Here is a 72089-nt window from a genome sequence, read left to right as displayed (position 1 = left end):
CTGCATCACCGAACTCCAAACTTGGATGACTTACAACTTCCTCAAACTGAACAGTGACGAGACTGAACTTCTCATCATTGGCACCAAAACCACCCTCACCAGATCCGGACCCATCACACTCACCATCAACGACTCCACCATCACCCCCTCCCCCCTAGTCCGAAACCTTGGTGTCCTCCTTGACCCCACCCTCTCATTTGACCCCCACGTCCGCTCCATCGTAAAAATATCCTACTTTCACCTCCGCAACATTGCAAAAATCCGTCACTGCCTCTCCCCCCTTGCTGCTGAATCCCTCATTCACGCCTTCATCTCCTCCCGCCGCCTGGACTACTGCAACTCCCTCCTCACTGGTATCACCTCCCGCTCCCTCCATAAACTGCAAATGGTCCAAAATTCAGCCGCCCGCCTCCTCACTAACACCCGGTCCCGCGAACACATCACTCCTGTCCTCCACTCCCTCCACTGGCTCCCGATCAAACACAGCATAAACTTTAAAACACTACTCCTCAGTCCTCACCTTCAAAGCCCTCCACGGCCTGCCCCCCCCCCCCCCCCCCCCCCCCCCCCCTACCTGACTGATCTCCTTCTTCCCTACCGCCCCACCCGTTCCCTCCGGTCCTCCTCCACTGCCTCCCTCACTGTCCCGACATCCAAGCTTAAAAACTTTGGAGATCGGGCCTTCTCTCGTACTGCACCCCGACTCTGGAACTCCCTCCCCCAGTCCATCAGAGACTCCCCTACACTCTCCACCTTCAAAGCTCGCCTCAAAACCCACCTGTTCTCCCTTGCCTTCAACCACCCCCCCCCCACCCATAACCCCCACCCATAACCCCCCCCCCCTCCAACCTGATTGATGTCTGTCTCCGTCATTTTTTGTGCTATCAAGCTGTCTTCCCTGATCCCCCCATGGTCTCATGTTCCTTTTGTTTTGTTTCTTTGTTGTTTCTTTGTTTTTGTTTCTTTGCTTTTACTTCTTTGTTTGTACTCTTGCTCCCGACTATTGTCAGCGACTTCGGGTTATTGAGAAGCGCTATATAAATTTAATTAATTATTATTATTACTTTTTATTGGAATCCATAAGTATTTTATTTTGAAGCGGCCTTTCTCCGCCACTGACGCATCATAAAGGTGTCAGATGGTGCTCTCGCTGTGTGTGTGTGTGTGTGTGTGTGACCCTACTCCTGTATGCCCTTCAAGTGTAGCTTAGCACAGCATCCCCCCAAGCTATTCAGCGAGACAGAAAGATGGAGAAGCAAGGGGATGGGATGGAAGAGATATTTATCAAAACACACACACACACATACACAAACACACGTTCCACTGGCTGGCAACGGCAGCCATGACAGATGGAGGAGTTCAGGGGGGTTGCCATGGAAACCAAAGGCAGTGCTGCCCGCAGCTCTGTGCCTCTCCGTAGCCCCGCAAGGCAAGATGGATAGCTACTGTAGGTAGATAAATATGCAAACACCCTGCGCATAGGAGGGAGGGCGTTGTTGTTGTTGTTGTTGTTGTTCAGGAGTTACTGTCATTACGCAACAGAGCGGTGTTGGATGAGATGACTCATTTACCCAAGTTTGGTTTTTGACTGGGGAGTAGGGTTTTTGACTGGGGAGTAGGGTTTTTGACTGGGGAGTAGGGTTTTTGACTGGGGAGTATGGTTTTTTGACTGAGGAGTATGGTTTTTGACTGGGGAGTATGGTTTTTGACTGGGGAGTATGGTTTTTGACTGAGGAGTATGGTTTTTTGACTGAGGAGTATGGTTTTTGACTGGGGAGTATGGTTTTTTATTGAGGAGTATGGTTTTTGACTGAGGAGTATGGTTTTTGACTGAGGAGTATGGTTTTTGACTGGGGAGTATGGTTTTTGACTGGGGAGTATGGTTTTTGACTGAGGAGTATGGTTTTTGACTGAGGAGTATGGTTTTTTGACTGAGGAGTATGGTTTTTGACTGGGGAGTATGGTTTTTTTATTGAGGAGTATGGTTTTTGACTGAGGAGTATGGTTTTTGACTGGGGAGTATGGTTTTTGACTGGGGAGTATGGTCGACTTTTGTGTTAATAATGCTGTCGTCAGGTATGATTTGGAGCTACTTGTTTACACACTGTGAGCCATCCTCGTCAGTCAGTGTGCCGGCGAGAATAACTGTGTCACGATGAGGGGTTGATTATGTGGCCTATTTGGGAGAGAATGTTCTCGTTCCATTTACCACGCACTTCATTTACTCTCACTCATTCATTCTTTCTCTCTCTCTCCCTCTCTCCCTATCTCCGTCTCTTTCTCTCTCCCTCTGCCTCTCTCTCTCCCCCTCTCTCTATGTTTCTCTCTTTATCTCCCTCTCTGCCTCTCTCTCCCCCTTCTCTATGCTTCTCTCTCTCCATCTCTGTCTTTATCTCTCTCTTCCCCTCTGTCTTTCTCTCTCCCTCTCTTTATCTCAGTCTCTCTCTCCATCTCCGTCTCTTTCTCTCTCCCTCTGCCTCTCTCTCTCCCCCCTCTCTCTATGTTTCTCTTTCTCTCCCTCTCTGCCTCTCTCTCTCCCCCCTCTATGTTTCTCTCTCTCTCCCCCTCTGTCTTTATCTCTCCCTCTCTTTCTCTCAGTCTCTCTCCCCATCACTTTCTCTCCCTCTCACTCTATCTCTCTCTCCCCCTTTCTCTCTGTTTCTCTCTCTTTCTTGCTCTATTTCTCTGTCTCTCTCTGTCTCTCCCTCTCTCTCTCTGCCCCCCCCCTCTCTCTCTCTCTCTCTACCACATAACGTATGTATTTTTCCCTCTCACTCTTTGATTTCCTCCATCGATTGTGTTTAAGAGCAGATGAGGCAAAGCGTTTGGCCAGAGCCAAACTGCATGTGACAGGCGCTAAGAGCCAATCGGCCACTGTGCCACCACCACAGCTTTGCCATATGGATCATAGCTCCCAGCTGAGCCCTGGCGGGGCCTCTCTGTTACTCATCCTAATGACTGTACTGTATATATTCTATAGGTGGTTTATACACATATACACACATACACTGTCTCTCTCACACATTTCTCCAGCAGGTTGCTAATGATTCTGTGTATTAACTATTGATACATATTGAAGAGCTACAATAATGACACAATTTTTTATTTATTTGGTCATGAGCAAACTAGGTTACTCACTACACACACTGTGACCAATGCTTTATGTACTGTAGTGTTTTTACTTCCTGTATTGATTATCTCTCTCTTTCTGTCTTTCTCTCTCCCTCTCCCTCTCTATTTCTCTCTCTCTCTCTTTATCTCTCTCCCTCTCCCTCTCTATTTCTCTCTCTCTCTCTCTCTCTCTCTCTCTCTCTCTCTCTTCTCTCTCTCTCTCTCTCTCACTCTCACTCTCACTCTCACTCTCACTCTCACTCTCACTCTCACTCTCACTCTGTGTCTCCAGTGAGAGGAGGAAGCTCCAGGTGAACATCTCCAGTCCAATCCAGTGCAGCATGAATGGAAGGAAGTGCACCATCATTGTCGAGGCCAAGATCAACCAATCGCAGCCAGACTTCACCAAGAGCCGATCAGGTTACATACTGGCCGTGCCGGGAAACTAAAGAGGGACCATCCCTCCCCTCCCCAGAGAGCACAGTGATGACGGAGAAACCACCACGATGATTCACGCGTTTGTTTTTGTTTTTTGCATGTTGTTAGCTGACACAGGTCTGCGATGTACCACGTAGACATCAACTGGGTATGAGGACCATCATAATTCTCATAATGGAAAGCGATGCCAAATTTGACCTATTTTCTATGCAATGTTTTCAATGGGAAATGTGTGATGCACCTACATGCAAATATTGTTAGCTTAGACGGGTTTTAAGTACATGCACTACAAAATAATTCACCAAAGAACTTTTTTTCTTCTCCAAACTTCAAAAGCGTTTGCATTCGTACCTACAGCCTGGTGTGGAGTGGAATATCAGGCAGAGTGTCACAGAACAGTGAATGTGAGGTGAGATTTATGAGGGTGCTGTTCTCAGAGGCACTGAGAAGAAACGCCACAGGCTCAGAGTCTGACTGGTGCCGCAATGCAAGAGAACACCAGCTCCGTGTTATGCAGTAATAGGTTGTGGTGGATGACTCATATCTTCCACCAATCCACCAATCTTCAGCCAATGTTCAGTCATGCCTGCTTTGATATGTATATATATGTATATATATATACACATATATGTATACATACAGTAGTCTCCATTTCCAAACACATCTTTTAGTGTTATACCAACGACCACCAACCATTTGCAATTGAAACTGCCGTCCTGTGGTAATTAGCATGCGTATAGCTGGTTAAAGACTGGGGAGAGTTCTGTCCTTGAAGCATTTGAAATTGAAAGTCACTACAGTAGGTCTGAGGCAGTGATATCAAGGTGTGCGTATCAATCTGGAGACTACTGTGTGCATGTATATATACACACATATTTTTTATTTTTTATTTATTTTATTTTATCTCTGTTTTGTTCCCCCTAAGAAGACAGTATTTCATATTTTGAAGGACACATTCTATGAAATAATCTCAATTATACATTTTATTTTGATGTCCTAAGATGGTAAATATAGACAAAACTTCTAATGTATGTTTCTTTCCTTGTTTGTGGTTTAATACAAGTTTCAGTGTGGAGACAGGGAAGGGATGGAGTGTGATGACGCCACTGGGTTTCTGTGTGCCTGAGGCACAGATGCGGAACCCGATAATTGCGTTAAGTCTCGTCAGTCGCGAGGTGTTGAGGAGGATGTGTTGAGCGCGTCCTGATAGTCACGACCTGCTCTGAGAGGAGCGTTAAAATAATCTCTCTCTTAATTTAAATCATGCCTCTTATTCTCTCTGCGATACTGTGTGTATGTACATTGACCCTGAATAGCACATAGGACGTTATTATGCAGAGTATAGGTGAACTGCATACAACTATATAAATGAGATATTGTATTGGCACAGTACTTATTCCAACGTTTCAGTGCAGAAAGGGATGTTGGATCCTAAACCGAAGCCTGAACTAGGAATTGTCACTTCTTGTTTTTCTTTCTTTTCTTCCCCCACAAGATTTAAGGTTAGGTCTTTGTTGAGGCGTGTAAAGGTCCATGTAAAATGTCGGTCCCTGGACATAATGTCATTTGTTGTTTTTCTGTTTAGCTAATGGCCTAATGACTTGTAGTGGTCCTTACTCATCTTGAATAGACTGGCTCTTGAGTAATATCCCCATCATCAGAGAGCGAGAGAGAGAGAGTGTGAGATAATTAGCTTGCTTTCTTGCCCTTCCCTCTCCTTGGCTCTGTGCCAGAGAGGCTGGCCAGTGGCCATGTTGAAACAAGTCAAGACAGACCCAGTGGAACACGGTGTGTGATGTTTCTGCCCCCAACAATATACTCAATATACCACTGTCAGACCACACTACCTTCTGGTTTTTAGCTCAGAGACGGGGATGGAGCGACTGGTTTAGGGTGGAGGGTGGAGTGGACAGAAATGTCTTCCTATGAGTGACTCGAGACTCATAGACTCATCAGCCTGTTAAATATAGACCTACAGAGCCCCCCCCTCATAAAACCGAATCACCAATTAAAGCCAAGGACACAGGCTACAAGATGTATCAAATCAAATGTGAAGGCTGTACACGCTGTTCTACTGGTCTATAATGAATTCCTTGTGATGCTGTCTGAAAGGTGCAAACGCTCGGCCAGTGGTTTTCAAAGTGGGGTCCAGGGACCCCCAGGGGTCCTTGAGAGGGTTCCCAACAAAATGATTTAATTTCACAAATATTTGATTCACTAGAAGTTTAGCCCAATGATCATAGGTTTCACTCTCTCCACTGTTATCTCCCCTACATACATTATAGACTATGGGATTCTGGACTAAATCACATCTAAAAACCTCAGATAGGGGTCCCTGACCTATTAGCTGTCAATTTAGGGATCCTTGACATGAAAAGGTTTGAGAACCAATGCGCTAAGTGATGGGGCAAAGATGGCCACTTTGCACTACAACACATGGCCTGACAGAATCTTTGCTTTTGAAAAAGTCGGGGCACTGTCGATCAGTCCGGAGTTGAGTGCCGAAACCCTTTCACACTACAAGATAACCTGACCAACCTATCGCCTGTCCTGATTGCCCCTTGAAATTCAGTCAGGATGGTCAAGTCAGCACCACAAATGGGGGCAAGAATTCATGTAATGTGTGAACGTCGCTGTTTAACCAAACCACACTAACCAAGACTCCATTAAGGAGCAGATCACCAGATATGATATTTACATCAAGACACTTCCAATCCATTTTCACTAAGACAGGTATTGATATACTATATTTTCACCCCATGTTCCTCCCGGCCACCGGGGGCAGCATCAGCTGGATCACATAGGCTTATGCGACGTATCCAGCCTCTTACAGCATGTGTTAATACTTAATACCCACTCACAGTTTACCATAAATGTCTCTTTTTCTCTCTTTTTTTTTTAATGCTTCACAAGTAGTTTAATTCCTCCCTTTCTGTGTATATTTGGGTTCGGTGTACATTTAGAGAATGTGACATAGATATTCACAGTGAAAGAAAACAGACAGCTGGGCGGCTATCATGAGTCAGTAATGTTGGTCTTTCTGTGTGTGTGCGTGTGTGTGTGTGTGTGTGTGTGTGTGAGCAAGTGAGTTTTTCTGTGTGTGCGAGTGACTGAGTAAGGGAACAAGGGGTATTGGCTGTGCTGTGGTGAAACGACCGCTCTCCCTGGATGTTTGGCCTAGATAGAGTGGCAGTGTTCTGCTCATCTTCATTCAGCTGCCATTATTCTCACAGACATATATAAACGTCCCACCAATCACTTTCATGAGAGCCACAGTTCACTAATTGCACCCAAGTATCATCTGGTAGAATAATTTATCTTAATTAGTTCATAAATGCCCCTGTCTTTTGATGAAGTAAATCTCCATTTTACCCTGCAGTTCTGCCATTTTACCCTGCAGTTCTGTGTTGGTTGACCTTGTCCCGTTGTGCGATAAGGCACTTAAAAGCCCAAAAATGCTGTTTAGAGAAATTGGTGTGTTTATCTGGTGGATTAGCGTTATCCCATTGGTAGCGCACTAATAGAAGGGTTTCATACAAGCTCAGGCCCTGGGGCTGTGTGTGAGGGATGGTGCGTGCAGATAAGGGCCCATATCCTTCAGTATATTATTCCCCACAGGGATCCTCTCCTCTTCGCTCCTCTCCTCTTCTCTCATGTCTCCTCTCCTCTTCTCTCATCTCTCCTCCTCTTTTCTCATCTCCCCTCCTCTCCTCTCCTCCTCTCCTCTCCTCCTCTCCTCTCCTCTCCTCTCATCTCCTATTTTCTCATCTCTCCTTCTCTCCTCTCTTCTCTCATCGCTCCTCCTCTCTCCTCTCCTTTCCCCTCCTCCTCTCCTCTCCTCTTCTCTCATCTCTCCTCCTCTCCTATCCTCTCCTATCCTCTCCTCTTCTCTTCTCTCCTCTCCTCTCCTTTTTCTCTCCTCTCCTCTTCTCTCATCTCTCCTCTTCTCTCATCTCTCCTCCTCTTCTCATCTCTCCTCCTCTCCTCTCCTCTCTTCTCTCATCTCTCCTCCTCTCCTCCCCTCTCCTCTCTACCTATCATCACATTGGACCGACTGTCACTTCTCACATGAGCAGCTTTCGCCACCCCCACCCCACCCCTCCTCTTCCCTCCACACAGTTCTGTCTAAAAGATAGGGGGATACTGTTGTCTGAGAACAAAGCCTTGCTTGGCTTGGTCTCCTCTTCTTCTCTCCTCCTCCCCTCCCTTTCTCCATACTTATTCCCCCTTTCCTTCCTCCATCACATCACTTGGCTCTCCGCCCAGGCGGGTTGACTGTCCAGTCCTGCAGTGCAGTAGAGGATGTTTTCTTCATGTGCCTGGAGGGAGGAGAGCGAGAGATACTGTACATGAGAGAGATACAGAGAGAGAGAGAGACAGTCAAAGGGACTGCATTAACAACCAACCTAAACAAACAAGCACAAACTACCATAAACAGACATTTAAACATTACAGATCCCATACGAAATTGAACACATACATTATCGTTAAAAGCAAACACCAAAGATCGACCATATCTTGATGCGTCGCTGCCACTCCCTGCGCTAAACCCAGCCACCCCTCAATTCATTTTCCGTGTGAATTATTATTCTTTTGGTTGCTATGAGAGGAAGGAATCAAATTGGAAATCTCCAGGGTAGCAACGCAGGGAGAGTAAATATCACATTTACTGACTCATGCAGTTGAGATGAAAAAAAGAAAATAAAGAAGATTGCAAAGGTTCAAATAAAGTAGGTTACCTGTGCCATCACTTTATTTCCCCTCGATCTTTGATTGAGTGTTTTTTAATGTTTAGTTTAGTGTTCATTCCATTTACCTCAATGAAAAACCTTTCCTTTTTTTTCTACTTTTTCTCCCATTTTCTATTTTTCTCCCATCCCAATTTCGTATCGTCCAATTCTACCCTCCCCTGTCTCGAACGTTGTTAGGCCATGCCTCCCACAAGCCGGCTGCAATGTGGACTAAGCCTTACATCACGTGTCCCCTCCGGTACTCGAGGAAGCAGCAGTCGCATCTTTTCACCTGCACAGCGCGATCTCTCAGCGTCGGGGGGTCTGCGTTTTTGGAGGGCACGCCGCCCCGTCGCTTCCTGATTCTGCTGCGCAGGCGCACCAACCGACCTGTAGGAGTCGCTGTCCACAACGTCCGATCCCCACCCATCAGCTTCCCACCCCCTAATACTGCCAATTGTATTAATATGAACGACCAGCCAAGCTGATAGCAATGCGGAGAGCTGGGCTCGAACCCACCGTCTCCTGCATTGGTGGTGAGCGCCTTGCCCACTGCACCACCTAGCCGCCCTGAAAAGCCTTTCCTTAGTTCATTCCAAAATGTTTTTATCTTTTTCTTGGTAAGTGCCTTATTGAAATGATGACAGTGAAATAAATTATCTCTTTGAACTCTGTAGTTGTATAATTTGTGTCCGATAACCAGTCTTCCTTGATTAACTTTTAGATTCTTTAAAGAATTATGAATGGAGGGGGGAAATAATGTTTTGTAAACATGTGTTTTTAGATACCTTTGACATTATTTTAACACAGCGTGGGAAGAAACCATAAACATGTACTCAAACCCTGAAACCCTTCTTTTCTTGATCCTCCAATCACAACTATTGCTCCGAGGGAAGCGACAGTTGTGATTGGGAGATCAAGAAAAGAGAGCAGTGTTTCAATTCTATGGAAAGAAACCTTCAAGGTTCCACAAAACAGCTTCTATTCTCCAATGTATTCAACACTCGCTGGCTTTACATAAAATGTGTAGATATACGTACCTGTACACAACATACATTTGCTGATCCAAATATGTGCCTAATTTTGTATTTTGCATAACTATGTAATATATCAATGTATCTCTGGACCAAATCTAAAGGGAACTTTCACCGTTGTACGTGCAGTTTGTGCCCCGTGTTCTGTAAAATGTTCCACAATGAGATTCACACCATTAATTTTTTTATTAATAAACGTATTTGTTCCAATGGCTCATTTAGTTTTGTTGTGTTTATTTGTGTTTATTGTTGTTGTTGTTGTTGCGGTGGCGGGATAACGCTAACGTCTCTCCAGCTTTTCCTTCTCCCAACAGGAGAAAGCCTCTGATTCTGGAGACGTGTGTGTCGGTATGTTTGTGTTGTTTATGTTTACTGTAATGTTGTCCAGTCGCCAGCTGTTGTCTCCTATACGTGACGCCGTAACAGAGGGGGGTGAAGGCTGAGCGTTAAGCCGCCCACCAGCAGCTGTTTCTCTGGGTGACGTCGAGACGGTTAAAGCCTCCGCAGTCTGCGGGGCATGATGACATCACTGCTTCCCACCGCCATCATGTCAGCAGCTAGCACAGCGGTTCTCAAACTACGGGTCGCGACCCAAAGTGGGGTCGTGGTTAGGTGACAGTGGGGTCGCGCATTGGCAAGTTAACAAAAAATAATAATAAATCTATAATATTTGGCAACATATTTTGGCTTAATATGCCTCGTTTTTTAAATGTGTATTGATAAGGGCGGCCGGGTAGTGCAGCGGACTAAGCGTATGTCTACCACCACAGAGACAGTGGGATCGAATCCAGCTGTGGTGCTTCCGGGTTGGCCGACCGTCCATACTAACACAATTGGCAGTGTTAGCGGGTGGGAAACCCGGCGAGGGTGGGTCCTGGTCGTTGTAAACAGCGACTCCTACAGTTCGGTCGGGGCGCCTGCACAGCAAGGGAAGGATCTAGGAGAGGTAGTGTGACCTTCCACGCGTTACACTCAGTAACACCCAGTGAGAGTCCGCGCTGCCAGGTGAAAAGAAGCGGTGGGCTGGGTACACATGTGTCGGAGGAAGCATGTGATAGTCTCCACCCTCCCGGACCGACGGTAGGGGGTAGAGTGCGCAATGACCAGGAAGGGGATTGGGAATTGGCATAACGACTAACATTGGGATGGGAGAAAATCGGAAAAAAGGAGGAGGAAAAATATAATATATAAAAAATAAAAATAAATTGTATTGATAACATAGTGCTGTAATAACATTTTCTAATAAATATGCATGCTCAAGTTAAACTGTGCTTTTATTTTGATATTCCTTAATTCCACGTTGAAATTACATGATACATTAAGTGTGGAGTCGCCAAAAACAATCAACAAACAATCAACTAAAATAAAATGGGGTTGTGGTATAAAAACAAGTTTGAGAACCCCTGAGCTAGCGAGCTAGCTGTCCCAGCAGGGGGTCCACTGCAATCATCAGTACTGATGGATGAGGACATGTGAGTCGGATGGGAATATGGAGGACTTATGATGGTGATCACACTGTACACAAGGCTGATCCAAGCATCTCTTGCTCCTTTCATCATTATATTGTTCCAATATCGTTCTGTCTGCTGTCTATCTGTCTTGTGTGTTCATATCTATTTGTCTGTCTATTCATCTGTTCATCTACCTATGTATTCATATAACCACCGAGCCACTGGTGCTCTTGACATATTGCGTACAGTGTATGCAGGATGTGTATTTAACGTGGCTTAGCAACGTCACTGAGATGATGCAGGAGAAAAAGGGAAATCTAAATCTTCTGCCCATTGTAGGTTTATCCTGGTTGCTGAAGCTCGAAAGACTAAATAATAATCTTCACGAGCTCTGCGTAATCTCTGCAATAACATTTCAGGCCTACCGGTGTTGATCCGCTGAGATTATAATTCCAATTGCTGCGGTTTAAAATGAGGTGTGGGCCCTAATATTTGCTCATTGTAATATGGAGGGTATAACCGAGGAGGTTTTATAACACAACAGATGCATCTCATCACAGACGTACAAGTGCACGGATTGAGGTACGGACAGCCAGACAAGTGGGCAGTGCATTGAACGATCAGTGCATTTTTATTTTCCATCACAGTACAAAAATAAATTAAAGTAAGCAAAAAAACAACTGAAAGAAATGTTTCAATTACAGCAATGTTTTTTTCATCTCCCCCACCCCCCCCCCCCCCCCCAAAAAAGGTTTTATTTAACAGCCCCTCCCCCAAACCAAACCTTGTACCAGTGTATTGTTTTCTCATTTTCCTCTTCGTAACTATAAGAAAACAAAAGTTCACACATTCTTCTGTACAATAAAACTCTCCCAAGCACACGTTCACATCCGTTCACACACTCACACTCACACATGCAGTCATTGAATGCCTTTCTTTTATGAAGTTCTTAACCCATGGTTTATTTTCTCTCTCTCTCTCTCTCTCTCTCTCTCTCTCTCGCTCTCTATCTATTTATCTATATTTTGTTCTACAAAGTATGCAAACGAGATACCGAAAAGAATTTGACAGAAAAAGATCACATAAGTCGTCTTTTTTCACATTTTTTGTACGCTTTTTTAAAGTATTTTCTCAAACAACTAGTCGGTGATGCGAGTGGGAGAAAAATGGCACATGTCAGCGTGATGTTTGGGTGAGTGGACAGAGTTGAGGGTCAAGATTCTCTGTGTTAACGCCCCTTGACCCCCTGACCCCCCAATGGCCTGCTTTTTCATTTTTAAGAGCAGTAGCCAATCCAAAGTGCATGTCCCCCTATTGCCCTAGTTCGTATGCAACAACACTCTCAATTGAAAATCCCAGTCAGTGCCTTCACATACCCATATGGCAAGGCATAATGCCATTCATACACAATACCCTACTGTAAGTCACAACTGCTCATTTTCACTGATTAATACGGCAGAGTCAAGACAGGAAATCCCGCCAACATTCGTCAACAAGAATTTTTATCAGACCAGAGAGGCCTTTTGTTGGCAATGACATGATAGAAATAAAGTTTCCCGGCTTTATATGTCTTGTCACCATTTTTGCATTTCTATTTGTTTGAGAAGAAAGTATGCGTAATTTGGTCATTATTGAGATGAGATGCAAAACCCGGCAAACGCACATATTTTGCTGTTGTTTATACTATGCGTTTCAATGTTTTGCCCCACCCCCCAAGGTCAAGTCATACCTGTAGGTGACGCTGAATACATTTTCCACTTATATAAATATGTTCGCAGAGGCTTAGATAGAAAAAACATCTCCCTTGATTGAATCCATTTTGAAGATTGCAAGGCTGCACCAGACTCTCCTAGGCAAATGAAAAGCCATGGATCTCAACTGTTCCCTATGCTCTCCATACTGGTTGTCATGGCGTTCCCATTGCCCTCTGCGGTCCGTCATCCGGTCCAGCAGCTTGGCTGATTGAAAACCTGATTATCGCTACGGAGGTCACTGGGAATCTAACCCATAACCTTGTCCCATCTCCTCCCCGAGATGAATATGCTGTTGCCTCACAATTGATTTGCGCAGAAATGGCATTGATGGATTATCCTTAAGGTAAGCTTTGATGCTCTACTGTGAGGCCGACTAAGATTGAACTAACTTTTCCCACTGGCAAATGTGTTTTCATGTATTTTCTTATTGATATGTGGAACTACAGTTTGGCTTAGCTTGTCATGAAGGTCAATGTTGTGTTGTGTTGTGTGTGTGTGTTAGTGTAGGGGGTCAATGCTGGACCTATCCTTAGATTTAAGGTCAGTGATAGTGCTTGAATCAGGACCTATCCTTAGATACAAGGTCAGTGACAGTGCTTGAATCAGGACCTATCCTTAGATACAAGGTCAGTGACGGTGCTTGAATCAGGACCTATCCTTAGATACAAGGTCAGTGACGGTGCTTGAATCAATGTATCCCTGATGTCGCCCCCCTTTGGTGATGATCAGCTTACATTGGATTTAATCAAAGGGCTTCAAGTTGATATTCATTACTACGTCCCACAGTAACATTCATATCCATCCACCATTAGTCAATCTTCATTCCCACCAGAGTTAAGCTCACCAGTAATACCAGCAAAAACACTCACTCATATCCCTTCCCTCCAGCCCAAGGTCCTTTTCTATCAATCTCCCATAATCGTTCACTTATAATGGATGTGCCAAGTAAAATAAATGGCAATAAATTAAGTTTAGGTGTAGTTCATGAGAAGATAAAGCAAAAGCCATCAAATCATTCAACAGCCGAACTGTTCTCCCAGACCTACAGGATTTTCATCAAAGATATGGCACTGTTTTTAACATTTTCTATGCTGAATCAGAAGCACAAAATTAACCGTCATTCCAAAGAGGTTTTTAGACACAACCTTTAGACAAAAAGTACAAAAAAAAGGAATTCCTTGGTAAACAAATAGCCTATTTTAGCAAGCAGGGCTAAATAAACTAGTTTCACTTTGTTGACAGCATTCTCTATTGCAGATGCAGTTGGTTTACAAATTAAATAGAAACAAGTAAGGTAACTCCGCCCCCCCCCCCCCCCCCCCCCCCTAAAAAAAAATCTGTAAAATTGCATGGCACACGTGCATTAGATTACAATTATAAGTAAAAATAAACCGAAGCTTGTTTAAGAAAATCAATAAATAAAACACCAATAGGTACGAGCCTCTGGGGAGTAAAACATCCATTAACTGGTTTGTTTGTTTTGTGTTTCTTTTCTCAGATGAAAATTAAGTAGGTCTTTTTTTTCTCAGCACAGAGTGTGACAACCAATCATTGGCCATAACGGCCTCCTCCTGTTGTCTCTTGAGAGAAAAGAAAAAGAAATCCGCCACAGTGCAACGCTGGCTTATTGTCAAATCGGTCATAAAACCAGACTCCACTGTGTCTCTGTGTACAGTCACAAAACAGAAAGCCACAACAGCAGCGGAAATCCAGCGCCAGTGTCCCGCTCCACCTGTCCCTTATGTACTGTCGAGGCAGATCTGTCCGCTCCAATCCTTGTTTATGGAGGGGGATGTTCGCATTCCAAAATAGCCTGGGTGTGTGGCCTGGTGTGTCTGTTGATCCAAAGAGCCTGCGGCTGCAGCCGTGGGGTGCCTGTTCATCCATGATGTATGAGGAAAGCCAGTCACGCGATGATGGCCCTCACCCTCCTGCAGTGCAGTGCACATCGTAAACAGTAAGAAGGTCACTGGTATAGGCAGCAGCAGCCTCAGTTCTTCTCCACATTCAAAGCTGTAGATTTATTTATTTTCCTTTTGTAATATTTTCATTTAGCCTTTTTTCTGAATTGTGTTTTTTTATTTTTTTTATAATATATATATATAATATATATATATATACTATGTATATGTGTATGTTTGTTAGCAATGGATGTACCCGAGTCTGGCATTTTTTGTTTAGGTATCAATGTCAAAAACACAAACAAAAATGCTGTCATTCTCAGGTTTAGAGAAAATCTAGTTAGTTCAATAAAAAGTATTTTATTTTTCAGAATACCTCCCCAAACCAAAGAAAGGGGGCTGTGTTGCTTCATACTGAACTGAGTCCTCATATTCCCCTTTGCGGTGAGCGTATGGACTGTTTTTTCTTCAGTATAATCCAAACATTTTGGATGGATTTCTGGAATCAACTACCCCACCACCCCAAAAATAGCCATCATATTAATCTTTTGTTAATGAAGCAATAATACACTCAGTCATGCCGTTCTGTGAAAGCTTGGCACAGCTGTGATGTGGTTTCCGCCATGTGCCGTACATCACCACAGCAGCACCAATATCTCACAGTGTAGCCCTCCTCCTTGTGTATTAAATGCTCCTAGTAAACTGTGAAACTTTAAAATGCCAGACTAGAGTAGGCCCCCTGCCCCTCCCTGACCCCTCTCCTCTCCCCCAGCGTCCCCTCACCGGTCCAGGCCAATGAGCAGGCGGTTCCTCTCCTCCTCCTTCTGGCTCTCGTTCTTCAGGTCAGCGAACACCTGGGTGAAGTAGTGTGGGTCAGAGTTGATCTGGAGCATCTTGCCGCTCATGAGATTGATGATGGACAAACAGCGGTCCCAGAAGGTCTCCTTGGAGCTCTCCACCAGGAAGGGCTTGAGCGGGTAGGAGATCTCATTCCCCATGTAGGAGTAGGACAGGTAGAGGCAGGTGAGCAGCACTGCCTGGAGCTCGTGCTCTGTGGCCACCTCAGACGAGACCACGTCGCGGCAAAGCATGTAGACGAAGACCACATTGGCCGGGGTGATGAAGCCCTGGTCCTGCCAGCCCTGGAGCAGCAGGGAGCGGTCCACGCTGCGCAGCCACAACACTGGGTCAGTGGGCGACAGGTGCTTCAGCCGGTAGCAGCGCCGACACAGGAACTCCCCCAGGCAGCGCAGCAGCTCGCTGGTGGAGGCCTGGACGATCACCCTCTTGGGGGTCCCAGGGGCCACATTGGAGTTGGTCAAAGGGGCCTTCTTGACAGACGAGGCAGTGTTATTGGAGCTCTTGGTGAGGGCCGGGGTGCTCTGGTCCTGGGTGAAGCTGGACAGGTTGGCACAGGACTGTGACTTCTTCAGGTTCTCATTGTTGAGCTGGGTGACATTGTTCTGGTAGGTTCCGTTAGGCTGAACCTTCTTGGAGCTCTTCTTCTTGGCAGACACCGCCACAATTCGCTTCCACGGCAACACGTTGATGAGCGAGTGGCGCTTCAGGTTCTTGTCTTTGGCGTTCTTGCTGTTCTGGACAGCCGTGTAGTGGCCCACCGTGGCCGGACCATCTTCAAACAGGGCCGCCTTTCGGTAGCTAGGCGACAGAGACAGCACGGTTCCCATGGCGACTGTGGGGAGGCGTCCGGGGGCTTGAGCTGCACTCGGTCAGGAAGGCGTCTGGCGGAGGAGGTCCTGGGGGTCTGGATGCCTCAGTGCTAGAGGATACGGTTAATTTCAGACATCTAAAACCCGGGAGTGTGTTTTCCTGACAACCGATGAGAGCCTATGGAACACGTCGGCAGAGAGTCTCTCTTGTTTTTCAGGTCCTCTTCTTTGTATCGGCAGTAGAGCCTGTGGAACAACAGAATCAATCAATATGAGCCAAATGAACCATCAAAAACCTATATCTCCCTCGATTTTACTTAATTCTCAGCTCTTTTGAACTGATTTGGTCTCATAGGTTCTAATGATTCAGATTGCAAAAGATAATATGTTCATCCACTCAGTTTTCATAAATGTGTGCAAGAGTACTCTCTGTATCTCAGGCAGTATCTGTCATAAACAATTGGTCTCGTTAGCACTATTGATTTTGTCTCAGTAAGTGTAGACAAACGGCTCTAGGTACGACAATATGCTAATAAATGCATACTACAGTTGAATAATGAGTCATTTCCCCTTTGTGAATGATTACTGTAGTCAGATGGCAAACATCCACGCATTTTCAATTAATACATAATGGCGACCATGGCTTATAATCAGCATCACATCTGCAGTGCCCTACATTACGCAGACTTAAAACAATGATTGATGATAGGCATATGTTATCAATAAAAAATTGTATCTGATCTCAGGCAGTGGACTGTGCATGGATGTGTGACTGATAAGGTCCGCATACGGGGAGTACCAGTGTAATGTTTATATTATGATGCTACTAGGTTAACGCTCAAATAGTCTGCATGTTATGAGCAACGGTCGACTATCAGAGCGAACTACGCAGGAGCAACACCCCTGCTGCTAAAATGGAAACCTAAAAACGTAAACACCATAAGTGAAGGTCGCCTCTGCTGCCTGTAGGACCTAACCAATTTATGTACACATAAGCCATGGCAATTTATTCCATAATAATGTAACCTGTAGACGATTAAATCTCTACCACCGTATCATTGTATTATTGTATTATTTCGTATACCACAGTATAGGCTACAATGCATGGCTAAAAGATAATCGGAATGATTCGAATGCGCACTGGCGCAGGATTTTGTTTAAGCTCTCATTCCATCACCGTATATGAGTGTGTGTACTCATTGATTTTCCATTGGTGGTAAATCAGAAAATGCATACAGGAAAAACTTAAATAGAATGAGAATGTTATTAAACAATTCAGTGGATGGGTGCCTTTTGCTTGGCAGCGTGATGCTGTGATAGTGGCTTGTGTACATCGGTTGCTCTCCATGGTCCTGAAATTGAGCGTCTGCGTCGCATTGAAGAGGTTGACAATAATAGGCGGTGGCCTCCGTGTTATTAAATCAATTGTATTATTTTAAACTTCTTCACAAATAGCCAATACTGAATATGAATGACGTCCGCATGCTATCCTATAAAGTCTACATCCTAATTGAATCAGGTGTGATATTTTCTCCAGCTGACATAGCCACGCATCTTCTATTCTAAAATGTTTTCTCTATCTAAAGGCACTATTTCAGTAAGACTGTGGGCAGAATTTAATAGGGCTTCACACTACTTACCAGATGTTTATCTTCAGCTTGCTGAGAAATTAATTGCTCTGCAGCTGTGCTCCGCGTCTTGGGCTGTATAGACTGTTTTCCCTTACAAGACGCGAATCAAGGTAAAACCCTCATAAACCATCTCGGAGAATATGCATGAAACAAACACAAAAGAAGAAAACAAAAAAGCAATCCAATCCAAGCGTTTAGTTGAGCTAATCAGATCCGCACGCCTCGGTATCTCGCCAGCCTTTCGAGTGTGCAGGCGGTGGAAGGCGGGTATGGAATGGATGCTGCAGATGAAGATGTGTTTACTGGTCCTCGCGGCGAGCTGCGGATGCTGCGCGGGGCGTGTTGCTGTGCGCTGTTACTGCTGGAGGAGAGGAAGGGATGGCTCTCCTACTGGCTGGAGGAGACTAGGAAGGGATGCTCTCCTCAAGGCAGTGGTGGGGCGCCGCTTTGTGCTCTGTCCGTGGTGCTGATTTTGCAACTCCGCCCAATCTCAACGTGCATGCAGGCGCGACATCGAACTCAATGAATTCGCTCTATCCATTTTGGAAGACAAGGTGTTGTTTAGTTTTCATATGGCTTTTTTTTTTATGTATATGTTTTTTTTTTTTTTTTACCAAAAATCTCAACACTAGATGTCTCATTAAAGGGTTGAATGTCAATACATTATAAAACATAATTCACACACACACACACACACACACACACACACACACACACACACGCACGCGCACGCGCACACCGATATTAATTCCCTAATGTTAATCATAACCAATACATGCCTAAACCTAACCCTAAAATAACTCATTGTCCTTCCGAGGTTTGACCAATGTCCCCACAGAGATAGAAAAATTAGAGAGAATCCTTCCCAGCTGGGATATTCGGTCACCACAAGGATGGGAAAACAAGGGCACTCGGAAATCCCCATGCACTCGCTTACACTAAAGACACACACACACACACACACACACACACACACACACACACACTCACACTCCAATAACTAAATCATATAAATAGACTTAATAGAGTATATGTATGTTGTTATATTATTATTATTATTATTATTATTATTATTATTATTATTATTATTATTATTATTATTATTATTATTATTATTATTATTATTATTATTATTATTATTATTATTATTATTATTATTATTATTATTATTATTATATATTATGCTATATGTAATGTTTCTATTAGAGGCCCGATCCATAATTCAACCCTCACCACTGACACCTCCACATCCAAAAATACAAATTGAGACATTTTATTCAATCGTTGATTGACGGAGCTCTTGTGACAGGGACTAATTTACCACCGTTTTTAATGTATTTAATATGTTTTCTTTTCTGTTTTGTGTCTTTGGTTTGAGTAAGTTGGTAAAGTTGTATAAATGGCAGCAGGGGCCTAAATGTTAGAGAAGCAGTCTTCTGGTTTGATCCCCTGGACGGTATAAAAAAACCTGGGTATGGAAGTGAATGAATAATGCTCTTCCCTCCCTCAATAAAACCCAGCACTGAAGTGCCCTTAAGCAAGGCACTTAACCCCCAGCTCCTCCAGTGGAGCATTAACAGGTGTGAATGTGTGAACTGGAGTGAGTGTGAAGCAGGACATTGCTGGAAAAGGGCACCCATGCTCAGGGAAACTACCCTGGGCAAAGAAAACTAAAGAAAACACAGGACTTTAAATATACCTTTATTCTCATTTACAATTGGGTTAAGAAAATTCCAAAATGATTTCCCTACCAACATCTATAAATATGTTTAAAAACTGTTCAGTCAGTGATGCTACACATGTATTTGTTATGCAATGATGATTGTGGCTTTGAATTAGCTAATTAATACATATATTTAAATATATCAGTGGACAAGTTAAATATAACAAGGGAGAGGCTAATTACTATTTCCCCTCAAATATATTGTGTGTTTGTGCTAAATTCCATCCCCCTTGCAGACACCAGAGATGTTTCGTTGTGATGTCACAGTATGATGTCATAATCAAACATTGAATGAATGAATGAAAACTTTATTTAACAGATTGCAGAATGGGTACAATACAGTACGGCTCAATACACACAATTGTTAAGGCACTGCAGACCAGAGAAAGACGTTTGTCTTGTCAGGGTCCCCCATTTTCAATTCATATTGACATTTATGACATACTCAACATACATGACATTTATGGCATATAGGGACATACAGGTATTTAGTACTGATACATTTGTGACATATACGGTATTCAAATATACAGTACTGTTACCCATAGATCCTGACAGAGTATATACATATGATGGGGAGGGGACTGTACATTAGGAGGGGGTGGGTGGGAGGGGACATTTGTGTATCTATTCAACAATTCTCAGAATATCTCAGATCTCAGAAGACAAGTGAAGATAACACTTGTTAAAATTCACTTGCATGCACCATGCACGAGAAAAAAAAAACATCATTGAATCAACTTGTGTTTGATAGACCTCAAAGAACACCTACTGGAGACTGCAATTCGAAACTGGCCCCTATGTCCTAACCCAGTTGTACAGTAAATGACCATGTATGGCTTTGTCAGTATTCCAATGTACAGTGTACAGTGCCCCCCCCCCCCCCCCCCCACCTCCAATGTACAGGTCCCCCCCCTCCCCCCACCCAACCCCACCCCACCTACCCAACCTCCTCCAATGTACAGTTTCTACGTCAAATGTATATACACTCTTTTCTGGACACTTTTTGTATCACAAACAGTACTGTATTTGCAAATCTGTTATGTCATAAATGTATAGATGTAGCAGTACTGTCTATATCTGTATGTCGTGTGTGTCATATGTTATGATGAATTGAAAATGGGGGACCCTGATGTAAACAAGACAAATGTCTTTCTCTGGTCTGCATCCCCTTAACAATTGTATGTATTGAGCTGTACTGTACCTTACCCATTCTGCAATCTGTTAATAAAGTTTTCAATCAATCAATCAATACATTTCCCAAATCTCCATAATTCCCAACACGCATGCGTCGAAGCAGCGTAACATACGTAACCTTCGCACGTCTCTTTTTTTTAGGCAAGCAGCGTTTGAATAACGAAGATGGCGGCTGCGGCAGTGGTTGAATTTCAGAGAGCTCAGTCTCTCATTAGCACGGATAGGAACGCATCTATCGACATTCTTCATTCAATAGGTGAGTTGTGAATGCAAGTATATAGATGAAGGTTGTTCCGCTGATCATAGTTTGAGCCAATGCTACGACAGACAGCCCGCTAGCTCGCTCTGGTCCTTGACGAGAGCCGGTGTGTGAGCCGTGCTGACTCACTGTAGACTGGTGGGCTAACGGTAGCCAGGGGTTAGCTGCAGCTAACTGCTAACACTACAAACTGCAGGCCTTTGCTATGGCTCACGAGATGATGAACGTCATTCAGTTATCGATATCTAAATAGCTAAACGGTATGTTGGGTAGGTAGCTATATTGTTCGGTGTGGTATTAAACGCCAGCTACTGTAGGTAGATAATGGCAAACAGCTACTAGCCTTTCGGGGAATGTGTTGGGCGACCTAGCAGGAATGTTATCACGTAGCGAGCTATCGCTAGCTAGCTTGTTGTCAAACTGTTTAACAATCCTTGTTAGTATTTAAGATAACCTACTTTTAAACACAGTGCAAGTCATTTTAGCAATGGCCACTGGCGACAATGAAATGATTAACGTTAGCATAGGAGCTTGTGTTGTTATCACTTGTGTTTACGGTCACACACAATGACAAGCTAACGGACAGTGCAAACAGAGACTCAGTCCCAGATCCTCAAGTGCTTTCACTCTGTACTCAGATTGCCTTGTCACACTAGCCTACTACTAGCTGACAGCTAGCCCATCGGAATGCCTCTTGCCCTGGCAGCTATAAACATTCATACACAACGACAGATGTTTTGCTAATTGTACAGAAATGGCCTTTTTTTGAACCCATAGCCGCTTAGCTAACTTTGTTACATACTGTTGTTATGATTATGGGCAACTCTGAACCCTGTCATAGGGATAGCTTAAAGTATGACGTCCAGAATGTTTACTTGTTGTTCCATGTCTTAACAGTGAGGAGAGATATCCAGGAGAATGATGAGGAAGCTGTCAGGGTTAAGGAACAGAGTATCCTGGAGCTGGGGAGCCTCCTGGCCAAGACAGGACAGGCCGCCGGTGAGTATCAGCACTAGAGATCCATCCAGCATTTATAAGGGAAAAGAAGATGCATTTTTGCCGCTATATAACTATATAGAAAAACACATTATATTACAAATTCTTAATCAAGGTTTGTTGGACATATCTCAATATCCTCTACCTTGTAAGTGCTGCTTTTAAAATTGTAACCTTGTGATAAACCTTGATACCTAAGGCTAAGTATGGAGAGAGTGTGGCACCCTATCTTTCCTTCTGCGATATTGTTGTGACTATGCATTGCCAACACAATAAAGGCATTTTAATTGTCAAAGAAAAGAGTACCTTGTTGGAGTTATTATTATTATTTATTTTTTATGTCTATACATAACATAATTTGAGTTCAGGAAGCATTTACTTTTTGTTTCCTCCAGAACTGGGCGGCCTGCTGAAGTTTGTGAGGCCGTTCCTGATCTCCATCAGTAAGGCCAAGGCTGCCCGTCTGGTTCGATCTCTACTGGACCTCTTTCTGGACATGGAGGCGGCGACGGGGCAAGAAGTAGAGTTGTGTCTGGAATGCATCGAGTGGGCAAAGACAGAGAAAAGGACCTTCCTCAGACAGGCTTTAGAGGTAAGGAGGCCCATTGCTCACACAGAATTGCAATGAAATGCATGAAGTACTTTTTAGTTCTGTGGACTTGGTAGTGGTGGAAATACTGGTTGAGGTACAATGGTGATATGAGGAGTAATAAAGTAGTACTTAGAAAGAAGTAAGGATTTCATAGTGAATCAAATGGTAAAAAGCAGCCTCCATGGCAAGGCTGCATAGATGAGCTGTCAGGGATACGATCATCTCGTGGCAAAACATGAAGGTGAGGAAAAACTCATTGTGTTAACCAAGATGTAAAAAGACTACTTCCCTCATGCAGGCCTGGCAGGTAGAGATCTAGCAAAATTCTAATTTCATGACTGACTTTGATTGGGTTTAGAATACATCGTTGTCAAAGTCTGAAATTAATTTGAATCAAAGCAAAGTAGTCTATAATGGAGCAGGCTCATGATTGGCTATTTGTTTCTTTAACGTTGTGCAATGAAATGGATGATGAACAATGTTTGGTTACTTAGGTTTGAAACTGCACTATGGATTTATTTGTTATCCAGTTGTACTTCTGACTAGAACTGTCACTATCACAATACCTTTTTCAGCTCCCTATGTCCCATAAACTATTCCCTTCTGTATCTCTATATATTGTGTGTCAATATGTTATGATGCATGCATATCACTATCTGAAAGTACACTTGAGGTGCAGTAACTTCGAGCTTGCTTGAGCACTTCGACAACAACATAATTTATCTTTCCCCAGGCTCGATTGATCGCACTGTATTTTGACACCAAAAGATACCCGGAGGCCTTGGCACTTGGTGAGTGACGGCTCTCACTACATGAGTAGACGGGAGATTCATAGTGTTCTCATGACTGGTCATGCTTTTCCTACAAATGGTGTAATGCCATAAATGCAGCTCACTGGCCATGCATATCATTTAATGATGATCACCTGTTTTTACAATTTTTATTATAATTATCACGTTCGCCTGCTGTTTATCTACCAATATGATACGATATCCTATGTCTGTGATGAAGGTGTAGTGGTATTCATAGTATTTGATTGCAGACATCTTGGTCGCAAACAGGGGATTGTAATCAAACTGCAGGTGACTGTCATTAAATGCCAACCTTGGCCAATGAGCTGTGCCATGAGATGTATGGCAAATCATGTCGGGACTGGAAACCATGTTGGGCAACCCCTATTGTAAGAAGTTATTACAAATTAATATGCATGAAATTAACTTGTCTTTCTCTCTCACTGAATCTCTCTCACGGTCTCTTTCAATTCTCCCCCTCATTTCCTCAGGCACCCAGTTGCTGGGGGAGCTGAAGAAAATGGACGACAAAGCTCTGCTGGTGGAGGTTCAGCTGCTGGAGAGTAAGACGTACCACGCCCTCAGTAACCTGCCCAAGGCCCGAGCCGCACTCACCTCAGCCAGGACCACCGCCAACGCAATCTACTGTCCCCCCAAGCTCCAGGCAGCCCTGGACATGCAGTCAGGTCAGACAACAGGGCTTGTGTTCTTCAAGCATCTTGAAGTAGGAGTGCTGATCTTATGACCGGATTGGCTCGCAAGTCGTAGTGAAATGTATATGGTCATGTGAACTGAGCACTGATCTTAGGCTGAGGTTACACCTTTCGTATCATTTCGTATTGTTTTCTTATACGTATCGCCGCGTATCGCCGCGACGTCATGCGCCTCGAGTCACACTTTCGTTTTTTTTCCGTTTTTGTCAGCCGAGCACACTGATGTAGTACACTGCCAAAGCAGTAGGTGGCAGTAGGTGGCAAACATGAAGGCAATTTCAACCAATCAGAACTAATGTGCCAATACACTTCCTGGTGGAAGCTCCAGCAAAGAAAATGTCAATAAGGCAGGCGCCTATGCCGCGCCACCATCTTGCAATGCAAGATGCACTCAATGCAGCAATAATTTTTCAGCAAAGCCTAATAAAAGTGCAATAAACAAAACGGATACATTCACTGTGTGTTCTGCCTGTCATTTGTTGATGAAACAAAACTAACATCAACACAAGTGACCACCAAGAGCGGATAGTTTAGTCTAAAAAACGATCGGTAGCATTGTTAGCTGCATGCTAACGTCAATGGAGTATGCCATTATAACAATATAGCATTGTGGCTAGAAGCTAACGTTAGCTCACGCTACTTAGCCAGCACGAAACTGATGATATCGCGAGCTATCAGTAGTTAGATAACATTAGAGACAACGCTGTGTGTATTAAACAAAGGTGAATAGATGACTGGGCCATTTTGTTTAATGCTTGTTAAGTTGAAAGAGGAACTCTGAGCTAACAGGGTCTGAATCCTGATAGCTCACGTTAGCCAGCTGCTCATGCAATCGGTAATGCTAGCAGAATGAATGGATGTAAACTTTATTTAACATATTGCATATGGGTACAATACAATACGGCTCAATACAAACAATTGTTAAGGGAATGCAGACTGTTGTAGATGGACTGGGGTCCTTATAACAATAACTTGACAACACATGGTAGCTGAAGCTATTTGGGACACAGAGCTCTGTCCCAAACACACACACTGTTGTCACCGGAAGGGCACGCAGATGGTATCTACTGCGCATGGGCGTTTTCGCAACAACTGCTCCGTGCTGACTACACGCTGTTGTCGAATCGTTTTTTTTGCGTATCTCCAAACGCAAACACAATTTTGCGTTTCAGCCGTATCCACAAAAAAACGCCAAAAAACGCATTTCTGTGTAGATAGGACATCGAACGTCGTCAAAAACGTATAAAAAAAACGCCAGGAATACACTAGTCTAACCATAGCCTTAGATCAGTACTCTCAACGCTAAGTCTTTCACTACCCAGACCTTTCTTCACACAGTGATTTTAATGTCCATGTTTGTTGTCCGTCGCAACCCCTATCCCGGGACTTTCTGAATCTCATTGATTCTTTTAATTTCACACAATCAGTCACTGGCCCAACACATGAAAAAGGTCATACGTTAGATCTTGTGTTATCGTTTGGTGTATCTGTCTCTATAACAGACATCTGTGCTGCAGGTATTTCTTTTCTCTGTTGTGTTTACCTTAATAGCCCCGTGCCCACGTAAAAATGATCATGCCCCTGCGTGGCACTCGCGCACGATAAACCCTTTGACTGCTGTACTTTTGTCTGATGCTTTTAATGGCTCCCCACTTCACGCTTTGGACGCAAACTGTGTTTTTAATGTACCGGGAGATAAAAAAATAAATAAAAATTATCCACTTTTTCTCCCCATTTTCTATTTTTCTCCCATCCCAATTTCGCATATCCAATTCTTCCCTTCCCTGTCTTGAACGTTGCTAGACTATGCCTCCCACAGGTCGGTCGTAGTGAGGACAGAAGCCTTGCATCACGTGTCTCCTCCAGTACACAAGAGGCAGCCTGTCGCATATTTTCACCGCAGCAGCTCGAGCTCTCAGTGGCGAGGAGTAACGCGTGGGAGGCTCACGCTGCCCCCGTCACTTCCTGCTTCCGTCACACCGGCGTCACCAAACCGACCTGTAGGAGTCGCTGTCCACAACGTCAAATCCCCACCCTCTTAACACTTGCCAATTGTGTTAGTATGAACGACCGGCCACCCGGTAGCAACGCCGAGAGCTGGGCTCGAACCCAGCGTCTCCTGCGTTAGAGGCGAGCGCCTTGCCCAATCAGCCGCCCCTAGATGATTTAATTTCAATGTTTGACTCGACTTGCACAAACATCTTAGACTCTGTTGCACCTCTCGGGTCCAAACGCAGCAAAAGACTCCAAACACCATGGCTCAATGACTCCATGTGCGCTCTCAGACACGCATGATTGTAGGCGTGCAGAGAGGAAGTGGAATAAGGATAGGCTCCACGTCTCCCTCAAAATCCTACGTGACTGCTTGTCTGCATATCAAAATGCTGTCAAAACAGCAAAAATTAATATATTTCCCCAGTTGTGCCATCATCTGCTCTGTGAAAGTTTAAATTTTTTTAATCCACTTTTTTCTCCTGTTTTTTTCCCATGCCAATTCCCCCCTCCCCTTCCTGGTCGTTGCTCGCATGTGCCCCCCACAGGGCTCTACAGTGCAACCAAATTGCTCGCATATGCCCCTAAAAATATGTGTGTGCGAACCGTAAAAATCAATTACGCGCACGGTGTGCGAGTACAGATTACAGCCTCTCGTCTTTTTTTTCTCCGCCGCGAGAATCGTTAAACTACAAGTCCCACATTGCACTCAAGCCAACGGTCCAATCACAGTAGAGTGACGTGACTGGTTTCATGAGAAAGAAAGCAAATGACCAATCGGAAGCTCTCATTTGGCTTGTTTACTTCCTGAAACGCCACCATTGCGATATGCGAGAGTTGGCCGAGACATGTAACTTCTAGTCTTACCAATAGCGATATATTTTAGAACACCTAGATTTAGCGATAGCAGGGCTGTACAGTGCGACATGTATATCGCACGTGCTACAGCAACAGCGGTCTGTGCGATGGATGGATTTACTTCAATAGCACTGGTGCGATAGGGATTCGGTTCATATAGATACTCTTATTTTGAAAATCCTGTAGCGGGTCTCATTTCTGCCCACGCGCAGCTCCAGCTAGGCTCCGAAAGCTAGCAACGTTCAGGTGCATATGATACTCTTATTTTGAAAACTCTTGTGACAACTCGACGAGTCATATCCGCCCTATCCGTGCTTCTGCAAGCAGAGCAGCGCGTTGGTCGGTTGGTGCGCACTGCTGCGTTAACACGTCCCGAAATAAGTCTGTGGTGTTTTTTTCTCTCGCAACAGATCAAATGCATCTACATGCTTTGCACCGTCGCCATTCCTTTATGCGCACATCGCCCGAAATTAACGTTTATGTACCATTACAATCACTACAACGTTAGCAAGCTAACAAGCTAATCCTGATCAGAGGCAGAGGCGCAGAGCCAGCAGACACAGTGTGGACTGGGGAAAGGGAAATGGGGGGGCACTCTCTCCCCTTCCCTGTGTGTGTGTGTGTGCGTGCGTGCGTTTGGAAAGACGATGAAGTCACTAGTCAGGACTCGGGACAGGAGTATATTATAGTAAACTGAGGATGGACAGATAATGTTGATATTCAAATATAAACAAGTTTCGAGAGGAGTGGAAGTTTGAAGACAGACTAGACTACAATATGATGCGGGGGTGGTGAGTTGAAACGGTGTGTATGAATGAGAACTTTATTTAACAGATTGCAGAATGGGTACAGTACGGAATACACACAATTGTTAAGGGGATGCAGACCAGAGAAAGACGTTTGTCTTGTTTACATCAGGGTCCCCCATTGTGTGTGTGTGTGTCCCAACCGACCCCACTTCTATCTTTCAATAAATTATTTGCATTTAAAACTTAACGCTGACTCATTCCTTCATTCCACTCAAAATGATGCTAATATTCCTTATGTTGTTTATGATATTAATTGAAAATAGCATATGAGAGTATCATAGTAATAATAACACATGGCGATATACTAAATGACAGCCAAACATGGCACTGCAACTAAATAACACAAATACAATAGGCACATTTGTGACTGTTACAAATATAACACGTTTTATACTTGTGCTACAAGATTTTGGCCTGTGCTACAAAACTATCAACCTCTGTAGCACCAGTGCTATGTGCAAAAAAAGTTAACGTACAGCCCTGGCGATAGTAATATAACGTTAATGCAACAAAACGAATGCCTTGCTTTGTTAATCATAACGTTGATGCAGTAGCGTATGCCGTTGTGTTGACTGTAACGGACATGATAACAACATAACACTGTGTACACATTGATTGATTGATTGATTGAAAAGTTTATTAACAGATTGCAGAATGGGTACACTACAGTACAGCTCAAAACATACAATTGTTAAGGGGATGCAGACCAGAGAAATACTTTCGTCTTGTTTACATCAGGGTCCCCCATTTTCAATTCATCATATGACACACACGACATACAGATACAGTACTGCTACATCTATACATTTATGACATACCAGATTTGCAAATACAGTACTGTTTGTGATACTAAAAAAATCCAGAAAGAGTGTATATACATTTGACATAGAAGCTGTACATTGGAGGAGGTTGGGTAGGTGGAGTGGGGCTGTACATTGGAGGTGGGGGGGGGGGGACACTGTACACTGGAATACTGACATACATTTGACATAGAAACTGTACATTGGAGGAGGTTGGGTAGGTGGGGTCGGGTTGGGTGGGGCTGTACATTGGAGGTGGGGGGGGGGGGGGGGGGGTTGAATTACATTGATAATTCAAATTGCGATCTATTCTAACATTTTCAAATCTATGCAGTTGAATTTTCCCCTTAGGATCGATGCATTGTTACACCCCTACACCAAAGTAACTGGCCCACTGTGTATGTGTGTACAGCTAACTTGGCTAGCGTTATGAACAGCAGAGGTGGGCAATAGGGTCCCGCTGCAGCGCCGGACGGCCAGAGTGCAAGCGGTGTGACGTAATTGGCAGACTCGACTGTCAATCAACACCTGACACGCAAACTCATAAACAATGTTTCTGTACTGGAGGTGTACAGTATTTCAATAGGCAACCCTGAAAGGATTATTTCTCTAGAAGAGCAACACAGCCAAAACATAGGCATTGTATGCATAAAAGGGGCTAAAGTTAAGTGACTGTTACTTTTGTAGCAGTAGTTTGATTTGATGGTTTATTTGATAGGGACAGCACATGTTAATGAACATCAAGTACAAAATACAAAATGTAAACATGCAGGGTTGTAGCAAGAGCTCATTTACACACATGCACGCTAGGGCTGGGCGATATATCGAGTATACTCTATGTATCGCGGCTTGTTCTACGTGAGATGTAGTAAATTACTATATCGTGAACATCGAGTATATGTTGTCGCGGCTGATATGAGACTTGCTTTAGTGCAGATCGTTCCTCTCATTTCATTATAGACAGACCAGCGCGGACCTTAAATGACATGCAATTGTAATTTCATTACACAGACCAGCGCGGAGCTTCAATGACATGCAATGGGCTAACGTTAGCTGATAAGTTAAACCATAATACCGGTAGGCTAAGCTAACTAGCGTTAGCTCTTAGCTGCTAGCTCTTAGCTGCTAGCGTTAGCTCAAAGCGGACTCCACGACACTAGTTCCATTAGTGAGAAAAGGGGGTGGGTTATATTGACGACGCTTGACAACAGAGGTTTAAAGATAACTTCATATTTATTAGTTATTCGTTTCTTTCATCCAGTTTCAATCTCCGTGTGTTCAACTTCCTGTTTACATTCGAGTGTGACATCATCATCGCCTACGGCAGCTTATACGCTCAAAACGCAAACGCGTTCTCTCTTTCTCTCCCCCCCTTCTCTCCTCTCCCTATCCTTCAACTCCACTCCTTCTCTGTCTTCCTTTTTTCTCTTTCTCTTTGGACCTGAGATGTTAGGTTCTCAGTATTCAGTAGGCATTGATGTAATACCTGAAATATTCTAAAATCATTAAGTCTGCTATAAGCCATTATCCCTTTGTAAGGCTTTGTGTGTGATTATTATTTTCTCATAGTAGTGTATATATGTGTGTTTGGCTAAAGTGGATAGAAAACACAGTACTGTGCAATAGTCTTTGGCACCCAATAGTTTTTATATAAATTGTCTTAGATGTAAATAAATTTTTTTATTAGTGTGTTAGTAGACTACTCTTAGTGTAACGGAGGTACCGCAGTATATCCACAGTCACGGGCACAAGTAGTGACGTGGCTGTGGATGGTAAGCGGTACTGCAAGTAAACTCACTCCCCAGAGGCATCCAGACCCGGAAGCAAGAAGTGAATTCACTTCTTGCTTAGTGGTCTGTGATGCCGCCCGCGATGCGGGCGTCCGTGTTTCAACTCCCACTCAGGGCGATCCCTTAACAGGGGTTGAATCGACTAAAAACACAACGCAGACAAAATCACACCGGCTACATGTGGTGCCGTTAGACCCGGATGCCCTGGGTGGAGTGAGTTTAGGGGGGTGAGTGTAACGGAGGTACCGCAGTATATCCACAGTCACGGGTACAAGTAGTGACATGGCTGTGGATGGTAAGCGGTACTGCAAGTAAACTCACTCCCCAGAGGCATCCAGACCCGGAAGCAAGAAGTGAATTCACTTCACTAACAGGGGTCGAATCGACTAAAAACACAACGCAGACAAGATCACACCGGCTACATTAGTACATTTTCATTTAATTATTTTTTAAAGCATCTTCATGGTTTAATAATGGAAACATATTTTGCAGGGACTTATTATAATCATCATATTGGCATGACTGTATGCATCAAAGGGTTAAATCAAGCATTTTTAAGTGCTTTAGAGGAAATGTCAAAATATCGCGACATATATCGTGATATGGCCAAAAAATATTGCAATATCATTTAGAGGCCATATCGCCCAGCCCTAATGCACTTATTATTAAAAAAAAAAAAAAAATTAATTTCTTTGTGTGCTCCTAACTTTTTTTCATTTAGGAGCACCTGTGCCCCTAGTGAAAAAGGTTAGCGTAGAGCCCTGCCCCACTGGTCAGTCTATGGAGGGTTGATGGATACTAGGCGTGTTCGAGATTGGCGAGGCGGATGCAGATCTGCGCAGGTTTTACTACGGCCTTGCCAAGCGCGTTGCATGACGGTTAGAATGTTGTCCGACTTGCTCTGGAAATCTGACGAGGCGAGCCGCGGAAATCTCACGGGAGCGAGCCACGCACAGCCTTCAGAGCGAGGCGCCACAGTACCTCTCCAGCGACTGCTCGACGCAAATACATGATGGGAAACGACTTGCTGTCGTTGCGCAAAGCGCCCCTTGGCTCAGAAAAGTTGTCACCTGGTTGTCACCAGCCACAAGAGGAAGTTATGAGACCTTTGATTGAAAACTTTATTAACCGATTGCAGAATGGGTACAATTGGGGGTGGACGGTATGGTCTAAAATTTATATCACGGTATAATTTGAAGCATAGACGGTAATGGTATATATCACGGTATCAGTGTTTCAGTTAGAATAATTTTTTTTGCCTGATAGGCAGGCTATATAAAGAATGACATCCTCAAGGCATGTAGATTTATAATATTTTAACTTAAAACTAGGCTACTTTTGCGTATAAAGTCATTATATTCCAAATAAAATAAGTCCCGAGTCCGTGCTGCTCCCATTGCAAACAGCCGGGCTGGATGCTGGATTTTGCTAGAAGCATATGTAGCTGCAGAGCAGCAGAGCCAGCGGCGCTTTCAGGTCTGGTCACAGCTTTCAGCCGTTGGGTGGGGGGGCGCTGCTGAGCGGACCTGACCTGAAAGCGCCGCTGGCTCTGCGGCTCTGCAGCTGCATGCTATTCGCAAATCCACTGGTGCAGCCGTCCTCCCGGCTCCCGCTGCAGCCGTCGTTATCATAACACTACACGCATATCATAATGTTTACAGCAAACTGTAGTTGATCACCAGGTATGTTTTATTAACGTAGAATAATTCATATAAGAAAAACGATAGGGACATCTCTTACCTTTCTCCACTGGTTAAAAATGCCAGGAACTGAAATTGAAACTTGCTGTGCGCCGCGGTGATATGTGTTTATTATGAAATGACAATGGCGTGTTGACACGCCCACTGCGCGAAGCCTCCTAAATAACTTTTTCCAGTTTGCACATATCTATTATCTATGACTAATTCTATCTATTTTTAGGGGCAAATGCGATTGAAATAGTCGCGCTGTGGTTACATGACGTCATTGCTATTTTAGAGCTGCGCTACCGGTTACATGGTATAGTCAAAATCCATACCGTAGAGCAAATGAATACCGTTTATACCGTATACCGTTTATACCGTCCACCCCTAGGTACAATACAGTACGGGTCCCGTCTACCCATCTATCAGATATATTTATTATTATTATTGGATACAGGAGTTTGGGTACCAAGAGCTTCCTCAAATAACGTTATCATGATGAACTTCAAGCTGTCAAGACACCAAATTATTTGTATCAGAGTAATGAATGCTGTCTTAACACTTTGGGTGCCGGGAGCCGTCTTTAGACGTCTTTGCTGGCCATGCTAAAGTTGCCGGGGGACGCTGTACGTCGTCTTTATATCAATATTTAAAAAATCTGCGATCGGATTCATAATGTCCCTCCGCTGGCCTGAGATCCACCAGCAGGACCCACTGAGCTCTCTGGCGGTTCAGGAGCGCCATCTGGTGGCCGATCGGCGCAAGCGCTTAACAGGAAGCGCACTAGAGGTTTTGCTAGACGTCCGTATTGCTTCCGGCCACTCGGTACATGTCCCGTGACTCTAGCTCGTCACTCTACATAGCGATCGATTGCCAATAACTCGATAAACAACATGATTTGGACGTATATACCATTATACAAGCTGGAGATGGACCGGGTAATAATATATCCCATAATGATAAAATTTCTACTCGACGATGATCGCCCAACGGCGCGCGGAGACTGGGGTGAGTTTCAGCGTGTAACGTTACCGTCTTCGATAATAACTGATATTATCAACATTTGACCCACATTACATGATTGGTATAACGCTGCCCACGGAATTATAAACGCCCCCTCGCCCATCCGGTCAACATCAGATGACGTGTAGTAGGGCTGGGCGATATGACGATATTATATAAATATCGGGTACAGTTCATTAACGATACACTTTTTTAACGTATTGTGGATATCGTGATGTTTTGCCCAAGAGGATTGTGTCGCGTCAATCTGGTCCACCCCGTTCAAACTTTTGAACAACGCCGCTCCCACACACACACTGCATCAAAGTTAGTACTTATGATCAACAAAGGCATTCGTTTTGTGGCATCAACATTATATAGTTACACGTTATATAGTTACACATCAGCGTATTTACCCAAACATAGCAACGTCCGATGACGACATAGATAGCAAGCGTTACTGTTCATATCTCAGTCCGTGCCGAGTTGTGCGTGCCCATTCTGCGGTCTGTTAATAAAGTTTTCAATCAGACGGATGTATGGAAAGGCTTTTATTATAACATTTGTTGCAGTAAAATCATTATGCCTCGTTGTCATGCTGCGGTGCGCTAGTAATCACTCGTCGGCTGCGGTGAGCTGTTGTTGTTGTCGTTGAGCTGAGCTCTCGTTAAAATCAAGGAGGGCATTCAGGAAGTAAAAAAAGAATAGCGCTGCTTGCCGATTGGTGCTAAGAACAGCAGGGCGGGTACAAGCGGTGTGACGTAATTGGCAGACTCGACTGTCAATCAAAATTATTCCGTTGCCGGCTGAATGATTGAATGAATGAACGTTATTAACGATTGCAGAATGGGTACAATACAGTACAGCTCAATACAACAACAGTGGACTGACTGGAGGATGAAGACCAGAAAAAGACTTTCGGCTTTTTTACATAAGGGTCCTCCATTTTCAATTCATCAAAACATTTAGAGACATACAAATATACAGGTCAACCTAGGATGGCTTAGAGTAGACGACAGAGTACAACAACTTGCAATGGGCCTGGTCTACAAGATACACTACACGACCAAGGTACCCATGTACATGTCAAAATACTTCCCAAAGGTCAGTGAATACCACGATCACAACACCAGAGGGAGCTCCACAAATCATGTTAAACCCAGATTCGGCTCAAATAAGGGACTAAACACGTTTCGCAATTATGCCACATCAATGTGGAACGCCCTACCCAAAGCTGTAAAGGAATGTGGATCACTACCCACTTTCAAAACCTCTCTCAAGGGACACCTACGGGAGACTGCAATTCAACACTGGCCCCTGTAAATATCCTAACCCAACCCCCTCCAATGTACAGTCATTTACCTAGTATGGTTTTGTCAATAGTTCAATGTACAATTGTGTTTGTTTGTACAGTGTCTCCTCCCCCCCCCCCCTCAATGTACAGTGTTACTTGTTTATACAGTGTGCCCCCCGGCCCCCCCCCCCCCCCCCAACCACCTCCAATGTAAATTACCCAGTATGGTTGTCAATATCCCAATGTACCCAACCCCCCCCACCCAACCTCCTCCAATGTACAGTTTCTACGTCAAATGTATATACTCCCTTTTCTTGACTCCTTCTGTATCACAAACTGTACTGTATTTGCAAATCTGGTATGTCATAAATGTATAGATGTAGCAGTACTGACTATCTGTATGTCATGTATGTCATATATGTCTATATGAATTGAAAATGGGGGACCCTGATGGAAACAAGACAAACGTCTTTCTCAGGTCTGCATCCCCTTAACAATTGTATGTATTGAGCCGTACTGTATTGTACCCATTCTGCAATCTGTTAAATAAAGTTTTCATTCATTCATTCACAGTAGTTTCATAAAAATGCTAAAATCCTATTGATTGATTGATTGATTGATTTAAAACTTTATTAACATATTGCAGAATGGGTACAGTACAGCTCAATACATACAATTGTTAAGGGGATGCAGACCAGCGAAAGACTTTCGTCTTGTTTACATCAGGGTCCCCCATTTTCAATTCATCATATTTCATATCTAAATTATATAATATCTCATTGCTAAATATATGCAATATATAATCTAATAATCCAATAATCTAAATCTAATATATAATATAAAAATGCTAAATGCATGGGTATTTTATTTTGTCTTTAATGTTAGCTTGCAAACTCAAATACTGTCTTGGTAAGCCTCATAATGAATTGTTTGGGGAAAAAAAGAAAAACATCGTGATGCGTATCGTGTATCGCCGAAAGGTCAGAAAATATTGTGATATCATATTTAGGCCATATCGCCCAGCCCTAACGTGTAGTAACTTCTAGAAGTACGTCTAGTTGGAATTTTTTATATCGCGCTGATTGCCATCAAACTGTATTTCATCATCAATATAATGCATTTGGGGCTATATATCACGTTCTGGAGAAAGCTGCAGAAAGAGATGAAAACATACTTATACATTAGACCATACTTTACTATGAATATGTGAATGAAAAAGTTTAACGTTGCTACACAATGAACAATACATATAGGACTTTGAATGGGCCCTAATAATGGCAATGTAGCAATAGAATTTAAAAAGTTATAGCCCTGCAAAGAAGGGGACTTTCTCCATAGACAAATAGCGCTGGCAATCTATGGTATATCATTAATTTAACCTTACGCAACCAAAGTGTTAATAACCATCTCTGCAATGGAGTTTATATCAAAATAACATATCAACCCCCCTGAACAAATGGTCATTGCTTCTTCAAGTCGATTCTACAGACGGATTGTTTCTATCATCGGAATTAAATAATTATAATGATGATAAATACGACAATTACGTTTTGCATTTATAGTCATGACTCAATGAGCAATCTGAGCATTACCGCTCTTATGTACAGTACTCCTCTAAGCAATCTGGCTCTCAGTTAACCCAATCGCTAGATAGATTAACGAATTCCATATAAATCTATAGTTCATTAACGATGCAGCAGCTGAGCTGATACTGTATCCCGCACACACACACACATACGCGTCGTCTGTTTTGCCTCAATAGCCTATATACTGTATATATAATTCTGTTTTGCCTCAATATACAATATTTATATATATTGATTTTTAATAAAATATATATATTATATAATCATACTTGTAGTTGTATTATCTGCGAGACATCGCCACCACGCAACAAGTTTAAATGCTCGCTATATGCAACCAGCTCCACTGTCTGTGTGTACTCGAGTAGCCTCCAGCTACGGCCAGGATTCCCCGGAGCTGCAGCTGGACCCTATACTGTAGCCTCCAGCTACGGCCAGGATTCTCCGGCGCTGCAGCTGGACCCTATTGACTATATTCAGCGTGCCCTCAGCTCGAATACGCATCGACTCAGTGTTATAAGACATTGATATCAGGAGCTATCTGAACTATTTAGTTTAATGGGACGTTTCGTTTTGAACAGTAAGCTAACGCGAGCTATCATGCACTACTAGACTTACTGGAGCATTTGTTGATGGCTATCAGTAGCTAGCCGGCTGGCAGGCTCACCGAGGTCCCAGTGTCTCACTAGAGACTAGTGTTTACAACAGCCACGGGTGCGGGAGGGAGGAGGAGGAGCAGCAGACGCCGCAGCTCTCTCCGTGTGTCTGAGTTCAGTTCAGTTCGGCTCACTATAGGAGGTCGAACGTGTCGAAAATATGAAGCAATACTAACTTTACTTTTCTTCATAGCTAAATCAGACAGTCAGCCAGTCTATCAGAATCAGAGTGAGTGCTCAGTCGATTGTTCCCGCTGATCATACCTGCTGAGTGCTCACTGCTCAGCTCGCGTGAGTCGCGTCATCACACGCCTTGGATAATTTAGGAGTGAAATGCGAATGCAAGACTTGAAAGCACTACTCGCAAGCCCGCCCCCAGATAATATTTACCAATCGCAACGGCCAATTAAAGGGGCAATTTGCGACGATATCATCGCAGTGTACAGCCCTGCTACTATCACATGTCCCCTCCGATACATGCAGAGTCAGCCAACCACTTCTTTTCACCTGCCAGCGCGGACTCTCATTGGTGAGGTGTAACGTGTGGGAGGCTCACACTACCCTCACCATCTCCCTTCCTCGCTGTGCAGGCGCCCTGACCGACCTGTAGGAGTCGCTGTTTACAACGACCAGATAACCACCCACCGGCTTCCCTCCCGCTGACTCTGCCATTTGAGCCAGTATGACGGCCGGCCAAGCCGGAGGCAACGCTGACAGCCGGATTCGATACCAGTGTGTCTTGCGTTGGTGACGAGCGCTTAGTCCACTGCGCCACCCAGCCGCCCCCCTGTGAACGTTTTCTAAACTTTTTTTATTGATAAAATCTCTGCTCTCAGACCAGTTCTCACCACAGCCTCCTCACCCCCCCCCCCCTCTACACTCCCTGCCTGCTGTTTTGAAGCAGTTTGAGCCGGTCTCCCTCCTCTCTTTCTGACATAATTAAGCACTTGTGGCCCACAAACTGCCCCTCAGATAGCCTTCCCTCTCGCCTTCTAAAAGAAGTGCTTGATTCGGTCTTGCCCATTATTTTATTGTTTGTAAATTCCAACCGCTTTCAAACATGCTGTGGTACAACTCCTGATAAAAAAGAAAAACCTTGATCCGTCTATTCTCTCAAACTTCAGGTCCATTTCTCAACTACCTTTCCTGTCAAAAGTCCTGGAGCGAGCAATTTACCTCCAGTTACAACTGTTTTTAGATGCACATAAAATCCACGAAAGATTTCAGTCTGGCTTTAAACCGCACCGAAACAGCCCTCCTGAGAGTTCTTCATGATCTCATTTTAGCTGCCATTCTCGTGCTTTTAGACCTCACAGCCGCATTCGATACCATGGACCACACTGTCCTACTGTCGCGGCTTGAAAAATATGTTGGCATCACAGGTGTCGCCCTAAGCTGGTTCAAGTCCTACCTGACTGGCCGGAGCTTCTCAGTCCAGCTAGGAGAATTCCTTCAGCGGCCCCGGCCTCTGGTGCCCCAGAGGTCGATACTGGGCCCCATCCTTTTTTTATTATATATGTTGTAATGTTGCCCTTAGGCTCAATCATTGCGAAGCACAACATGTCCTTCCACTGCTTTGCCGATGATGTGCAGATCTATTTACCCCTAAAAACAAAAGGCAAGGTTACACTACAGCCACTGCTAGATTGCCTGGCTGACATAAAAATATGGATGAGTGCAAATTTTCTCAACTTAAATGAGCACAAAACGGATCATTTGATTTAGTAACGATTCGGTTGACCCTACTGTCATTGCCCTAGGCCCTCTGGGCTCAAATATCCGCTCCTCAGAAACCTTGGAGTAATCTTTGACCGAAATGTAAAATTTTATAAACAGGTTAGCTCGGTGGTTAAAACCAGCTTTTTCCACCTCAGACTCCTGGCCAAAACCAAACCATACCTCTCTCAGAAGGATCTGGAGAGGGTGATCCATGCCTTTATTTCGACCCGGCTGGATTACTGCAATGCGTTTGTTTGTATTGACCAGTCGCTGCTCCATCGCCTGCAACTGGTATAAGATACGGCTGCCCGTCTTCTCTGGTACCAGGAAACGTGACCACACCAGTCCTGGCTTCACTCCACTGGCTTCCCGTCCGTTTCCGTATAGATTTTAAACTATTACTGACCGTTTTTAAAGCACTACACGGGCTGTCTCCACTGTATTTAGCTGAGCGCCTGCATCACCACACCCCATCCAGAGCCCCAAGGTCTGCTGACCAGCTGCTGCTGGAGGTGCCTAGGACCAGGCTCAAAACCAGGGGAAATAGAGCCTTCGCTGCTACTGCCCCCCGGCTCTGGAACAGCCTCCCACCCCATATAAGATCTGCCCAGAGCCTTGAGGCTTTTAAATCACTGCTCAAAACGCACTAGTTTTCCCTGGCCTTTGACCAGAGTTAGCCTGCCACTTGTATATGACGTCCATTACTCTGGACTTTTTATCAAATTTTCTTGTCTCTTTTATATTGCACCTTGCTCTTGCTTTCTTAAATGTATAATACCTTCTGTAATTTGTGTATTTTTACTAATTACTGCATTGTATATGTTTTTATCATGTGAAGCACTTTGGTTTGGCTTTTAGTCATTTGTAAATGTGCTATACAAATAAAGCTGACTTGACACCACGTTTAACACTGTCTCAGTGCAGAAGAAAGGTTTGGTAGAAACAATTAGCATTTAGAAATAGGGGGGGGGGGGGGGCATTAATTTCTGCGTTGTTTGAAGTCTGTCAAAATCATCTAAGGATCATGCCAACTTTACCGTCTTCTCCAGAGTCAGACAAGAAGATGGTGTATACTAGGGGTGGGACGATACATCGATCCAAGTAGCCCACCCCCTGACTCTTCTTTTAAGCCACAGATCCCGTTTTTTTTTTATCCACTTTTTCTCCTTCAATTTTTTCTCCCATCCCAATTCCATAGTGACAATTCTCCCCTCTCTTGTCTTGAACGTTGCTCGCATATGCCCCCCACTGGCCGGTTGTAGGGAGGATAGAAGCCTTGCATCACGTCTCCCCTCCGATACACTAGGAGGCAGCCTGTCGCATCTTTTCACCTGCCAGCGCGGACTCTCATTGGCGAGGTGTAACGTGTGGGAGGCTCACACTACCCCCGCCATTTTCTGTCTTTGCTGTGCAGGCGTCCCCAACCTACCTGTAGGAGTCGCTGTCCACAACGTCCAGATTACCACCCATCGACTTCCACCCGCTAACTCTGCCAATGGACCCACCTATCTCAAACCCTGCCCTCTTTTCTTGATCCTCCAATCACAACTGTCGCTTGCCTCGGACAAACAAAGCTTGTCCGAGGCAAGAGACCGTTGTGATTGGAGGATCAAGAAAAGAGGGCAGGGTTTGAGATAGGTCTATTGAGTTAGTATGACTGCTGGCCCAAGCCGGAGACAACGCCGACAGCCGGAGTCGAACCCGGTTGCGTTGGTGACGAGCGCAATGTCTGCTGCGCCACCCAGCCGCCCTAGATCCTGTTTTTGTTAATTTTCTTGTTACGGTTTCATCCAATTGGACGGCACCTTGCTTCCTTTTTTTAATCGTATTTGTTTTATTCCCCCCCCCCCTGTTACTATACGCATATATAAAAAAAAAAAAACCCATTCTTTTATATACCTTCTCTCTCCTTGTACAGTGTCCTTGAGTCTGAGAAAGGCGCTTCTCTCTTTAAATCCAATCTATTATTATTATTATCAATCTATTATCAATGATCCAATAGGATCCTTTCAACGTAAAAAGATCGGTTCATATTGCGATACTCTAATTTAGAAAATCCTACATCCAATTCAGGTGAATGGTATCGGAATTACAACAAATGATATGTGCCTCCCCATTTTTAAGCTACCAAAAGTAATTGGACAATTGGCTACTCCGCTGTTCTGTGGATAAAAGGTCTTCATTTCAAGTGGTATTTTCTTTTGGAATCGGTTGCTGTCAACTCGATATGAGGCAAATAAGTGGAATGTTATGCAATGGCCAAGTCAATCACCTTACCTGAATCCAATTGAGCATGCATTTCACTTGCTGAAGACAAAGCTGAAGGGATTCGATTTATGATTGTTATTTTGTCCAATTACCTGTAGAGTTGTTCCGATACCAGTATTGAAAATGCCTCCGATACAGCCTAAAATGCTGGTATCGGTATTGGCGAGTACGACGAAAGTCTAGCCTCCGATCCCATATGACGTCATTTAGGATTATAAAATTAACGTGTTTTTAATCGACGTGAATTAAAGTGTCGATGCTGTTTGTCGTTTTAACAGCAGATACACTTTCTTAAATTCCATTGTCCCGACAGAGCGGTGTGACGGTTTTGTTTGCTGGTGTTATTATACTGTAGCATTAGCTGAAAAGCTAGCTAGTTGGAACAACATCCGCTTTAATGTTACATCAAATCAGTAGGGCTGTCTTAAATGCTTCGAAGCTTCGAACGTTCGATTCGATGGCACAAGCTTCGAACATTAAAAAAAAAATCGAAGTTTAAAAAATAAATAAATAAAAAATAAAAAAAAAAATTCAAATATTTTTTTTTTTATTTTTTTTTTAACTTCGATTTGTGTGTGTGTGTGAACTACCCATCCCAGTTAGGACAGCCGAATCCCGTCCAATCTTTCGCCGTCGACTAAAGACTCACTTCTTCAACCATTATCTGAAATGATAAAAAAAAAAAAAAAAAATCTAACCGTGACTAACCTTACTGTCATGCACTTGTCCTAATAAACTAACCTACACTGTAACACGCAACACTTTGATGAACATTGTTACTCAGCTGATAGAGTTGTACCCTTCTTGCTGTCTTGTCGTACAGAACTTGTAAGTCGCTTTGGATAAAAGCGTCGGCTAAATGACTAAATTTAAGTGTGTGTGTGTGTGTGCGCGCACCTTGTAGAATTCCACACATAAGAAAGAAAGATACTGGGATGAATAAACAAAATAGGAAATAAAATGTAGAAATGCATGCAATACATAAATAAATATGAATCTCCATATATGAAATATAACATTTAGATAAGGTGCTACTGAGATGTTTTGGTGAGTTCTTTGTTTTTTTGTGGAAGTTGCCCTTCTTAAAAATGCATGAACATTCACTGATAATTGGTCTGTAGTGGAGTCTACAAGGTCTACATTGCCGGACCATGTAGAATCCGGACCTTGTAGACTGACATAATTCTGTGCATAGTTTAGTCTACACAGGCCATATTTCAAATAATCAAAATCTTACTTCATTCATCTTAAACATTCTTGATTTGGGGGATTGGTAGTTCCCATGAAATCTGAAGTTGTTCAAACGACAACAGCGATCCACCTTGAATTAAATCACACAGCCGAGTGAAACCTTGTTGGATGCGTCAGTCACGAAAGGGGCTACTTAATTAATTAATCCAACCCACTTTATTTATAGAGCACATTTAAAAACAACAACGTTTACGAAAGTGCTGTACAAGTCCCACAACATAAGATAAAAAAAAAATATTAAAAAAAAATATTTTTTTTATTTTTTTTCGAAGCTTCGAATTAAAATCGAAGCTCTGCCCCGAAGCTTCGATTGCCAAAAAAAGCTTCGAAGGTCAGCCCTACAAATCAGATGATCCCCTGTCCTTTCTCCAGGACCTGACACTGGCCGTCTATCAACAATAATGCACCCACGGTGAATCGTATTTAAGTCAAGTAGCTACTGACTAGCGTTAGCTGACTAACATTATCAAATGTTAATGTGAAAACCTTGCGGGGAAGACGAGCTAGGTCAGCTAGCTTAGCTTGATAACGGTACCTTGGCTAAAGTTGGTGCTATTCATAATCCAGCAATAATGGCTGCAGACCTGCAAGCAAAGTACCACAAGTTCCAAGTGCCAAAGGATAAGAGTCTGAGGCGGAGTCTCAAAAGAGAATGTTGAATATTTATTGTTCATTAAAAATCACAACAGAGCCTCTGCTACTAGGCCTTCTGGAGTGCAACAACGTATAACGTCCATGTCCATGTCCCAACAACCTTTCCGTGGGTGAACTCATTGTTCACGGTTGTCAATTAATGATACTAATACTAATCTATACAATCACCTGTTGTTGAATAAATACCTACTTTCTAGTTATTACTAAAAAAAACTATATATAAAACAGTAGCTGTATATATAAAAAAATAAAAATATTATATTATAATTTTTTTAATGTATGCACTGGTATCGGATCGGAATCGGATCGAGAAGGAAAAAAAATTAGACACAGTTGTAATTCCTACACTGTTCACCTGATTTGGATGTAAATGCCCTCAAATTAAAGCCGAAAGTCTGCACTTGTAAGTCCATTGTGGTGGTGTACAGAGGCGAAATTGTGTCAATGTCCAAATATTCATGGACCTGACTGGTGAATTGTCTAAGATTGGCTATTTGTCTGGATGGTGATACAAATTAAGAGACTGTACTATGACTTGACACTAAACCACAGTCTGTGACTGACCTATACTTCATCAGGTGGTATTCTTTAGTGTAGCCTGCTTTGTCATTGAAATGCTGGATGAAATATTTGTCACCCGGTGTTCCATAATGAAGTGATATATTTCCAGTTGAGTGGATTTAATGAGAATTGTCGTGCAATGGTTGGCAGCATGTGTCATTATTATTGTGAATTGAATAATTGGTCCTCAATGGTATTTTTTAAGGTTCCAGTCAGTGACTCATCCACTCATTTAGTTATTCAACACTTGTTGAGCGACACCTGTTCGTAAGGGTTGATGTTCTATCCAATTTCTAGGGCTGACCTTCGAATTTTTTTTTGGCAATCGAAGCTTCGGGGCCGAGCTTCGATTTTAATTCGAAGCTTTTTTTTTTTTTTTTTTTTCTTATGTTGTGGGACTTGTACAGCACTTTGGTAAACGTTGTTGTTTTTAAATGTGCTCTATAAATAAAGTGGATTGGATTAATGAATTAAGTAGCCCCTTTCGTGACTGACGCAGCCAACAAGGTTTCACTCTGCTGTGTGATTTAATTCAAGGTGGATCGCTGTTGTCGTTTGAACAACTTCAGATTTCATGGGAACTACCAATCCCCCAAATCAAGAATGTTTAAGATGAATGAATTAAGATTTTGATTATTTGAAATATGGCCTGTGTAGACTAAACTATGCACAGAATTGTGTCAGTCTACAAGGTCCGGATTCTACATGGTCCGGCAATGTAGACCTTGTAGACTCCACTACAGACCAATTATCAGTGAATGTTCATGCATTTTTAAGAAGGGCTACTTCCACAAAAAAACAAAGAACTCACCAAAACATCTCAGTAGCACATTATCTAAATGTTCTATTTCATATATGGAGATTCATATTTATTTATGTATTGCATGCATTTCTTCATTTTATTTCCTATTTTGTTTATTCATCCCAGTATCTTTCTTTCTTATGTGTGGAATTCTACAAGGCATTTACATTCACATTTACATTTAGTCATTTAGCTGACGCTTTTATCCAAAGCGACTTACAAGTTCTGTACAACAGGTCATCAGGAAGGATACAACTATCAGCTGAGTAACAATATTCATCAAAGTGTTGCATGTTGCAGTGTAGGTTCGTTTATTAGGACAAGTGCATGACAGTAAGGTTAGTTAGGGTTAGATTTTTTTATTTAATTTTTTGTAATTTTATTTCAGATAATGGTTGAAGAAGTGAGTCTTTAGTCGACAGCGAAAGATTGGATGGGATTCGGCTGTCCTAACTGGGGTGTGTAGTTCATTCCACCATTGTGGGGCAAGGACTGAGAATAGGCGTGTAGGTGGTGTGTTTGAGGATGATATCCTTCAAACAGGCAATAGTGATGATATAATTTGGGCAGTGCTGAGCTGGGTTACTTTCCTCCAGTGTATTTGTCCCCCGGCCCCACCCAATGGCCCCATGCACGCACACACACACACACACACACACACACACACACACACACCGAAGTAAAAAAGAAAAAAAAAATGATTTTTCTTTTCTTTTACTTCGATTTTTTTTTAATGTTCGAAGCTTGTGCCATCGAACGAAGCTTCGAAGTATTTAAGACAGCCCTACCAATTTCCAAATTGATTCATCAAATATTGCGATAAGGTTTAAACCTTAAAAATCGTACACATGGCCAACATTAGCCAAGCAGAAAGACACACAATATTCAAACTTTGTAACGCAAAGGTTAATGGCAATCTAGAATGTAATCTTTCAAACTGGCTCGATCTATTTTAAAGCAAATCGTGACCCCAGGAATCAAAGATCGAGTTGTGAGATTTCCAAAGATTGCCCCCTGTAGTTGGTTGTGTGTAGGTCATCTCTCCGCGTTAATACTAACTGTGTCTCGTCTGCTTTTGCAGGGATCTGCCATGCGGCCGAGGAGAAGGACTGGAAGACGGCCTACTCCTACTTCTTTGAGGCTTTCGAGGGCTATGACTCTGTCGACCATCCCAAAGCCATCACAGCGCTCAAATACATGCTGCTCTGCAAGATTGTGCTTAACTTGTAAGCCCCACTCCAGCTTAATGTCTCATGTAGAACAGACCAAGAGTCCAGTTGCTGTTTGAAATGGATTGAGCTACTGTTCTCGGGGGTTGATTGATCCCTCTTGGCACCGTGGAATCGCTGGCTGTATTTCACCACAACGTTGCTATCTGAACGGCACACATTGCTGGTGCGTTAGAGGGGTGAGAGCTGTTGATGACCTTAAGTGAAAGACATTTTCTTCATTTATGTTGTAGTGATTGTGAACTCAACTGAACATCATATCCAAGCCCGGTCTCTTAAAAAAAGATTTAAAAAAAAATCTGTTTCTTTTACCAAATTACAAATTTACTAAAGAGCCATTACAATAGCTAAAATGGCTAAATCCATTGAATTCTTACTAGCTAACTCCGCTTCACAAGCTGTTCTGTCTACATAGTGACGTCATAGTGAAACAAGCAAGATTCAGATTTCCTCAATAGTGCAAACCCTGCTCATTATGTGCTCTGGCCGGGCTGAAGCAAATGCTTACTACTATAAAGACATGTGGGTACTAATCACTGACTGAGGTCATCTAGGTATTTAGTTCGGGCAACATTATGGGACCGCGTAAATGGGTCATTGTGTCCATAATTAAGACCAATAGCATTTTTCATGATGCATTTTGTTAAAGGATAACTCCACTATTTTGGGAAATTAGCTTATTTAACATCTTCCCTGGAGTTAGACAAGAAGATGCATACCTTTTTTGTCTCTGTGCGTGCATTTTAGCTTTGGGAATAGATGCTCCGTTAGCATAGCTTAGCTTCATCACTGGAAGTGAGGCAGGACAGTAGCCTTACAGTGCCTTACAGTGTATTGCAAGGTCTGACATTGACCAAACTTGATATGCATGACCTTGGTGGGCTCTAGGTCAACTCCTGAAAAGGGGGTCAATGTCAGACTTTGCAATCAAAAGTTAGGGGGCTAATAACCCTTGCCATAATTTCAGTGCGCCCCTAACTTTTGATTGCAAGGTCTGACATTGACCCCCTTTTCAGGAGTTGACCTAGAGCCCACCAAGGTCATGCATATCAAGTTTGGTCAATGTCAGACCTTGCAATACACTGTAAGGCACTGTAAGGCTACTGTCCTGCCTCACTTCCAGTGATGAAGCTAAGCTATGCTAACGGAGCATCTATTCCCAAAGCTAAAATGCACGCACAGAGACAAAAAAGGTATGCATCTTCTTGTCTAACTCCAGGGAAGATGTTAAATAAGCTAATTTCCCAAAATAGTGGAGTTATCCTTTAACTCATTCAGCGCCAGCGTGTATCCCCATCCCTGTGGTCTGGGCCACGCTTTAAAAGATAGGCATTTTCACAATGCGTCACAATGTTTGCAGAGCTATATCTATATTCTATGTTATAGCTATGGAGACAATACTATGGCTCATTTGACAGTCACTATCGCTCGTCCAACATGTAAAAAAGTAAAAAAAAACGTTTTTTCATGTATATGTTGGCGTGTTATCCCGTGGTGAATATTGTATAGTTTCAGAGTGATCCAGGCTAATTCCTGGAAGCTGAGTTATGGAGCGCTATGTGCATTTAGCTAAAGTCGTTTGCGTTGCTCGTCTGGACACTAAACTATTTCCAAATCAAAGGTATATAATAGGTATTCTGTTTCATCATGAAGGCATCAACGGGGGGAGTCGTTTCGTTGATGCTCTGGTCGTCCACAATGGCATACTTTTTGGAGTACGTAACATGATCGTTGCGATCGATGTGAAATCATTGTAGGATTGATGTCATATAGTCCTTACCTTTGATAGGAGGTATTCCAAAATGAATATTCCAATTGTCTGATCGCGATTTCCAGTATTGATGTCCATCGGATCCCTGACATGAAATGGGACAAACTATCCACCAAGTGTGCTGGATGCATTCCAAGTGCCTCAAATGAAGCCTTTCACTTGCCCGGGTACCATTTCTCCGCCCGGACCATATAAAATGTAACTCAGTGTGAAATAAGGTTTCAAAGGGTAGGTGATACTGCCACCCTGCATTGCAATCTCGGGTTCTCAGAATGATACACCGAGGTCCGTGAGACTGTATAGAATAAAAAATTTAATAAAAGAAAACTATAAACGATTGAAAACCCGGGTTTTGGCGCTCAACCGTTGGCGAGATAACCCAACTTTTTTCGTGATTGGCCATAAAAGTTAAGTACAGGCAGTAATATTATCCATATTGCCATTTGCCAATACCTATATTCGCCCCTGATGCGGGCAATATTTCCTGTCTTGATTGAACTAACATGTTGCAGGCAATATTGCCTTTCTGCATTGCATTAACATTGCATTAACATTGCATTGTCTGCATATAGTCTTGAGTATAAGAGAGAACCTTCAGTCTGACTATAGACGTGTTTGTATTCTGATGTGATGATTTTTTCCTCGTTCTTTGTTTCAGGCCGGAAGAGGTACCGTCTTTAATCAGCGGTAAACTGGGCCTGCGGCACGCCGGCCGACAGGTATGGACTTATCTCTCAAATCAAACCGGGGGGATTTAACAGTGGAGGATGTTTAAATTTGACACGAGGAACGCTGGGTTCTGCTAGTTTGGCAAATGGCATTCCCACTCTTGATGGGGGGCATAGACATTGCGTGTGCCTGGTGTCATTCAATGCCACGAGCTCCACCAGGCACGTAGGCTGTGCAGTAGACTACAAAAGTGATTTTCTGCTGCGCCGTATTTATTACCCAGTTATGCCCATGAATTGCAATTTCCATTGGTAAACTTTTGAGACTTTTGTAAGCTTTTGAGACTACTTTGCCATAGTCACAACCAGTGTACATTGCAAAATAAATGCTGCTTAACACTTTGACTGCCCAAGCTTAATTCTTTATTAGTCCCTTGAATGCCCAAGGCCACTTCAATGTTAACGTTAATATCGCCTAATCTATGTTTAAAAATGTGTTTAATCTGCCCGTCGCTTATCAAAGACTCGTTTTCCAGTCAACATTGTCAAAGCATATTGTTTTTTTATCGCTTCATTTCCGTGTTCTACCATTCTGAAAAGCACTCTGTTTCACTGAAAAAAGAAGAGATTCCCTGATAATCGCCTTTTCCTGGAATATTCTAGAACGTTGTCATTTGTCGGCCTATTTATGAATCGTTTTCAAATAAACACTAGATGATCGATAGTACCGTACTTTTCGCACTATAAGCCACACCTGACTATAAGCCGCAGCAGCTAAATTGAATGATGTGTACATATATAAGCCGCACTGGACTATAAGCCGCAGGTGTTTTAATGTTTAATTACCATATGTAAGGGTTCGTGCACAGAGGGGATTGTCACAATACTGTCGGACAAATAACAAGAATGAACTCATTTACAAGTTCTATTAAGTTTAGCAAATAAGGGAACGGATAAATAACATTTCAATGCAGTAAAAAAAGCAATATTTTCGGGTTTGGTCCACATATAAGCCGCACCGTTATATAAGCCGCAGGGTCGAAAAATGGGGAAAAAAGCCGCGGCTTATAGTCCGAAAAGTACGGTATGTGTATCTATGCACGCTCGTGCCCTGCGCTGATAATCGCTGCTCCTATTTCCTGACCGCGAGCAGAGTCAAACAGCCTATCACCATAATCACATAAAAGCTTATATATCCGTGAAAACGGGTCTGATTATCCTAATACTGATAACATAGATCTCAGATGGTATCCAAATGGTTTATTCCAATTCCCGATCGCCATTCGAAAAAATCTCATTTGATTGATCCATCGTGTATACAGTAAAACACATATTCCCGCGGCTCCGAGGCTCCAGAGTGAAGCTGGTAGACCCTGGTTACATGAGTGAGAAGTAAAATGTGGAGTGCGGGTTTTTTTTTCTCATTAATTTGCATTGAGTTCAATCCAAAAGGGTGAATTACCACCTGGGAGACGATAGGCGGCCCTTTTTACACATCTGAGCGCCTGAGGTAGCTGAATTTCCAACGGTCGACTCTGTTGATGAAATATGATTTCAGATCGCCAAAAAAAACAATGAATATTCTCGTGAGTGGGCATTCAACCCGGGGGGGGGTAATAACACGAGAACTTGTGGGTGGCATTCAAAGTGTTAAAGGCCAACTTGCAGGTTGTATTTTTGTTCAATAAACAATGTGACTAGGCCAACGCTGACTTTCATGAAGAGGGACATTTTTTTTATCGAAATTGACCCAGTTTTAGCGTTTTTATCAAACATTTTGTCGACTAAACCACAACCTCACGCACATGCATATTTTAATCCATGGTTCATAGTGTGCATGTGTCATCTTAATGATGACGTCACATCAGGTGCAGGGCAGCGAGGGGCTCTGAGAGTCACAGGCAGGTAGTGGCAGGAAGCAGAGCATTCTTGCTACTAGCCGAGGAGCTAGTCTCTGTTTCACCTAACACTATTGCTCCGTGATCATAGCCATTCATCTCTAAAGCTAACCACTATTTGTAAAAGCCACAACCACGTTACCATATTTGTAATAATGTAAATCATTGTGTTGTTGTACATATTGTGTATATAACGTTAGTAGCTAACGTAGCTTAGCTTGGTAGCCAGCATTCTCGAAACTCCTAACAATGCCCGATTTAAAATTGTTCTCTCCTATTTGTATACCTTTGTCCTCACAAGTATTCTGCCAGGGAACTTATGGACACGACAATAGTAGTAGTTATAAGGTGTTTGAGCTTGTAACGTTAACGTTAGTTAGCTAATGGCTATCGTGGTAGCCCGTTTCGTGACTGTGATGCACCGATTGGGCTACTATTGTGCTATCAACATGCCACGACGTGTAGCTTGCTAGCCGGCATGATGCGTGCAGTGCTTTGCCCCACAGGTCTGAGAAGAGGACCTGCACATTTTACTCGTTCCCCAAACTCCTCTACATGCCCCGATCTAAAATGGTTCACGACAGTAGCCATAATGCTAACGTTAGCCAGAGCCATATAGCCAGTAGTACTATGACCCGGACGGGCATAAGTTGCCTGAAGTGACGTCACGGCCCTGCTAGCGTCTTGATAAGCTTTTAGATTTGCTCCGTGCATGTTATTCGTGCGTGGACCCTTTCTGAGTGGCATTTCCGGCATCAAATGGAAAAAAATAAATAATGAAATTAGATACCAATGATGTAAACCAGGGGTTCTCAATCTTTCTGCTGCCAAGGCACCCCTGTGTCCAATAAAATATTCCAGGGCACCCCTACATACGATAAAGACTTTTCCGGTCCTGTCTTTTTTTCTACAATGATGACAAGTGCTTGCTTTCAAAATAACGTTTATTTAACCCATTGAAACCAGGAAACACATTTGTGTGTATATGCAGGCTATATAATGCATTATTAGCAGGCGTTTCAGGTCTAAATGTATAAATAAATATAACAATAGTGTGACAATTTTTTTTAAATACAGAAAAGGATCACCAACGTGCTATCTGTTGCAGCTGCACTGTTTTCCAAAAAAAATAACTAGTGTGACTATTTCTCAAAAATCAAAGGATCACCAAGTTACCATTTCTCAAAAAATATAAATAAATACAGAAAATAATCACTTGTGGACATTTCTAGCTCAGTGCGAGGTCTGCTGCTGCTGGCTAATAATACGGTCAATACGTGGGGAGATCGACGACAAGGCAACACGCATGTCGGCTCAACTTGGCCCTATATTTTGTTTTCAGAGCCGTCATGGATGAAAAGCCAGCTTCACACAAATATGTGGTGCTCAATGGTATCAACACCTTAACTGCTGCATGAATGAATGAATGAGAACTTTATTTAACAGATTGCAGAATGGGTACAATACAGTACGGCTCAATACACACAATTGTTAAGGGGATGCAGACCAGAGAAAGACATTTGTCTTGTTTACATCAGGGTCCCCCATTCGTGAGTTACTTGGTACTCAGCACCACACTCTGACCAAAATGTTTCCAGGGGCACTTCACCGGAACGAGCTCTCCAGGTGGCATCAGATGATATATTCATTCATTCACATTTTGTATCATAATAATCATAACCAGCGGCTGATACACTCACGTGTTCTGCAGTAGACCATCGCCGTCGGAAGCGTGTAATTAGCACTTTTCAGAAGCTGTGTGGTCCGGTTGCGAACTTTCCATAATGTGTCTCGATAAATCCATTTGATTAGATCCAGCACTGAATGCATTTAGTGATAATCAATTTTCAATGACGACGATTGCCGATAGCCGCTTGGCATTTCCTTGATAACGGACATAGGACCCGTGATGTCACACGAATGCGACTGCTCTGGAAATGGTAAAAGTAATGACGCCTCCCGCGGACGTTAAGTTGGTGAAGTTATTATAAGTCAAGAGCAAGACATTTTGATCGATTTCTTTTTTAGTTCATGTTATTTGATTAGGCAATTATTGTATACACATGAAGCACTAGATAGACTATTTGTTTAGTTAAATAGTTGTCATTCTATATTTTTAAAGAAACATTCCCAGGCATCTCGCCGCGGCACCCCTGTTGAGAACCGCTGATGTAAACTACCCATAACTGAAGAGTAGGGTTTAACCTGCAAGTTGGCCTTTAACACATTGGGTGCCACGGCCCTTCCGGGAAGTGCATAGGCCTTGCCACCCATTAACCCCAAGCGCTCAATTTGTTTGTAGAGCTAAACCTATATTTTATATTATAGCTATGGATCTAATAACGCCGTCGATTGTCAGTGGGTTTCTTCCGGTCAACGTGCAAAAAAACAGATAATTTCTTCATCTATACATTTCCGTTTTATACCGTGGTGAATATGAGTATAGTTGTAGAGTGATCCTGTGTAATCCCAGGGAACTCCGTCAAACAGCCCTTTAGTGAAATCCACTTATCACGTTGCCAATTTTCAACTGATTATCGAATCATTATTATCGGTATTATGTTTCCTCATGCATGCATGAAAGGGGACGGGGGAAAACCGGCCCTCCGTGCGTCTATCGCAGCCAACAGCACACACACGGGCTGCAATAAATTATCGGATTGAAGATGGTAATATATAGTCCTTACCTTGTCTCTGATGTACTGCAAAAAGAATAATCTAATTATCTGATCGCCATTCCAAATATTCATTGCGATCGTTTGTCCGACATTATCCAGCATTGCACATGAACGGGCGGGCGGATGAACTCGTCGAGGCGACCGTGGTGACCGATTGTCTTGCCGGAGTGATTAGAACCCGCCCCCACGCCGCAGCTCGGCCTAGAAAACAAACCATAGTTTCAAATAGAGTGCAATAACGGCCGCAAGGCGTTAGGCGGCGGTATTGTCTGTCTGCGATCTCAGACACATTCAGGACAGCATGCACAAGGTGCCTCGATTGATTATGAATGGCAATAGCGAATAAGGGCGCTTTCACATATAGTTTTGGTGGACTCGGTGCAGACTCGGTGCGGACTCTGTGCGGTTCGGGGGGTGAAGTTGCAACATTGTTGCATTCTTCATTTGGTTCGTCTGCTTTCACACTGCAATTTGTCAAGTGCACCAAACTTTCGGAACAATGTCACACGGTCGAAAAGGGCGCTCGTCTATTGGATATATATAGAATCCCAAAAACAAGCTTCGGGGACAGCTCTACAATTTTCAGGAGCAGCGCAGCGCACACGCACCACATTCGAACACGTCGAAAAGGGCGCTTGTCTATTGGACACAATAGAGTGGAAACCCCTTCCCTTCAGGTGTGAAATCCGCGAAACACAAACATGCAGCGACATCCACTCGCATCTCTCTCACACACGCGCGCGCACACTCCGCTCCACTGACGACAGGGACTCTCTCTCTCTCTCTGTTTCACAGTGAAGTAGAGCAGGCGGGACAGTGCTGCAGTGTTTGTTTTGTTTCCTTCTCATCAAGATGCACAGTTTATCAGGTCACTTCCTATATTTTGTCCGCGTTTGCTCCGATGAAGCGAACCGAGACCTACGTTTTCAGGCGGACCAGAGTTTGTGTGTTTGGTCCGCACCAGAGTTCGACTGAGCATTCGCACCACCCCAAAAAAAGCGGACTATCCGAGAAAACGAACTCTGGTGCGATAGTCCGGACCAAACAGCTCTGGTGTGAAAGCACCCTAAAAGAAATAACGAAACAGAAACATAGATCTACGTAGGGCTGGGCGATATGGCCAAAAATGATATTGCGATAACGATATCGATAACAATATCATATCACTCTATATTAAAAAAATCGAGTATTATTTTTTTTATTTTTTTATTAAACAACAGATGTACCGTACTTTTCGCACTATAAGCCGCACCTGAATATAAGCCGCAGCAGCTAAATTTTATGATGTGTACATATATAAGCCTCACTGGACATTTTCGGGTTTGGTCACGTCGAGTCACATATAAGCCGCACCGTTATATAAGTCGCAGGGTCGAACAATGGGGGAAAAAGGTGCGGCTTATAGTCCGAAAAGTACGGTATGTCTATTTTGCAGCAATTCTTTGTCATTGCCGCCATCTTTAGTGTTACATCCCCTCACTCCAGTTCTCAGGCTGCAGCTGGTTTGAAAGCGAAAGTAAACCGGCTTCTCTGCTGGCTGTGGCTCCAGGGGAGTTGAACAGTTCTGGCTCTGCTAAGTTTCTTTTCTATCTTTTGGCGCTTTTTTGGTGGACAAACCACCGCACATGTGCACCGTGACTCGAGACTAGCTCTGCTAGCACACATAGCCTACTGTGTACAGACGGTTTCAAACTATTTTAAATTAGAAAGCAAACAAAATAAATGGACAAGAGAAAATTAAATCTCAATTTGGTCAGTATTGTCATTTGGACAAGCAAAGCCATTACTTTAAGTTGCAGGCAAGAAAGACAAGTCTGTCCACTGTCTTTTAGATTTTTCCCCCCCCGATATCGATTATTAAAATATATCGCGATAATTATCGTTATATCTCCCAGCCCTAGATCTACGTTTCCGGCACTCAACGGTCGGGCCACAGAAACATAGATCTACGTGAACGGCACCCAAAGTGTTAACGCATGCCGCCTGTTGATCTCACGTGACGGTGTCTTTGTATGTTCCCAGTGAGGCTATTAACACTTTCAGTGCCACGGACGACATTACTCGTTTTATTAGGCCCCCCACTGAGTGCCCACGACGACAAATATCATTTTATTTGTTTATTAGCGATCTGATTTCATATTTCATCAACCGAGTCTCCCGTTGGTACAGCAGCTCCTCCAGCAGCTCAGAATGGAAAAAAGCGCCCCCTATCGTCTATCCCTGTGTAACTGCAGGTCAGTCGCTTAGACTGACCTGGGATCAGTCGATATGTAGAGGCGGAGCCAGCTGGCTCCTTGAGCTGGCAAGCTGTCTGCTCAACATGGAAGTCATCGTGGGACGGGAATCAGCCTGGAATATATATTCACAGTAGCCAATACTCAATCAATAAGCGTGATCGATATTTGGAATGGCGATCAGGAATTGGAATGATCTTTTTGGAGAACATCTGATCTGAGGTAAGGAATCTATTTTACCATAATTTGGGATAATCAGAGTTGTATTCGCTGAGATCTCAGCGTTTGCCCTATGTGTGATGTGTCTGTGTGCGTGATCGCTGATGAGGAACTAAGAGAATCGATTTTTCAGATTGCGTCTCTAGCGTGCATACGTACACATATACTATCGATAATCTAGCGTTTATTTGAAAACTATTCATAAATAGGCCGAAAAATTACAGTTTTTGTGTATTCTAGAATATTCCAGTAAACATCTTTTATCATGGAATCTTTATATTTTCCTTAAACGAGGGCTTTTCAAAATGCTATAAAACGAAAATGAACTGATAAAAAAACAATACGCTTCGACAATGTTGACTGGAAAACTAGTCATTGATAAGCGACGGGCAGATTAGACACATAATTTAAAACAGATTAGGCGTTTTTAACGCTAACATTGAAGTGGATGGTGGGCATTCAACCGGTAAATCAAGGTTAAGCAAGGGCTCTGAAAGTGTTAACAGGTGTGTGTGAGGTTGAAGCTCAAGTTATTCAAATTCTTGAAGTCGTTTTCAAATCTGTCTTGCTCTGCATCTTCCCCAGAAGAAATGTACTTTTCTGAAATTCTAATGATGACGATGAAGAGCCTAAGTTCTCCTTTATTTCTCAGTTTTGTACTTAATGTGTCACTTCACCTCCTGGTTTCTCTCTTCTCCCTCTAGACTGATTCACTGAAATGTGTCGCCCAAGCCAGCAAGAACAGATCATTGGCAGACTTTGAAAATGTAAGAGACGCAATCAATGTAACACGCTTCCATGCTGAGATGGCAGCGTCCGCTTAGCCCTCACTGGCTTTATTGGCTTCTCTTTTGACCTTTCTCCCACTCCTGCTAGATGTGGAATACATATGTGACCAGGCATAAACGTTAGGGTCTTGTTGAGCAATCTTCAAATTAGTTTACATTTTTTTTTCTTTTTTTACAGGTTCATACCTTCAGATTCAGATTCCTTTATTGAGCCATTTGTGTAAAACACATTGGTAATTGTTGCAGCAATACAGTGTATGCATTCTTTCTTTTTTCACAGTAAACAAACACCAACACAGACAAGAAACGAAAACAGTGCAGTGGGGGATTAATCAATAAATAAAATACATATATATATATATAAAGTGAAGTGTGCAGAGATTCAGTACGGACTAGTGCAGTCAATGTCATTTTGCCAGTGTCACTTGGGGACAGAGGGGGGGGGGGGAGACCTGAGGCATTCATCAGCCTTCAAAATAAGCCATCACTTGTACAAATCGGGGGATACTTTTGAATCCGTCTTATTAACCATGATGATTTTTGATGAGCTCGTTTTGAGCCAGAGACTTTTAAAAGCTTGGATCTGTTTCTGTTAACCCTTTAATCGCCAATGACGTGTTAAGACGTCATTCCTCGCCATGCGTAATTTGCCACTGACGTTTTACAGCGTCTTTGAGATCAATATTTCAAAAATCTGTCATGGTAATCATATTTCACCGACGGATCCTTGACGGGTGCTTGAGATCTCCACTCAACTCTCCAACGGTTCAATATCGCCACCTGGTGGCCGATCGCCAAACCGGAAGTGGGTAAGTGGGGCCGGAAGTGCTTGGTGTCCCCCCTATTCCGTCCGCCACTCGCGATCGCTCCCGGGACTCCATCTTGACACACTGGATAATCGATCGGTTGCCATAACTCAATAAACAATGTTATTTGGACGTATATAGTATTATACAACCTGGAAATGGATCGCATAGATCAACATCCCATAATAGCGATCTTTTTGCTCCACGCTCATCACCCAACGGTAAGAGGATACTGGGGTGAGTTTCAGCGTTTTTGATTATTATTATCCATACAAACTGTTCTGATCTATATATCACCCATACTACTTGAATCATTTAACGTTGGTCATTGCATTATAAACGACCCCCCCCCCCCCCCCCCTCCGGTCAACATCAGATGATGAGTCATGACGTTTAGGACCTTGTACAATTGAAATTTTTAATCTGACGTCAATCGCTAGCAAACTGCATTTGCTGATGTAATATATGCATAAATGGCTATCTCACGTTCTAGGAATTACTGCAGAAAACGATGAAAACATATTTATACTCTAGACAGTATTATTGTATGAATGTGTGAATGAAAAAGTAAAACGTTCCTACACCCTGAACAATAGCTAATCGATGTTGAATGGGCCATAGTAATGTCAATTTAGCAATACAATTTAAAAAGTTATAGCCCTGCAAAGTAGGTGAACATCTCCATAGACAAATAGAGCTGGCAGTGATCAAACATTGATGATATAAGCGTGGCAGAGAGGGTTAACAATGCATGCTTAAGAAATTAAGAGTGCAATTAATGTTTTTATTGAAAAAATAAGAATCGTGAGAGAATCATGATCTCAATTCTTAGAGAAAAATCGTGATTCACATTTTAGCAAGAATCGTGCAGCCCTAGTTAGGAATGGGAATATGTCGGGTGCTATGGTCTGGAGGAGTGGGGAGGGTATCGGTTCCAGGTCCAGCTGGCATATAGTGGGGTGGTTTGACGTTACCATTGTCGAGGCCTCTGTCTATAATGGGAGAGAAAGATGACAGTAAAGGATGAGGTTCTTGATTATTACAGTTTAACTTTGAGTTAAATCCCCACACAGGTTTTCCATTAAAGGAAGGAGGAACAGAAGATTTTGTATCACACAAAAAATCTGAAAATTGTACTTTCACTGTAAAAACAAAGAGCTGACAATGACAAAAGAGGTGATTATTCTGTCAAAGTGATCACAGTGGAACGTTAAATCAAAAACACTAGACTGAACTTTAAGTTTCAACTCAAATCTTTAAAAAATAAATACTCTCACACAGAGGGAGAGGGGGAGAGAATAAATACATTAAGATGTTGCCTTCATATTTGGACCAATATCTCCCTGCAATTTATGCCCCACACAAAAGGCCATCATATAGCTCTCTCCTATCCGCGCGAGTCTGTTTGACGGCAGAATCTGCAGAGCGCACTGGAGTAGATGGAGAAACTATAGGAACTATATAAATGGATGCGTTCGTTAAAGAAAACGAAGTTCAATAATCTATGCCTTATTCTATGCGCTCTGCCAGCCTTTATGTGATGGAGAGAAGATAATCTCCCGATTCAGATACAATTTAACAAACTGTTCCAAGGATATTTAATGTCTCTGCATATTTTCACACCGCTAACAAAAGTACTGGGTCCATGTCTGTTGTCTTCTTCGGAATGGATTTGGTGCCAGTCATTTCTGCCCGTCGAAACTTGAGACAGAAGGTACTTAGCCACTCCTCTCTGTATGGTTTTTTTCACAGTGTGGGAAATGATACAGCCAGACTATCTAACAATAATTTTTACAGTCAGATAATTTTTTGTAAATAAGGAGACGGATAGAGAAGATTTCAAAGCACTTCAAAATTGTATTGATTGAATTGAGCTCAACCGTGCTGCTGACTTTCTTCTGCTACTGACTCTATTTCCCGCTTGAGTTTGTGAAGCTGTTAAAAAAATAAGATGTCTTGACTCTGACTCCAGGCCCTAACGGAATACAGAGCAGAGCTGAGAGACGACCCCATCATCAAGACTCACCTGGCCAAGCTGTACGACAACCTCCTGGAACAGAACCTCATCCGGGTCATCGAGCCTTTCTCCATAGTACAGGTAAAGACTCTTCTTAATTTCTTCAAGCTCATACAACCCGCTTCCAACTTTTACATCCTGCTCCGAGCTCATACACCCTGCTCTGAGCTCATACACCCTGCTCTGAGCTCATACACCCTGCTCCGAGTTCATACACCCTGCTCATACATCCTGCTCCGAGCTCATACACCCTGCTCCGAGCTCATACACCCTCATACATCCTGCTCCGAGCTCATACACCCTGCTCCGAGCTCATACACCCTCATACATCCTGCTCCGAGCTCATACACCCTGCGCCGAGCTCATACACCCTGCTCCGAGTTCATACACCCTGCTCATACATCCTGCTCCGAGCTCATACACCCTGCTCCGAGCTCATACACCCTCATACACCCTGCTCCGAGCTCATACACCCTCATACATCCTGCTCCGAGCTCATACACCCTGCTCATACATCCTGCTCCGAGCTCATACACCCTCATACATCCTGCTCCGAGCTCATACACCCTGCGCCGAGCTCATACACCCTGCTCCGAGTTCATACACCCTGCTCATACATCCTGCTCCGAGCTCATACACCCTGCTCCGAGCTCATACACCCTCATACACCCTGCTCCGAGCTCATACACCCTCATACATCCTGCTCCGAGCTCATACACCCTGCGCCAAGCTCATACACCCTGCTCCGAGCTCATACACCCTGCTCCGAGCTCATACACCCTGCTCCGAGCTCATACACCCTCATACACCCTGCGCCGAGCTCATACACCCTGCGCCAAGCTCATACACCCTGCTCCGAGCTCATACACCCTGCTCCGAGCTCATACACCCTGCTCCGAGCTCATACACCCTGCTCCGAGCTCATACACCCTGCTCCGAGCTCATACACCCTCATACACCCTGCTCCGAGCTCATACACCCTGCTCCGAGCTCATACACCCTGCTCATACACCCTGCTCCGAGCTCATACACCCTGCTTCGCATACAATTCCACTCACACCATTCTTCTACGGTTTGCTACTGAGCAGCTTCAGTGGATCAATTGTGGATTAACTATCTTACTCAAGGACACTTCCATGGCCGTTGAGGGTGCGGTGAGCCTTATTCATTCACTTCTCCCACCTAGATCTTCCTGCCAGTTTGCATGTATATTTTCCCTAACGGAGTTGCGCTTCCTCGTTCGGTTTGCGCGATCTGATTGGCCACTGACGTTTTTCTCAGCGCCAATCGCGTTACTCCTAACAAACTGGTTAAGCTTGGCGACTCTTTCGAAGTCGCTCTCTTTCGAAGTTGGTTAAGGATAGTGTAGAGTTCCGTGTTCCTTCGCTCTCCATGTTCAATGTAGAGGGTTGCTTCGTCATCAGTGTCGTTCAATGTAGAGGGTTCTGTTTCTTTGTCATCATGACTCATATCTTATCATATGTATTTATCCACACAAAGAACGCCTGATCCGTTTTGTTTCTTTTATGTGAATAGTTTATTTACAATAAGTGAACCAAACTTCTCCTCCATTACAAACACCCCAAACATTCCCAGCTGTGACACACCCCTTTCACCCCTGTGCGCACTGACAGCTGACCGATGACAGCTGGCGGCTAGATATACGTGCTCGGCTTCCCGCCACTGCGTCATACCGTCATGTCTTTACGTACTGCAAGTACAAGAACAAAACGCAATACTTAAAATAGAGTTGCACCACATTTCCAATACAACACATGCCTATGAACGTCTAGGCTACTCACTACAAAACATAACAACCATAACATATGATCCCATTTTCAACATATGAGAACATATATCTCAACAGATGGGGTTAAGGTTAGGGTTAGTTGGTTAACACATTGACCGCCGGGGGTTGTGCCCATCTTATACCCCTCTCTGCCACCGTTAAAAGCCTATGGAGATGTTTACCTTCTTTGCAGGGCTATAACTTTTAAAATTGTATTGCTATATTGACATTACTATGGCCCATTCAACATCGATTATCTATCGTTCAGGATGTGGGAACGTTATACTTTTTTATTCATACATTGTTGTGTTAATACCTTCGAGAATATAAGTGTTTTTAATCTTTTCTGCTGTAATTCCAAAAACGCTAGTTATAGGCCCAAACGCATATGATAGATTATCGATTGGCATTTCTTTCCCATACACTATATAAAAAAATTCAAATGTATATGATCGGTATACATTATGCTTCATCATGCGTGGAGGAAAGGGGGGGAGGGGGGGTCGTTTATAATTCCTTGATCATCAGTAACGGCTTTATGTAGTATGGGACGGGTGATATATTGATCGGATGGTTTGCAGTGAAATTAATAAACAATCGGGCTGAAAATAACGTTACTGTTCTCTTACCGTGGGCCGATGAGACTGGCGGTGAAAGATCCCAATTATTCGACGCCGATCGCCTAGGTCCATTTCCGGTTTGTATGCCGCAATAAACGCCGAAATCATATCTATTACGTTTAGAAAGCGATCCATATGTACTATAGTGTCTGTCAGGAGTCCCGTAGCGAGATGTGACTGCCGGAGGAATTTCCTCGATGCACCGATGACACTTCCGGTGTAACTCGCCCGACCATCCACCAGGCGGCGGTATTGAGCCGTTGCAGTCCCAACTAGGGTCCCGCTAGGGCATCGGGGGTTGGGTGGATGAATTATGAAAAAATGAAATATTGATCGAAAAAACGCTGTACAGCTATGTTGGCGGTCAACGCATGGCGGGCAATAACGCTGAAAAGCGATTTTGGCGACCAATGTGTTAAGGTTAGGGTTAGTTGGTTAGGGGTAGGGTAACAGCCTGCTGCCGTGATTGTTAGGAGTAACGCGATTGGCGCTGAGAAAAACGTCAGTGGCGTGCGTTCGTTAGTGGTTACCGTACCGTTGCAATCGCTCGGTACATGGCCGTACTGACCCAAAGGTCCCGTACTGAAACGGTTCAGTATGGATATGTGTACCGTTACACCCCTAGCAGACAGCATCTATCAATCAGCTGGTGAAGATGACTAGTAGGAGCAGACGGCATCTATCTTATCAGCTGAGAGACTCATGCTACACGTGTTCTATAAGCCAGAGGACTGTGACTGTTTACTGAACTTGCCTCTGGGTTTTGTATATCGGCGTATGCGCCGGGTGAGCAACTTACAATGAAATGAAGGGGTGGACATTTTTCTATTTCATTCAGCAAATAATTGAAACAAGGTTCACTTCACACTGAACCAAAATTACTTTTGTTCTCTTAACTTCTTTCCTCTAAACCCTCACAGGGTTATATATATATATATATATATATATATATATATATATATTGAAATGAAAAAAAAAGGAAAAACAATCTAACCTTACTAACCTAATATACTAACCTACACTGTAGCAGTGTAGCACTCAACACTTTGATGAACATTAACGTTACTCGGCTGATAGAGTTGTGCCCTTCCTGATAACTTTTCGTACAGAACTTGTAAGTCGCTTTGGATAAAAGCGTCAGCTAAATGACTAAATGTAAATTATATATATATTCTCCTATGGTTCATTACAATTTACTCAAGCATAGTAACAGACACAATATTTCTGACGTGTTTCCCCTACCATTGCCTTGAAGGGGGGGCCCGCCCCGCCAACGGGACCCCCTCCCCTCCTGAAAGGCCCCCGAATGACCAACCCCCCAAAAATATATTATATCATTTATTAATTATATTTTTTTGTAATTATATTGCCGGTTTCTGCGCCTATTTCCGCCTCGAACAGCCTGCAAACTACCTAACGCCTAGTTTATCACTGGTTAAGCTTAAGATTAGAGTTTGGAATCAGGGCTGGTGTTCTATCGCCCTGCTCTACGACAAACTCTTAACCTTAACCAACTTCGAAAGAGTGCCTAAGCTTAACCGGTGATAGAAACGGGCGTCACACGATTGGCGCACATGTCTCATGACCAGAAACGTCAGTGGCCAATCAGATCGCGCAAACCGAATGCGGAAGTGCAACCCCGTTAGGGAAAATATTCACGCGACTAGTAAGCATGCCAGAGTTTTCTAATCTTGTTCTGTTTCCCCCCCCCTCTTAGATAGAACACATATCGGGTCTCATCAAATTGTCAAAGGTATGGGCGTTTCTTCTTCATGTCGTTCAGGTTTAATTGTAGAAGTAAGTGTTCCACTCGGGCAGCAATGGTATTTTCACTCAAGAGATCTGTTTGGTTTGTTTCCCAGGGTGATGTTGAGAGGAAATTGTCACAGATGATCCTGGATGAGAAGTTTCATGGTGAGTTTAACCAGGATGTCCCCTTTTTTTAGTCCATTAGTCGGGTCAGGTCAAGACTTGATTTTTATGTAGTTTTTTTTTCCATGCAGAGTTATTGCCTGAAAAATTATAATATTTGCTAAGCACTAGATTCACAGGGATCCTTCTGCATTATTACATGTGGTAAAGTAAACTGTTGCACATTATTAATTATTGTATTATAATTATTGTATTTATTTAAAAAAAAAAAGATTATCAACAAATCCTATGACTATTTGTCGACTTAGTTAAATCAAATCAAATCAAATCAAATTTATTTATAGGGCCCGTCAACACACGTTAATGTCCCCATGGGCCGTACAGGTCTTCTTTAAACAAGTCAAGAAGACAACATAACAATAAGTCAAGAACAGAACAAGAACACCATAGGGTCCAAACATTTTTTAGATGAATGCAAATAAATGAAAGAATGCAAGCACTCCCAGACATACCCCACGCGAAGGTAAGGAAAAACTCACTAAAACCTAACAATAGGGAAAAAAGCTCCACAGGCAATGTGGAGGAGAGAAACCTTAGAAGGGCCGTTCAAGGGGGGATCTCCCTTCTTAGATGTCGGTGATAGTAGTGTTGCAGACGGACAGTTGGTAAGCATGCACTCATGTGTGTAGTGAAACACAGATGAGTGCATGCAATAGCAACTGTACATTTTGAAAAATTAAAGATAGAGTTGATAGCGGATCTATTTGAAGCACAAATAACAGTTAACTGTTATTGTTTTTGTCTATATGCAGAACCTGCCGTATGGATCGAAGTAATTTGATATCTGATATAACTATTTTCTATGATGCCCTGCCTAGGGATCCTGGACCAAGGGGAGGGTGTCTTGATCATATTCGAGGAGCCCCCAGTGGACAAGACGTACGGAGCGGCCCTGGAAACTATTCAGAACATGAGCAAAGTCGTGGATTCACTCTACAACAAAGCAAAGAAGCTAACATAGGTAAGAGAATTATACCAAGCACATTCAGCTGTATTCTTGTTCTACCATCACACCTGTTTTAAAGTTGTGTATATTATCCAAATCTACTGTCAAATATGTTTTTTAAAGGGAGAATCCAAGGCACTACCAAATCTATTTGAAATAGATTTAGATCAAAAGGGAATTCAGAAAGAGAGGGCAGATTTTGCCTCTGGGGGCCCATTTCTTTTTTTTTGTGATCAAACCTTTTTTATTTTCAATTTTCAAACATGAAACGACAACTCACAACACAATAATAACAATAATACATAAAGACATCTAAAAACATCAACTAACAACAATGATTAGACCATAAACTAGACAGATTATACATTTAACACCCCAAGCCCCCTCCCTCACCAACCATCGCAGCCATGATTCCCAACCCTCGAGAGCCCCGATTCCGGCACCCTAGCGAGTCAGAGCATCATGCCTCTTTAACACCCCGCCCCGCCGAGGGCCGGAACCAAGGGCCCCCCCCCCCCACCCCGAGCCTGTGACCCTCCGACACAATCAAAGGGGCCCAGAACACATGCATAACCAGTTAAAATAAGTTGTCACAAAGTATAAGGAAAATAAAACATTTACTATAAAATGGGCTTCCTGAGCCCCCTCCATCTCCAGGCCTGGCAGCCGTGAACCCCAACCCTGGAGGACCCGGAGTCCGGCGCCCCCGCAAGCCAAAGCATCACGCCTCTTTAATGCCTCGACCCACAGAGACCCCGAACCACGGCCCCCCCCAGTCCGAGCCCATGACCACCAGACCCACAGCTGAAGGGGGCCCAGAAAATATACATAATTAAAATTACAAGAAAACACAAAGAAAAAACAAGTGGACAATGGCACTCGCTCGCTCTTCCGGCTAGAATGGCGGCTGTGAGGCCGATATCAATATCGGATCGGTGCATCCCTAGACAAAGCGTGATAGATTGATCCTCCAAATTTAGTTTATTTCACAGATGCGTGTAAAAATTGTGTTTGCTGTAACATTACTCTGCGAAACGCAGGACTGAATGAAATATACAATGGTGCCCAGGATCCCCCCTTTTTTTATGATTATGGCTCCAATGACACTGGTAGTTATTTCAATGCTAAATCTGAGATCTGATCATGACGATCTGATGTGACGCTTGGCCTAAAGATGCCTGTTTGCCTTGTCTCACTCTGGAGAAGCACCAGCCCTCTTCTCTACCTGCTCTGCTTAATACATGCTTTATTTTTTTCCCTTCTTAGAACAAACGGCGGCCACAGCAGTGCGTTGGGAGGAAGTATATGTGTGACCAGCGTGTATAACCTTTTAAGAAGGGGACAGGAGAGAGCGACACAAGTCCTACAAACTGCAACAAACAGGATTCCCAGTTCCCACCCCATGAAAGCCCCCCCCCCCTCCCTCTCTCTCCCTCTATGGACAATGTCATCACTTCTCTTTTCTTCGCTCGTCTTTTTTCCCCTTTTTGGTTTCTCCCTTTTTTCATTTTGATATTCATTCAGGATTCTGTATTACTCAGCGGCCAGAGCAGGCCATCAGGGAATATTGTACAACCACAATAAAAAAGATTAACAAGTTGAAGTATACATATGTTTATATCTCCTAATAGAGTAAATATTGGGCTTACAAAGCCTTAAAACGGACTCCGTTGCAACCTCAAAGGTGCAATACCGACCTCCAGAGACCCTAACCTGGCTACTAACTGTACAGGTACAAGGCTTTTGGTCAAGTCTCTCTCTCTCTCTCTCTCTCTCTCTCTCTCTCTCTCTCTCTCTCTCTCTCTCTCTCTCTCTCTCTCTCTCCCCCTCTCTCCCTCTCTCCCCTGTGCGCTCTCTCTTGTTCATATCTTTGTTGGAAGCACACTCTTTAGTTCTTCGGGAAGGTTGGGATACTCCTTGGGATTCTCTGGCAGTTGAATTTCGGTCAAAGAGTGCCCTCTAGCTCTTAATGTTTGTGTTCACACCATATCGATGCCAACAGTCAGTCCCCATTTGTATTTCAAGTGGCTGTCAAATTCACTTTTATTTGGTTTGTGTTTTTTTGTTTAAGTAAAGAGAAAAAATCAGATTGCCCTGTTTTCTCCCCTAAACCCTTATAAGGACATAGAGCACATTGGATGCCATTTTGTACCGCAGACTCACAGTTTGCCTCAAGTGTTTGGGTGCAGTTGACCTAATTAAAGTCCTGGCCTCTTTTCTTGATTCTCCAATCACAACTGGCGCTTCCCTCGGACCAACGGTTGTGATTGGAGATTCGAAAATAGGGCGGGGCTTGAGGGGTCAATTTAGGGTTGCAGAAGTGGAGAGCTAATTGATTTGCCTCAGAGCTTCTATGTCTTATACCCCACAGAGTGAATAATTCTAAATTGTTAAGTTTCTAGCACTAAGTGAGGGATGCTAGTAACCAAACAATTTGTATGGTTTTGATTAATTTTTTTTGTTCTTTTCATTTATAAGTCATTTTCAAAATAAATATTTTGTATTTTAAGGATTTTTGTCTTACCTCTTGCAAAAAAAAGAAGAAAAAAAAGACCTGACCTGACCTGCCAACTGTTTGGTCATTTGCCTGTCTGGTGTACCGGAGTTTTGGCGTTCCCTCTGTTTGGACCTTAGGATGGGAGCATGAGCTGATCCTCCCAAAAATAAGAAAAAAAAACAAATGTAATGCGACTGGGGGAGGAAATGTGCCTGTAATTGCTTGGTGAAGGAGAAAGCAAAAGGGAAGACGGCTACGCAACAGGAAAGAATCCTTAACATCGACTCGCTGGGAAGGAGAAGACAACAGAATCTACTTGGTGTTGAACACTGTATGAAGAGTGATGGTGTTCATTTAACATTCTCCACTCACTGTTTGGCTCAAGTGCCCCCCCTGTTTTGAAAAGAAGCCACATCACATCAAAGGGCATTAAATCACAAATTTAAATGACAGCTTTGGATTGTTTTATTTTGAGTTATTCAGAAAACAAATGTAAACATATTTACCTGTGTTGTGATTTGGAAAATGGCATGGATTTTTACTGTATCAAGCAAGACCTTGACCATGGAGGGTGGGGTATTTCACAAAGCAGGGATACACGTTAGCCAGGCTACTTTCCAAAAATGTCATTGAATAACATATTTTACTCATAATTATCAACATGCATGACTGAATGACACTCCTGAACATAATATTGGAAGTTTAGTTTTACCGACTCAAATCCAAAACAAGATTGCAAAATCTTTAGTTCAAAAAGTTATCTGGCTATCTTGCTAGTCCTGCTTTTGTGAAATACTCCCCAGGGCTAAGATTCCAAAAAGTATTTTAGCGTTGGTTTTGGGGCACCATCTTTGGTCCATTGTAAATCAATGGACATAAAAGGGCGAAATGCTTGGATGCTTCTATAAGGCCCTGTCGTTCCCTTCTCTGCTGGTGTTCCACCCTGCAGGGTCATCTGCTCATGCTTCGGTTCTGTACAAGAGCGCTCGGACAAGGGCCATAAATTGCAGACACTGGTTCTTTAATTTATTTTTGTTCTTGGGAGATCTATGTCAATAAGAAGCATCATACTATTCACTTCAGTCCTCTGTCTTCAGCATGCAAAGTGAAGCTGATATTTGTTGAGGGGTTCAGTTATTGCTGAAAGCTAAAGGTGTTGAGAGAAGCTTGTTGGGACAATTGAAGGGCCTGTCTGGTATTTCTGTTGACAACGCAGCTTTGTTTTTACAACTTGTATTTACTGTACGTCCCATCCAGCATATGTTTCAAAGGTGGTTCCATTTGCCCCCTCCAATGTAAATGTTATCTTTTACTAATCAACTTTAAACTATTTGTAATATAGCCCCCTTTTTTTTTCCATACAAAAAAAATAGTTTCTTTTGGTAACACTTTGCTTTAGGGGGTACTTTAGTAATGATTTAAGTACCTATAGGAACTAATGATAACCATTTATGAACAGTTCAATGATCAGTTACTAAAGTCTCAGACCTGATGTCTGAGTGCATGGAAATCCTTCAGAATCCTTCCAGAATGGCTTTTATGTCACCTCCCAATGACACCTTAAGTAAAGAATGATCTATTTAACTCAAGCCCTCATTTTCTACCTGTATCCTTACCTTTAATTCTAAAAGTAAAATAATATTTGTGCCTGGCGCTTTGTTAAGATATAAATCCTCATTAGTTCCTAGCTACTTGGTTCATTATTTATGCCTCCCCCTCCGAAGTAAAATGTAACTTTGTCTTTGGATTTCTATACACATCAGTATCAAATGTAAGCGGTTCTTACATACCAACAATTACCGAGTATAGCTATCTGATGTTCAGATGAGTTCAAATAAAACTTTTCTTTTCCAAGTCTCTTGTCTTTTTAAATCATTTTTGGAAACTGCACAAGTATAGAAAGTCTACCTTTTTCTAGGGATGTACCGATACCTACTCAAAAACATTAAAACAATATTTAATATAAGGGGAATTCTTCTCAAATACCAATACTCTAGTTTTAGCCTGATATTGGTCCCATATCATACTCGTTCCAATTATTGGCTTACACTTCAAGCCCGCAGAGTTTGCACTGAACTTTGGAAATCTGCTTTTAGCTTCTGTACCCTGGGCCTTGACACATGGAACATTCTACAATGCACTCTAAAATACAATACATACATACATAGTTTCCATTGGTCAGTTGAAATACTTAATCACCAACATTTAAACCCCAGTCTGCAGTTGCTTTTAATTGATTGAGTTTTCCTCTTGTATTTATTGTGTTGCTGTATATGTATTCTCAACATTGTTGGAAATTAAGGCTTACCTTCAATGATTTAGATTGAATTTAATTGAGAATATCCAATATCAGTATTAGGTAGCCTATGTATACATTCTGATACAACTATTAAGTAGCAGACAGATTAGGCTACTTAATTAACTAAATAAAAGCTCAGAAAAATATTTTATCCTAGGAATTAGGTTAGCAAAATATTGCTTACGCATACATTTGAATATGCTAACAAGGGACAGTATAGTTACACTACCCTTTTATTTATTGATTGATTGATACTCTTAAAAATTCTAAAGTGTTTTATTTTAACTTTTTGAACCATATTTGTTCAGCAGCAACCATCTAATAGCACACTGACTCAAAATCATGTGATTACTTATTTGTTGCTATGGGATTACTAAAACTGAAGGATTATGTTTTCCATGTTTTGTAATGAGAAGCCTGAGGTTTCTGAAATTCCTGAATGTCTCTTCTTCCACGCATACTATACGCGATGACATCAATGACCAAGATCCCGCCCTGTGAGCACACGCTAGTCGCCTGTATAGGGGGCGGATCACGTGGGGGTCGCGGCCAATCAGAGGAACCCGGAAACCGAACTCTGTTGCGGAAAGTATACACGCATGGTACTAGTGCGTCTATACTTTCCGTAGCCGCAGAGAGGGGTCTGCAGAAATGGGCTCAACCAATCCGAGAGGGGTCTGCAGAAGTGTTGCAAGGATATATTTTTACTAAGGATACGTCGGACATCATTGTCGTATTCGATTTAAAGAGAATAATCTTCAATGTACAGTTTCTATGTCAAATGTAGGTCAGTATTCCAATGTACAGTACGCCTATGTCAAATGTATATACTCTTTTTCTGAATTTGTTTAGTATCACAAACAGTACTGTATTTGAAAATCTGGTCATAGATGTAGCAGTACTGTCTATCTGTATGTAGTGTGTGTCATATGATGAAAATGGAGGACCCTGATGGAAACAAGACGAAAGTCTTTCTCAGGTCTGCATCCTCTTAACAATTGTATGTATTGAGCTGTACTGTACTGTACCCATTCTGCAATCTGTTAATAAACTTTTCAATCAATCAGACAAGGAGATTGCATTAAGAGGTTTATTCAAAGGTAAGCATGAGTGTAACTCCATCCACGGCTGGCAGCTAACTGACTGTCAGGACCCCTTGTCAGGTATACATAATAGGAAGGTGCGCCTGGCGCGCCTGTCATAAAATGATATATTCAAAGCATGAATATTACATCCTCCTTCTTTTAAAGAAAGCTTTATAAGCTATGAACAAAATTGAAATAAAGAAAGGTTGTGCAATACTCTGTACTTTGTAAACAATAACATGTGCGTTACCTGTGTCAGGACCAGGCAATGTAAACAGGTAAGATTAATATGTTAAACATAAAAAGATTCTTGTATCAAAGGTATTACAGTTCGTATTGTGTGCCCTCTTATTCTGGAAAGTCTGCTTTAATATTTGAATACTTCAGCTGTGAATAAGGTATGTATTCAAGGCTTATTTGGTCGTGTGTCTCACCACTCTTACCATATGCAGCTCTTATTTGTAGAATTAACTTGCTAACAAAATGGGACTATATCGACAAGTAAGCAAGGTAAGTAAGTCATAGATTCAACACATATAGTAAGTCATCATTTCAGTATACATTAATATTTTGTTACATTTCACCACTTTTTTTTTTTTTTTTTTTTTTTCAATGGGGTAAACAGTGTTATATTAGGGCAGCGATCCTGCACCCTGTACATTTATAGGTCTAAAACGTCCCGAGGCTTCACTGCTTGGCCGGATCTGGTGTAGTATGAAGCTGAGTTCGCTTCTGAGTCCTCTGACAGTTCAGGGTTGTTGGTCTCCGGCGGTTGATCGACGCTCTCTGGACTTGGCATACCGTCGCTGTCCTGGAAGTGTTCCTCTTTTGTGTCCCTCAGGTGCCTGCGGTTGCGGCGGTATTCGCGTCCATCTTGGGTGCGAACGTGGTATGACCGCGCAGTGTCGGCTGGTTGTATGACTACTGCTGGCCTCCAGCGTCCATATTCTTGGAGCCTGACAGATTCACCACAATGTAGTGGGGGCAGTGGTCTAGCTGACCTGTCATAGTATTTCTTCTGGTGCTGTTGTCTCTGCACTCGCTTGTCATGTCCATCTTTGGGGCTTACTACCCCTGGCCGCAGCTGTTGGTTGGTGCTCGGGAGGGTTGAGCGTAGCCTGCGGCTCATCAACAGCTGTGCCGGCGATTTGAAATTGTCTACTGGGGTGTTACGATACTCCAGGAGGCTTAGGTACGGGTCTCTTCCGTCTGCCTTAGCCTTGTCCATGAGTGATTTTGCCGTCTTCACAGTTCTCTCCGCTAGTCCGTTGCTCTGCGGATAATGTGGGCTTGACGTGACGTGTGTAAACTCCCACGACTTGGCGAATGCCTCGAACTCTTTAGACTTGTATTGTGGTCCATTGTCTGAGATAATGGTCTCTGGGACGCCATGCCTGGCACAGGCTGCCTTTAGCTTGTGGACAACAGCTGCCGATGTGGTGCTGTGAAGTCTGTCTAGTTCGAAGAATCTGCTGTAATAGTCGACGGTCACAACATAGTCCTGGTTGTTTCAGTTGAAGAGATCTGTCCCTACAACCTGCCAAGGGCGGTCTGGGATACGATGAGGCATCATAGGCTCCTTGGTGTTTGATGGGCGGCGCTCTTGGCATATTGAGCACTTTTCCAAGACTTGCTCTATATGTCTACCCATTCCAGGCCAGAACATGATGTCTCGTGCTCTCAGTTTGCATTTTTCCATTCCCATGTGGCCTGCATGGATCTTGATCAGCATCTCTCCTCTGAGGCTGGTAGGGATGACTATTTTCTCCCCTTTGAAAATGATTCCATTCGTCTTGGATAGTTCATCTCGGTGATTCCAGTATTCAGTGATGTTCTGGGGGCATTGTTTTCTTTCCTCAGGCCATCCCTCCAGGATAGCCTGGCTGAGCAGCTTTAGCTGTGTGTCATTGTCTGTTGTTTCTCTGATCTCCTGTAGCCTGTCGTCGTGCACAGGTAAGCTGTTGTACACCATGTGTACCTGAAGGTCCATCCCTTCACTGAGACCGTCGTCGTGAGAGGTGAGTGACTTCCTGGACAGCGTGTCGGCAACTGGGATGTCTTTCCCAGGGCGGTGCACGATCGTGAAGTTGTACTTGTGTAGTTGTAGTATCATCCTCTGTAACCGCGGTGGGGCTGCGGCGATCGGCTTCTTCATGATCGACTCCAGGGGCTTATGGTCAGATTGCACCACAACATGGCGACCGTAGGCATATTGGTGGAAGCGTTTGAATCCATAAAGGACTGCGTACATCTCCTTTTCGATTTGTGCGTAGTTGACCTCGCTGTCCGTGAGTGATCTGGATGCGTAGCTAATGGGCCTTCCTTCCTGCATCAGCACAGCACCCAGACCATACTTTGATGCGTCCACTTGCAAGCTGAGCTCCTTATCTGGGTCAAAGTAAATGAGGACTGGCCCCGGTTCACTGGTAAGTATGTCTTTCATCTTTTGGAATGCAGCGTCGTGCTGCGCGTCCCACAGGAACTCATTCGATTGTTTAAGCAGCTGTCTCATGGGTGCGTTGATCTCGGAGAGGCTCGGGGCGAATTTCGCCAGATAGTTGACCATACCTAGCACGGTTTCCAGTTCTGCACGGCTCTTTGGCGCCTCCATCTCCTTGATGGCAGCTATCTTGCCTGGGTCAGGCTTCATGCCGTCAGCTGAAAGGACGTGCCCGAAGTAGCTCACTTCGGTGGCTCCGATGGTGCACTTGTCTGCGTTGAGCCGAACGCCTCTCTCCCGTGATCTCTCCAACATTGCATGTAGATTCTTATCGTGTTCCTCTCTGGTCGCGCCATAGACAAGGATGTCGTCTACTATAGCTGCTACTCCCTTCAGTCCCTCGTCTGTCTCGTCGATTTTCCGTTGGAACTCGTCCTGGGCAGAAGCGAGCCCAAATGGTA

At 43.2% G+C, this 72089-nt stretch overlaps 3 protein-coding genes across 3 annotated transcripts in view; 2 read left to right on the top strand and 1 right to left on the bottom strand.

The window, feature by feature from the left end:
* The window catches only part of myo1d (myosin 1D), a 259403-nt gene extending 249876 nt beyond the window's left edge, over positions 1 to 9527 (top strand). The window contains exon 22 of the mRNA XM_084323512.1: positions 3404 to 9527. Coding sequence (XP_084179638.1) covers positions 3404 to 3560 — 157 coding nt within the window. The 3' untranslated portion in view covers positions 3561 to 9527. The remainder of the gene's footprint in view (positions 1 to 3403) is intronic.
* Positions 9528 to 15198: 5671 nt separating this feature from the next.
* On the bottom strand, positions 15199 to 16107 carry cdk5r1b (cyclin dependent kinase 5, regulatory subunit 1b (p35); the record flags this gene model as incomplete). Its single annotated transcript, XM_084322720.1, has 1 exon — positions 15199 to 16107. The coding sequence occupies one exon, from the start codon at positions 16105 to 16107 to the stop codon at positions 15199 to 15201; it is 909 nt and encodes a 302-aa protein (XP_084178846.1).
* A 4689-nt stretch (positions 16108 to 20796) lies between these two features.
* psmd11b (proteasome 26S subunit, non-ATPase 11b) lies at positions 20797 to 67659 on the top strand. The gene is made up of 13 exons (XM_084323513.1): positions 20797 to 20896; positions 21797 to 21898; positions 22291 to 22487; positions 23221 to 23278; positions 23770 to 23964; positions 44794 to 44938; positions 47371 to 47431; positions 55114 to 55176; positions 57976 to 58101; positions 62147 to 62182; positions 62292 to 62343; positions 63180 to 63322; positions 64574 to 67659. The coding sequence occupies exons 1-12, from the start codon at positions 20806 to 20808 to the stop codon at positions 63320 to 63322; spliced, it is 1269 nt and encodes a 422-aa protein (XP_084179639.1). The 5' UTR covers positions 20797 to 20805; the 3' UTR covers positions 64574 to 67659.
* The last annotated feature ends 4430 nt before the right edge of the window (positions 67660 to 72089 follow it).

Source organism: Notolepis coatsorum (assembly GCF_963971535.1).
Source record: "Notolepis coatsorum genome assembly, chromosome: 10".
Lineage (NCBI taxonomy): Eukaryota > Metazoa > Chordata > Actinopteri > Aulopiformes > Paralepididae > Notolepis > Notolepis coatsorum.
This window is presented reverse-complemented; position numbering and strand designations above follow the sequence as displayed.

What these genes read in the sequence shown, in the direction of transcription:
- psmd11b (XM_084323513.1), top strand. Translation starts at nt 20,806, where the DNA reads ATGGCGGCTGCGGCAGTGGTTGAATTTCAGAGAGCTCAGTCTCTCATT. An exon ending in CATTGGCAGACTTTGAAAAT is followed by an intron (nt 55,177 to 57,975) that starts GTAAGAGACGCA and finishes CTCTGACTCCAG; the next exon opens with GCCCTAACGGAATACAGAGC. An exon ending in GTCTCATCAAATTGTCAAAG is followed by an intron (nt 62,183 to 62,291) that starts GTATGGGCGTTT and finishes TTTGTTTCCCAG; the next exon opens with GGTGATGTTGAGAGGAAATT.